Source organism: Lepidochelys olivacea (genome assembly GCF_965140295.1).
Source record: "Lepidochelys olivacea isolate rLepOli2 genome assembly, chromosome: 20".
NCBI lineage: Eukaryota > Metazoa > Chordata > Testudines > Cheloniidae > Lepidochelys > Lepidochelys olivacea.
In genome coordinates, this window is record NC_140430.1 from 3,712,296 (window position 1) to 3,773,243 (window position 60,948).

The 60,948-nt window shown below is 62.0% G+C and overlaps 4 protein-coding genes across 7 annotated transcripts in view; 2 read left to right on the top strand and 2 right to left on the bottom strand.

Moving 5' to 3' along the window:
• MARS1 (methionyl-tRNA synthetase 1) overlaps positions 1–11,162 on the top strand; it is a 13,877-nt gene extending 2,715 nt beyond the window's left edge. The window contains exons 3-22 of one of the 2 annotated variants that reach the window (XM_084610016.1): positions 871–949; positions 1,071–1,199; positions 1,647–1,722; positions 1,830–2,002; positions 2,508–2,620; positions 2,906–3,022; positions 3,514–3,717; positions 4,083–4,284; positions 4,532–4,606; positions 4,733–4,903; positions 6,721–6,816; positions 7,224–7,341; positions 7,556–7,769; positions 7,940–8,071; positions 8,683–8,787; positions 9,327–9,510; positions 9,620–9,691; positions 10,096–10,122; positions 10,420–10,536; positions 10,724–11,162. In XM_084610016.1, coding sequence (XP_084466142.1) covers positions 871–949; positions 1,071–1,199; positions 1,647–1,722; positions 1,830–2,002; positions 2,508–2,620; positions 2,906–3,022; positions 3,514–3,717; positions 4,083–4,284; positions 4,532–4,606; positions 4,733–4,903; positions 6,721–6,816; positions 7,224–7,341; positions 7,556–7,769; positions 7,940–8,071; positions 8,683–8,787; positions 9,327–9,510; positions 9,620–9,691; positions 10,096–10,122; positions 10,420–10,536; positions 10,724–10,876 — 2,557 coding nt within the window. In that variant the 3' untranslated portion in view covers positions 10,877–11,162. The remainder of the gene's footprint in view (positions 1–870; positions 950–1,070; positions 1,200–1,646; positions 1,723–1,829; positions 2,003–2,507; positions 2,621–2,905; positions 3,023–3,513; positions 3,718–4,082; positions 4,285–4,531; positions 4,607–4,732; positions 4,904–6,720; positions 6,817–7,223; positions 7,342–7,555; positions 7,770–7,939; positions 8,072–8,682; positions 8,788–9,326; positions 9,511–9,619; positions 9,692–10,095; positions 10,123–10,419; positions 10,537–10,723) is intronic. The other variant, XM_084610017.1, reaches the window with a different exon arrangement.
• On the bottom strand, positions 11,096–14,607 carry DDIT3 (DNA damage inducible transcript 3). 3 transcript variants are annotated; one of them, XM_084610067.1, is made up of 4 exons: positions 14,392–14,607; positions 12,695–12,742; positions 12,122–12,280; positions 11,096–12,035 (listed from the first exon to the last, which is right to left on the bottom strand). In XM_084610067.1, exons 3-4 carry the CDS (start codon positions 12,251–12,253, stop codon positions 11,592–11,594), a joined length of 576 nt encoding a protein of 191 aa, XP_084466193.1. In that variant the 5' UTR covers positions 12,254–12,280; positions 12,695–12,742; positions 14,392–14,607; the 3' UTR covers positions 11,096–11,591. The 3 variants fall into 3 exon arrangements, with proteins under 3 accessions (XP_084466193.1, XP_084466194.1, XP_084466192.1); XM_084610068.1 differs by lacking the exon at positions 14,392–14,607 and having other exon boundaries at positions 11,096–12,032; positions 12,695–13,639; XM_084610066.1 differs by lacking the exon at positions 14,392–14,607 and having other exon boundaries at positions 12,695–13,639.
• Positions 14,608–18,179: 3,572 nt separating this feature from the next.
• MBD6 (methyl-CpG binding domain protein 6) lies at positions 18,180–29,585 on the top strand. The gene is made up of 12 exons (XM_084610013.1): positions 18,180–18,326; positions 20,445–21,322; positions 21,418–21,520; positions 22,029–22,200; positions 22,650–24,023; positions 24,234–24,805; positions 25,082–25,280; positions 26,655–26,827; positions 27,077–27,649; positions 27,957–28,009; positions 28,106–28,181; positions 28,446–29,585. The coding sequence occupies exons 2-12, from the start codon at positions 21,216–21,218 to the stop codon at positions 28,518–28,520; spliced, it is 3,477 nt and encodes a 1,158-aa protein (XP_084466139.1). The 5' UTR covers positions 18,180–18,326; positions 20,445–21,215; the 3' UTR covers positions 28,521–29,585.
• An 82-nt stretch (positions 29,586–29,667) lies between these two features.
• DCTN2 (dynactin subunit 2) lies at positions 29,668–57,630 on the bottom strand. The gene is made up of 14 exons (XM_084610040.1): positions 57,517–57,630; positions 55,346–55,414; positions 36,457–36,553; positions 36,094–36,155; positions 34,686–34,784; positions 34,128–34,288; positions 33,173–33,326; positions 32,196–32,261; positions 32,026–32,064; positions 31,449–31,526; positions 30,877–30,948; positions 30,338–30,440; positions 30,135–30,226; positions 29,668–30,004 (listed from the first exon to the last, which is right to left on the bottom strand). The coding sequence occupies exons 1-14, from the start codon at positions 57,550–57,552 to the stop codon at positions 29,918–29,920; spliced, it is 1,215 nt and encodes a 404-aa protein (XP_084466166.1). The 5' UTR covers positions 57,553–57,630; the 3' UTR covers positions 29,668–29,917.
• Positions 57,631–60,948: the final 3,318 nt, after the last annotated feature.

A 60,948-nucleotide genomic window follows, 5' to 3' on the forward strand; every position in this document is an offset into this window, starting at 1 on the left:
TGGCCACCAGGGGCCATAACAGCCGGCGGGGGTGGGAGTGCAAAGTATCGGCCTCTTCCCTCCCTCCCTGTTGCTCCTGGATGCGCAGCCCTGCACTGGCTCTGGAGACAGGCGGGGCACAACATTGGAGGTGCAGGGCCTAGGAGCAAGGTTAGTTCTCGACCCGGTGAGGGGTCGGGGCTCAGGCTTCAGCCCTGGGGTGATTGGGCAGCAGTGGGACTTGGGGAGCCTGACCGTGGGCCTTTGGGTGCCGAACCCCAGCTTCGGGCTCTGGCTCCAGTACCGGGTGCTCGTCCCGGCTGCACAGCCGCGGGCTCCGACTCCCAGGGCGTGGACACCCGGCTCTGCCCATTGCCCTGGGCTTCTGCTGCCTCCCTTGGGCCCCCATGCTTCCCCCCATGGCCCCTGGTTCCCGCTGCCTCCCCCTCTCACACCCCCCACCCCCATCCAGGGTTTAATCTGTCCTGCGGCTTGCCGAGAACTGATATGAAACAGGCAAGCGTCACTTTGTCCGGCACACTTACTACATGAAGAAATGACAAGGATTTGGGTGCGTGTATGTGCACGTTTGTTTGTCCCTCTGAATGTTAATTAAGTGTTTTAGGAAAACATGTCAGTGCGGCCGCCAGCGAGAGTTGGTGGCTGCCCTCTGAGGCCACCGTACAACTTGAGTCCCCTGCCTGGTGGCTAGAGCAAAGGGGACATTGGGACTCCTGGGTCTGTTCCCAGCTGTGCCAGTGACCTGCTGTGTGAGCGTGGGGAAGTCAACACTCTGGGGACAGGCGCTGAGTGGAGTTACCTGGGCTGCACAATCCCCTGGGCTGGATCTGCTGTGTGCATTCAGTGCTCCCTTTCCTTCCTGTCCTGCAGGTACTTCTTCCTCTTAGCTGGAAAGGAGCCTGACGATCTCACCAATCAGTGGCTTGAATGGGAAGCAACGGAGCTGCAGGTGGGTCACCTGGAGAAGCCCAACTTGGCAGCAACACTCCAGGGCACGACGCTGATGGGGCAAAACGTGGGCTCCCTTCGACGCTGCTCCAGCCCAGCTAAACCTTTGTCTCTGTCCTTAGCCGGCCGTGTCCACAGCCCTGTATTGCCACCTGGTGCAAGGAAAAAAAGAAGTTCTAGGGGCCATCAGGAAACGGTTAACCTACATTGATCAAAGCTTGACCAGCAAGGCCACTCCTTACCTCGCCGGGGTGAGTAACGTACTCCCCAGGGTACGGACTGGGGAAACCGGGGCACACTGAGCTGAAGTGCCTTCTGTCTCCCACAGCAAGGGCATGGCTGGGTTGGGAATAGAACCCAGGAGCCCTGGCTTTTGGTCCCCTGATCTTTGGAATCGCTTAAATCGTTAGCACAGGGGAGCCCAGACTTCACCCCACAAAGGGCCACGCGGGCAGCTGGCCAGGTGCTCAAAGTCACGTGAAGGAAGCCGCGTGTAGCGTCTGTCTCTGATGTGGTGAGCTGTGCCCGCAGAGGACGAGTGCCAGCATGGAATGCTAGCATCTCGCTCGGGGCTGCAGGGATGTATTGCTCTCCTGCAATAAACATGGCTGCACAAAGACAGCCCTGGCTGCTGTGCAGAGACCCCTGGCATCCGGCTCCCCACTGCTCTCACCCTCACGCGCTCTGCTTTCCTCTAGGAGGCAGAATCAGTAGCCGACGTTGTCCTGTGGGCCACCCTGTACCCTGTGTTGCAGGATGAATTCGGCCTGCCAGGTAAGAGCTGGTGTCCCGAGGGTCTGCTCAGCACTGGGCTCCTGCGCCCGTGTGGGATGACGCTTTTCTTGGCCTCTTGGTGCTGACGCCCTTCTCCTCTTTCGAAGATGAACTGCCGGCTCTGAGGAGCTGGTTCCAGACCATGAACCTCTTGGAGCCCTGCAGAAGTGCCGCGGAGTCCGTGCTGACGCCCAAGGGAGCCCAGGAGTTCAAAGCCTATCTACAGAAACAGCCAGAGCCCAGCCTGCACTGGGAGACGCCAGCAACTAATGAGCCAGAGGTACTGTCCCCCACTTCGCTCTGGCACGGCGGCCCCCCTGTCCGGGGGCTGGCTGCGCTAGGTGGACCTGGGGACTGAGCCAGGCTGGGGATTCCCGCAATTCTTCAGGATGCGGAAGCTGTCTCAGGCCCCATCTGCTCAGCCATGGACCCATCCTGCTGCTGCTCTGGGGGGTACGGTGGGGGGTATCCTTGCTGGTCAGAGAAACCCACAGGCCTTTAAACAGCGGCTGTTCTGAGCTCTGGGCCCCAAACCCAAGTGTGTGTCATAAAACCAGCCGTCAGGGACAACTGAACTGAAACGTGCCTGGGAACAGCGAGGCTTACAGCGGGTGTGCAGGGCGCCTGTTTTGCGGGAGGAAAAGCTCAGAGCCCCCAGCCTGGAGCTCTTCAGCCCCATGTTGGAGCACGGGGCCCCAGCTGGCAGCTTTCTCTGTCGGTGGCGTTGCCTTGAGCCAAGGCCCTAGCGCTGCCCCGCCCTGCTCACCTGGCGTCCCTCCCGCTAGGAAGAGGAATTGGCCGAGCGCTCGTTGTCGGAGGAAGAAATCGCAGCTGCTGCGGAAGCCTGGCCCAGAGGCCTGGCAGCCCTGCCCGAACGCTGGCAGCCGCCGAGCCCTGTGTGAGTGCCACGGGGTGGGGAGAAGGGAGCTGAGCGGGGGGCGGGAGGCACCGCTGTGTAAGGGGCTGGCTCCGTCACCCGTGAAAGGCCCTTTGGCTGGCCCATGATCACTCGGGGAGCAATGGGAGGGGGTCCCTCGTCCTGTTCTCTCCCTGGGCAGCGCACCTGGTTTGGGGGGCCAGAGCCCAGCCATCTGCCCCCAGCCTGCAGGCCAGGATTCCCCCACCCCCTTTGTTCTGCAGCGTCCCGCTGTCCCTGGGTGGCTCATGGCCCTTTTCTCCCCAGGCTGCCGGTGGAGGGCAGAAGGAACGTCCTGATCACCAGCGCCTTGCCCTATGTCAACAACGTGCCCCACCTGGGGAACATCATTGGCTGCGTCCTCAGTGCTGACGTCTTCGCCAGGTACGGTGGCCCGGGGCAGGCCCCGGCGGTTTGGCAGCTTTGGCCAGGAGCCTCGGCCAGCCCCCAGCGCAGCCCTGCTGGGCTCCCAGAGGAAAGGGGAACGCAGGGTCTTCCCAGCTGGAGCAGCCGTGTCCCAGCCTGGAGGAGGGTGAGGGTTGGCTGGCAGAGAGGGCCAACTTCTCAGGCTGCAGCCTGGGGGCCCACGCTGCTGTGTGGCCATGAATGGCAGCTGTGGCCCTGGGTATCGCAGGCACTTGTGGTACCAGGGGCAGTTGGTCCATCTGTCCCATGGGGTCAGTAAGATAGAAGGGTGCCCAAGGACAGAGTTTAGAGGCCACTTCCCAGAGCCAGCCCCACAACTCCCCCCACCCACCCAAGGGGTCCAGCACAGAAGCTCTCAAACCCCAGGGGCCTCTGCAGCCTCCAAGGGCAGGGGGGCTCAAGCCACCTCCAGGGGATCCCGTCTCCTAAGGCTCTCCCCCTTCGGCCAGGTACTGCCGCCTACGGAACTGGAACACGCTGTATGTGTGTGGGACGGACGAGTACGGGACGGCCACGGAGACCAAGGCCCTGGAGGAGGGGCTGACGCCCCAGCAGATCTGCGACAAGTACAATGCCATCCACGCCCAGATCTACCGCTGGTTCGACATCTCCTTTGACTATTTTGGCCGGACCACCACACCCCACCAGACCACGTAGGTGTCGCGCCGGCATGGGGAGTCACTGGAGCGGGGCCCACGGGGCCGGACTGGGGAGGTCCAGGGAGGGAGGACGACCCAGAGCTGGGGAGTGTGGGACACTCCCCATGGGGCTACCATGGCTCCGTCAGGACACCGTAGTTGTCCCCTGGGCGTGGCACGTTGGGCATTGATGCCCCGAGCACTCAGCACTTAACTGAGCATGGACAGATGTTCCCCCTCCGGACCGAGGCACGACCTGCCCCTCGCGTTCCTTGAGCTGCTGCTGCAGTCTGGGGGCAATGGCTGGCAGGAGGCGGGGTCCCTAGTGTAGCCTTTGCTGGCGGGGGGCTGTTCTCCCATCATCCTCCGGCATGTCTCAGGATAGCCCAGGACATCTTCCAGCGCCTGCTGGAGCGCGACATGCTGCGGACAGACACCGTGGACCAGCTGCGGTGCGAGCGTTGTCAGCGCTTCCTGGCCGACCGCTTCGTGGAGGGCACCTGCCCCTTCTGCAACTACGAGGAGGCCCGAGGCGACCAGTGTGACAAGTGCGGGAAGCTCATCAACGCGGTGGAGCTCAAGGTACCGTGGTGGGCGGGAGGCAGACGCTGTCCCGGGGCCGGCATGCGGGGCACCAGGGGCATGGCAGGAGACGGGCAGTAAGCGCTTGGCCACTCTGTGCCCCCGGCGTGACACTCCCCAGGGAACCTGGGAAGGCGGCTCTTCACTCGTGCCCATCGGCAGAGTCCCTGCCCCATGCACTGTGGTCTCTGCATTCTTCCCCTCCCCCCTTGCCCCGCTTCACAGGCCGTGTGCTTCCTCCCCGCAGAAACCTCAGTGCAAAGTGTGCAAAGACTCCCCGGTGCTGAAGTCCTCGCAGCATCTCTTCCTGGACCTGCCCAAGGTAAGTGCAGCTGCCCGGGCTTGGGGGCAGTGGAGGAGAGGGGGCAGGAGTCTGGAAGGTGGGGTGGAGAAACCACTCCCCTCCCCATCCTGCGACAGCTCCGGCTCATCTCTTGTCCCCTGGCAGCTGGAGGGGCGCCTGGAGAAGTGGTTGGAGCAGTCGTGGGCCACGGGTGACTGGACGGCCAACTCCCGCTTCATCACCCGCTCCTGGATCCGTGACGGCCTCAAGCCCCGCTGCATCACCCGCGACCTGAAATGGGGGACTCCCGTCCCGTTGGACGGCTTCCGCGACAAGGTGAGCTGGGCCGCAGGTGGGCGGGGCCGGAGCCGCTCAGCCTGGGACCCCCCACTGCTCGCTCTGTCACCGGGAGCGTCCTCTGCCTTGGTGCTCCAGCAGGGCGTCTGCCTTGCAGCCGCGGGCCTGCTCTGGGGTGGGCTGTGTCCAAGGAACTGTCTGTCACGGAGTCCCCGGTCGATGCTCTGGGATGGCTCCCTACGAAGCCAGTCAGGACTCTGGGGAAGTCTCCTCTCTGGGAGCAGACTGTCCCCAGGGCAAGAAGCTCACACGGCTTCCACCTTCCTGGGTCTGACCTCAGAGCATTCAGCATCCTCCGCCCCTCCATGCGCTTCCCACAGCGAGTCCGCCCAGGCAGGGTCCTGGGGCAGCCAGAGGGTCCTGCCCCCCAACTCCGCAGTCAGACGGGACTCTCAGCCAGCCAATCAAACAGAAGGTTTATTAGATGACAGGAACATGGTCTAAAACAGAGCTTGTAGGTACAGAGAACAGGACCCCTCAGCCGGGCCCATTTTGGGGGGCAGTGAGCCAGACAAACCTGTCTGCACTTCACTTCTTGTCCCCAGCCAGCCCCAAACTGGCTCACCCTCCAGCCCCTGCTCCTCTGGGCTTTGTCCCTTTCCCAGGCCAGGAGGTCACCGGATTCCTTTGTTCTCCAACCCTTTAGCTAATTTATTTGAGCATAAGCTTTTGTGAGCTACAGCTCACGTCATCAGATGTATGCAGTGGAAAATACAGCCACCAGGTTAGCCGTGACATTATCGGGGATACTGTTCCTGACGGCTTGTAGTCCATCTTTGTGTGGAATGTTGGTGTAGAGGGCTTCTACATCCAAAGTGGCCGGGATGGTGTTTTCAGGAAGATCACCGATGGATTGTAGTTTCCTCAGGAAGTCAGTGGTGTCTCGAAGATAGCTGGGAGTGCTGGTTGCGTAGGGCCTGAGGAGGGAGTCTACATAGCCAGACTATCCTGCTGTCAGGGTGCCAATGCCTGAGATGATAGGGCGTCCAGGATTTCCAGGTTTATGGATCTTGGGTAGCAGATAGAATACCCCTGGTCGGGGTTCTACGGGTGTGTCTGTGCGGAGGTGCTGTTGTCATCATGACTAGGTCGGAATATGAACAAGAGGCTGCTAGGCAGCTCTCCAACACCACTTTCTACAAGCCATTATGCTCTGATCCCACTGAGGGTTACCAAAAGAAACTACACCATCTGCTCAGGAAACTCCCTGAAAAAGCACAAGGACAAATCCACACAGAACCCCGAGCAGGGGTATTCTATCTATCTGCTACCCAAGATGTAGCTCACGGAAGCTTATGCTCAAATAAAATTTAGTCTCTGAGGTGCCACAAGTCCTCCTTTTCTTTTTGCGGATACAGACTAACACGGCTGCTACTCTGAACCCTTTAGCTATCACCTTGCAGGGGGGAGCAGGGCCCAGGCCATCAGGAGACACAGTGTTGGCCATTTACGTACACTGGTCCTTTGCTCTGCAACAATTACACCCCCTGCCTTATTCCCACCACCTAGAGACTTAAGAAATGCATTGGGGAAACTGAGGCACGCCTACAGTATTTAGAGGAAACATTAAGAACAGTCCCACTTTGTCACACCGTCCTGCTACATCCCTGGGTGCCCCCTTGGCATGGGGGTGCTGTATATGTGGTCTGGGCTAGAGCAGCAGGCTCAGCCTCGGAGACTGACTTGGCCAAAGGCGAGCGAGTCCCTGGGCTGGAGCTGTGCTGAGCCCCTGCCTGCAGGAGGAAGCGACCGCAGCCTCACCACACAGCCGCCCATGTGCCGCTCCGTCCCCACAGGTGTTCTACGTCTGGTTCGATGCCCCGATCGGCTACCTGTCCATCACGGCCAACTACACCGACCAGTGGGAGAGGTGGTGGAAGAACCCGCAGCAGGTGAGGTGCCGTCGAACCCGGCCCCCCTCGGTGGGTTGGGATCTGGCCCCAGCTGGGAGGGGAGCTGGGGAGTTGGGACTTCTGGGTTCTGCTCCGGATCTGCAGCCTGTCCCCTCCCTGGCTTGTGGTGCCATGGCTGGGAAATGTTCTAGGAGGCAGCGTAGGAATCAGTGGTCCCCGGGGGGATGGGGGAGCCCAGCTGGGACTCATTAGGAGTCTGGAGTGGGCAGAACTTGCCAAGGAGACGAGAAGGAGCAAGGGACGGGGCAGCGCCCACGGTGCCACCCAGCTCCAGGGTGTGTGCGGGCCAGGCTGGCTCTGAGGGTGGGACTGACCCCTTCCCCCGAGCCGTGCCCCTGGGCTTGGCACCACTGGGACTGGACCCCTCTCCCTCCACCGCCTTCCAGGTCCAGCTCTACAACTTCATGGCCAAGGACAACGTCCCCTTCCACAGCGTTGTCTTCCCCTGCACGCTGCTCGGTGCTGAGGATAACTACACGCTGGTCAACCACCTCATTGCCACAGGTACCGCGGGGGGCAGTGTGGAGCAGGCCAGTGAAGCAGGGGACGGTGCAGGGGTGGGGGGCCGGGCAGTGCTGGGTGGTCCAGGGAGGGGCTGGGATGGGGGAGCCTGGGCAGGGCTGGTAGCTAGGGGGCAGTGCTGGGTGGGCCAGGGAGGGGATGGGGGATAGGCTCCAGGGGATGATGTGCAGACGCCAGTCTCTCGTGCCATCCCCAGAGTACCTCAACTACGAGGACGGGAAGTTCTCCAAGAGCCGCGGCGTGGGGGTGTTTGGGGACATGGCCCAGGACACGGGGATCCCTGCTGACATCTGGCGCTTCTACCTGCTCTTCCTGCGCCCCGAGGGGCAGGACAGCACCTTCTCCTGGACCGACCTCATGCTGAAGAACAACTCGGAGCTGCTCAACAACCTGGGCAACTTTGTCAACAGGTACCGGGGGGGCCCCGCGGGGGGCACCAGGTGCAGAGGGGTCTGTAGGGGTTGGGAGCTGGGGCAGGCTGTGGATGTGGGGGTCGCTGGTGAGAGATGGGCCAGGCTTGGCGTGTGGGGTGGTGAGGGAAAGTGGTGGGGATGTGGCTGACTCTCCCTCCTCCCCCCAGGGCTGGGATGTTCGTCTGTAAGTTCTTCGGTGGGCGCGTCCCCCACATGGAGCTGGGCACGGACGACAAGCGGCTGCTGGCTCACGTCACCCTGGAGCTGCGTCAGTACAACCAGCTGCTGGAGAAGGTCCGGTGCGTCCCAGGGGCTGAGGGGCACCGGTGGGATGGCGCTGGCCCGGCCCTGCCCGGGTGTGGTCAGTGTACGGTGCGGGGCACAGAGTGGCCAGCCCCCAGGAACCCCGCTGCCCTGTGTTGGCTTGTGCCAGGAGGGTGTGGCCTGCGGGGTACATGGGGGATAGCTAGCAGAAGAGGCCGTGTCCCATGCAGCCAGGGACAGCAAGCTGGAGAGATTCCTTCCCCGGGACAGCAAGCTGGAGAGATTCCTTCCCCAGCCCATCGTGGCGGGTGGCTGGCGGGTCTCGCCAGCGTGCTCAGGGTCCATCCGGTCGCCGTAAGTGGGGTCGGGCAGGAATTTCCCCCGGGTCAGATCGGCCGAGATTTTCACCTCCCTCTGCATCAAGGGACCTGGGCAGATCTGAACTCACGTCAATGGTGACTTCTCTGGAGCGTGGGCTCTGGAACCCAGGATTGGAGAAGGTCGGAGGCCAAATGCGAGGTGGGGTGGGGGGCAGGTTGTGGGGCCTGCGATGTGCAGGGCAGATTAGGTGATCACCCTGCTCCATGCTGGTGCAGAGTCTGAGTCCCTGTCTCTTCTCTTCCCCCCCGCATCCCCCCGCGTGCAGGATTCGGGATGCTCTGCGCTGTATCCTGAGCGTTTCTCGCTATGGCAACCAGTACATCCAAGTGAACGAGCCCTGGAAACGGATCAAGGGTCAGGACGCTGACAGGTAGGGGGCAGGGCCAGATCCACCCACCAGCTCACCCCTGGAGGGCAGAGGAACACCCCGGGGGGGAGGGAAATCAGGCCTGCCTGGCTCAGCAGGCAGGGGAGCTGTTCCAGGGGCTTAGTTAAGCCCTAGTGACCTGGTGAATGGGCCAAACTCATCTCCTGACACTTGATATGGGATCCCCTCCCTGCTACCCCGCTCTGCCCCTCACTCCTGACCCACAGCTCCCTGCTCTCCCGGCCCTGGGCTCCCCACACCACAGCTCTGCCCCTCAATCCTGACCTGCAGCCCCCTGCTAGCCCAGCTCAGCCCCTTCTACCCCAAACCTGGGCTCCCCCCACAGCTCTGCCCCACTCTGCTGGTGCCCCTCAATCCCAACCCGCAGCCCCCTGCTAACCCAGCCTCCCCATGGTGCTGATTTCGGCCGTTAGTTTTGCGGCTGGGAGCCAGGCTGATGCCCCCAAACACACTGAGATTGCTGGAGTCTGTGCCCTGCTCCGCACTCCCCCCAGCTCTGATGGGGGGGTCCCGTTTTCCAGGACTCGGGCGGGCACCGTGACAGGCGTGGCCGTCAATATCGCCTCCCTGATCTCAGTCATGCTGCAGCCATACATGCCCAGCATCAGCGCCACCATCCAGCACCAGCTCTCTGTGCCGAAGGCCTGCAATGTGCTGACTGACACCTTCCACTGCCTCCTACCCCCTGGGCACCAGATTGGCACGGTAGGCACGCAGCCGGGGGCTGGCAGAGTGGGGGGTGGCGGGAAGGCAGTGGGCAGGGCGGGCGGTGGCTCAGCTGGCTGGGGGTTAATGTCTCCCCCTCTCCTGCCAGGTGAGCCCCCTGTTCCAGAAGCTGGAGAGTGAGCAGATTGAAGCCCTGCGGAAGCGGTTTGGTGAAGGGCAGGTGAGGAAGGGGGAGCCCCAATCGTGACCCCTGCCCGTGGAATCCGTGGCGCTCTGGGGCCTGCTTGTACAGGGAGCCATTTCCTGGGGGCTAGAGCAGCCCCCCCAAAACCTCCTGTGTTGCATGACCTGCTGCTGGAAGCCCAGCCTCACCTGCTGTGCGGGTGGGGGCTCCCCCGGCTGACTGGAAGGAAGCACTTGCCCCCCAGGGGAGCAGGGGTGGTGCAGGGGCGCACAGAAGAGCCCCTGGTTCCTGACTGACATGAAGTTGGGAGGGGACCCCGGCCAGCAGGGAGTGAGTGAATCCCTCTGTGCCCAGGGAGAGCGGGAACCCCTTGCTTGCCTTGCCCAGCTGCATGCTTTGCTGTCTTGCTACCTGTCCTCATCTGCTCTCTCCTTTCCCAGCTGGAAGACTCCACCATGGAGCTAAAGGTAATGCTCGCCCTGCTCTGGGGCACGCTTGGGGGGGGCCCGGGTGGGGGCATGAGTGACAGCCCCTGTCCCTTCCTTTCCTCCCACCCCCCCCCAGTGCAAGGGCCAGATGCTGCGTGGCCCAGCCCTGCAGGAGTTAACCATGGGTGGTGCCCCCTCCAATGCTATGGGGACACTGCCCCTACATCCTGCCAGGCTCTCCCTCAACCCCCCCGGAGAGGGGGCTCCCCTAGGCCTGGCGAAGGCCAGGCCGAGCCTGCTGTGTTGGGACTCCCTGACTTCCCTTCCCCTCCACAGGCACATGCTGCCTACGTGGTCTCGGCTGACGTGACACCCCCTGGGCCTGAGGGAGGCGTGGTGCTGGCAGGGGACCCCCAGAAGGCCGAGGAGCTGGCCGAGGAGCTGGCCAAACAGGTGAGTGGCACCTCTCCTTGTGCTCAGGGCAGGCTGCATTCTTGGCAGGGCGAAGCCCCCCAGGGCCAGGTATCAGCTGTGGCCCTGCGGTTCAGACTCTCCCCCCACTGGGGCCAGAGCCTCTCCAGCTCTGCATGGGGCAGGAGGGAGCCGGAGCACTGAGCTAACAGCTGCCCTCTGTGCCCAGGCTGACCACGTGCGCCAGCTGAAGGCCAGCAAGGTGGAGAAGGGGCAGATCGATGCTGAGGTCGCCAAGCTGCTGGAGCTGAAGAAGCAGCTGGCACTGGCTGAGGGGAAGACCCCCGAGCTCCCGGCCCCCAAGGGGAAGAAGAGGAAATAGCTCCTGAGTGCCTCAGAACAGTAGCTCTGGCAGTGGTGGTTCTCCCCCTGCTGGGAGGATCTGCACCTGCCCCCTCCAGCCCCTGAAGAAATATCTGTGAGCAGCCCAAGCCCAGCCTCCCCTTTGGGCTCGTCCTGCAGCCGGGCCGCGGCGAGTGCAAGGAGCCCCCACCCGTCCTGCAGCCGGGCCGCGGCGAGTGCAAGGAGCCGGAGAGCCACGCAGGCGTATGGAGTGTAATGGGGGAAGTGCTGACCGCGCAGCAATGTACAATAAAGGGTTTGCTCGACATGCCGTGCTGCTCATTACAACAGCCCCTCCCGCTGCTCCAGGAGTCACCGGCCCTCGTTCAATAGCCGTCAGTCATGGGGGGGCTGTGCCAGCTGGCAGGGGAAAACATGGCCTGGGGCCTGCTAGCCCCAAGCACTGCACTGGCAACAACCAGGAGGGGGAGCTCCTGCCATCCAGGTCCTTTGCCAGCTCTCCCCATGCAGCACCAGCAGACGTAGGGCCCCCCGGGGCTGCTGTCTGTCATTCTGCCCAGGGCAGCCACTGGTCCGTTCACCCTCCGGTCCAGCCCCTGGCTCTGCACAGCTGCCTTGGGGCAAGGGGGCAACACCCCACCAGCAGGCCTCAGTTCAGTCAGCACCAGGGCCTAGCTGCCCCCCTGTGAGTCCACAGCCAGAGGACACTGCAGCCCCTTGGGCTCAGTTCAGCCCTACACCTTCTGCAGGTTCACCATGCGCTCGATCAACGCCGCCCTGGTGGCCTCCACCTCTGCGCTCAGTCGCTCGATCTCCTGCTTGAGCCGCTCGTTCTCGGCCATCAGCTCCGTCACCCTCCTCTCATTCTGCTCCTTCTCCCTGCTCCGCTTCTTGCCCTGCCCCTGGGGCTGGCTGCTTCTCTTCCTCTTCAGGCCACAGGCAGGGCCTGCCCCCTCCTCGTCCTCTGTGCACGTCTGAGCCGGGGAACTCTGGCTGGAGTCCGATTCAGGGAGCCCTGCCAGCTCCTCAGCCGTTCCGCTCAGCAGCTCCAGCAGCTCGGTCGTCAAGCTGGCATCCAGCTCGCAGCTCCCAGGGCCATCACCTGTCGGCTCCACCAAGGGGGCCGGGAAATCCAAGCCCCATAGCAGCGCCGTGGCATCAAGCGTGGCAAGGTCCTTCTGGAGAGAGAGAGAGTGTGTGTGTCAGTCAGTGCGGCCAAGGGGCAAGCTGGCCTAGTGGATCCCCCCGCCTGCCCCTCACTCACCTGTTCCACTCCCCCAGGGGGCAGGGATGTCCCCCCATTCTCATCTGAGGACAGCACCTCCTGCAGGTCCTCATACCAAGCCTCCAGCTCCCAGCTGGGCAGGGAGGCAGGTACCGGCTCGGCTGCCATCATCAGGTCTGGGCCAGATAGTCTCCCTGGCTAAAGAGGGAGAAAACAGTTAGCAGGGGGCACCGTCCAAAGCTCCCCTCAGCACCCCTCCAATAAGACAAACCAGCTGCTGCCGGAAGAGCTGAAAGGGGCCACGGGAGAGGCTCTGAAGGCCGACGCCACCTCCCTCAGTCATGCTAGGTAGGGCCATCGGCAGTCAGCCCAGAGGCCAGGCAAGGACATAAGGCCCTGGGGAGAGGGCAGCATGGCTCAGCTTGATGCCCTGGCAGGAGGAGCTGTGGGTAGGTGGAGGGCTGCCCTCCTGGGCATCTCCACAGCCTCAGAGTGGGGCAAGCTGGTTCCCCAGCCTTTGGCATCAGCGAGCAGGAAAGCTCCCTTTCATGGGTCCCACAGAACACCCATCTCAGCTGGGTCCTATCCTAACGCATAACGACCAGGCCTTACCTGCTCTCACGTGTGGTTATGTATGAAGATGCACTTTCTTCTAGAAGACTGGGGGGAAAAGCAAAGACAGAATCAGACAAGGCAGCCGTTTGGCAAATCCCCCCCATAGGCCCAGAACCAGGCAACACTAGCAGGGATGGAAAGGAAGGTGTGACACAAATCTACTAGGACCCGCTGCCTGCATTCACCTCCAGCGACCCCAGGCCTCCTCCCCGCTGGGAACCGCTGCCTGCTCCAGCCCGGCGTGACCCCAGGACTCCGCCCCGCTGGGAACTGCTGCCTGCTCCAGCCAGAGGCTATTTTTAGCCCATGACGTTGTGGGAAGTTTCAAGCAATGAGACAACCCTCCGGCCTGCCCCGCTGTGGCCCTCTCCCAGCCGGCTGCTTCCACCCCACTGCTGGGGGAAGAGCCAGGATCTTCTCCCAAGTGCTAGAAGTGCAGCCACCAGAGGCATTGCTGCTGAAAGCCACACTGAGCCGGGGCTTTGTGGCTGGGATCAAAGGCCAAGGGGAACTGGATTCTCTTGCTCAAAGAGCAAAGCTCGGCAGCCTCAGGCCAAGCTGGCCTGGGAGCCCGGGGAGAGGAGCTGCCTCATCTAACACTGCGCTCGCCCCTATGGTATCTCAGCGCCTTCCTCGTAGGGCAAGGTCCCCAGTCTCCTACTGCCCGCCCAGGGGCTCCTGGCCCTCCCAGGGGGGGTTCCCTGGCCAGTTAAGGCAGCATTTCAGAACAGTGCTTCCAAGGTAACCCCCAGAGAAACTCCAAGGGCTTTCGTCAGCCCTCCTGCGCGGCACTTCTGGAGCGACTGATGCAAGAAGGCGGCTGAGGTCGAGGCCCAGAACCACCTTGGGGCCTGGCTGCATAGAGCCGGCCCAGAGGAGTGGGAGCAGAGGCTGGGTGGCTCAAGCGTCTGTGCAGGGGAACCTAGTGTCTCAGTAGCACGGGGAAGGAAGTTGTGTTCTCCCCCCCCCCCCCCCCCAAAGCCTGCTACAGCTTTGCAGGGTAAGCAGCCAAGGAGCTCCTGGAGCAGAAGAACCTGGTCTCCCCAGCCCAGCACTTGAGCCATGGGCCCTGCTGCTCATCCCAGGCAAGTCTAATATGCCTCTCACTCTGGCCTAAGTGCCGGGGGGGGGGGGGGGGGAGAATTCACAGCAGGAGTCTGGAAGTTGTATCAGGGCCCTAGCTGCCAGCAGCTGCCCCTCCCTGCGTGGAGCAGGGGCCTTGGGCTTAGGGGCGCCCCCCACTACGGTAAGGACACTGACTGCAGGGGTCAGGAAGGGAAGGGCTGGTCATGCACAAGGTCAGAGCTAGGACTAGGACCCAGGAGTCCTGGCTCAGGCAGTTTCCTCCCTCCCCTCCCCTCCCCTCCCCGGGACAGAACCAGAGCAGCCCAGACGCTGAGTATCTCCCCGCACCCCACGACTCCTGGCACCATCCCTACCCAGAGATGGGACAGAACCCAAGAATCCGGGCTCCCTGCCCCACCCCCCTCCCCCCGCCATGGAACCCAGGAGTCCGAGCTCCCTGCCCCGCCCCCCCTCCCCCCGCCATGGAACCCAGGAGTCCGAGCTCCCTGCCCCGCCGCCCCTCCCCCCGCCATGGAACCCAGGAGTCCGGGCTGGCAGTTTAGCCCTGCCCACAGGGCGGCTGGCCAATGGGCTGGTGATAAGGCCCCGGGGGCTCGGCCCCCCCGCACCTTCCTGCGCGGCCCCTGCTCCCCCTGGCCCCGGCTCCCGCGCTGCCCCCGGCTCATCCTCGACCGCATCTTCTCCCTGCTGCTGCCGGTCCGGAACCGCCGCCTCGGCCGCCGCGCGCCCTTTAAGGAGCCCGCATGACGCAACCCTTGCACCAGCTCTGGCCAATCGGCGGCGCCGCCTTGGTAACGCGTCCCCCGCCGTCGGCCAATCGGCCTGGCGGGCCCCGCCCCCTGGCGGTGACACCGCGAGCGCCCGCCGCGTCGCACCCGGAAGTGGCTGCCGCTGGGTCACGAGTCTTAAAGGGTGAGTCACGCGGCGGGTGATGCAACGTCTGGCAACGGGGGCCCGGGCGCGCGGCGAGCTGCTCCGAGAGCCGGCGTGACGTCACGCCACACCCGCCAGCCACTTAAAGGGCCAGACCCAGGGGAGGCGGCGGGGGCCCGGCCCCGGGACCCCAGGACCAACCCCTCTCCCAAACAGCCCCTCCCATCCCAGGGACCCCCTAGGGTAACACCCCCCCAAACCCTCCCGTCCCAGGGACGCCCTAGGGTAACACCCAACTCCCAGGGCCAGCCCCCCAAGAGCCCCCCATCTCAGGGCCAGCCCCCCCCACGACCCTCCCGTCCCAGGGACGCCCTAGGGCAACACCCCCCCTCCCGGGGCCAGGCCCCCCCCAGGACCTCCCCATCCCAGGGACCCCCTAGGGCAACACCCCCCCTCCCGGGGCCAGGCCCCCCCCAAGAGCCCCCCATCTCAGGGCCAGCCCCCCCCACGACCCTCCCATTCCAGGGACCCGGCAACACCCCCCCTCCCGGGGCCAGGCCCCCCCCAGGACCTCCCCATCCCAGGGACCCCCTAGGGCAACACCCCCCCTCCCGGGGCCAGGCCCCCCCCAAGAGCCCCCCATCTCAGGGCCAGCCCCCCCCACGACCCTCCCATTCCAGGGACCCGGCAACACCCCCCCTCCCGGGGCCAGGCCCCCCCCAGGACCTCCCCATCCCAGGGACCCCCTAGGGCAACACCCCCCCTCCCGGGGCCAGGCCCCCCCCAAGAGCCCCCCATCTCAGGGCCAGCCCCCCCCACGACCCTCCCATTCCAGGGACCCGGCAACACCCCCCCTCCCGGGGCCAGGCCCCCCCCAGGACCTCCCCATCCCAGGGACCCCCTAGGGCAACACCCCCCCTCCCGGGGCCAGGCCCCCCCCAAGAGCCCCCCATCTCAGGGCCAGCCCCCCCCACGACCCTCCCATTCCAGGGACCCGGCAACACCCCCCCTCCCGGGGCCAGGCCCCCCCCAGGACCTCCCCATCCCAGGGACCCCCTAGGGCAACACCCCCCCTCCCGGGGCCAGGCCCCCCCCAAGAGCCCCCCATCTCAGGGCCAGCCCCCCCACGACCCTCCCATTCCAGGGACCCGGCAACACCCCCCCTCCCGGGGCCAGGCCCCCCCCAAGAACCCCCCATCTCAGGGCCAGCCCCCCCAGGACCTCCCCATCCCAGGGACCCCCTAGGGTAACACCCCCCCAAACCCTCCCATCCCAGGGACCCCCTAGGGTAATGCTCTCCTGGGCCAGCTCTCCTTGGGGCCAGCTTGCCCCCACCAGGGGCCAGCTCCTCCCCTAAAGAGCCGCCCATCCCAAGGACCTCCTAGGGTAATGCCCCCTCCTGGGTCCAGGCCCCCACTATCCCAGGGTCCCCCCTGGGGCAACACCACCTTCCTTGGCCAGCCCCCCCCCATTCCAGGGCCTACCCCAGAGCAGGGATCCCCCCGGGTACCTCCCCCCCAGACCAGAGAACCCCACTGAGGCTCCCCCCTGTCACAGGGTCCCCGGGCGATGCTCTGGGACAGCTCCCTACGAAGCCAGGCAGGACTCTGGGGGACCCTCCTCTCTGAGCAGCCTGTCCCCAGGGCAAGAAGCTCACACAGCTTCCACCTTCCTGGGTCTGACCCTGGAGCCTTCAGCATCCTCTGCCCCTCCCTGCGCTTCCCACAGCCAGTCCGCCCAAGCGGGGTCCTGGGGGGCCCAGAGGGTCCTGCCCCCCAACTCCGCAGTCAGACGGGACTCTCAGCCAGCCAGGAAAACAGAAGGTTTATTAGACGACAGGAACATGGTCTAAAACGGAGCTTGTAGGTACAAAGACCAGGACCCCTCAGTCAGGTCCATCTTGGGGGGCAGGGAGGCCAGAGCCCCATCTGGGCCTCCCCCCATTTCCCCAGCCAGCTCCAAACTGAAACTCTCCAGCCCCTTCTCCGGCCTTTGTCCCTTTCCCGGGCCAGGAGGCCACCTGATCTCTTTGTTCCCCAACCCCTTCAGTTGGCACCTTGCAGGGGAAGGGCCCAGGCCATCAGTCCCCAGGAGACAGGGTGTCAGCCATCCTCTGTGCAGACGCCATCACACTGGTCCCCTAGGGCGCCGCCACAATCACACCCCCTTAGCCCCCCACCTAGATACTTAAGAAATGCCTGGGGAAACTGAGGCACCCACACAGTGTTCAGAGAGAACATTAAGAACATTCCAACTTCGTCACACCACGCCAAAGATCCCCCAAGACAAGGGCCTGCAGCCCCTGGGGAGGGGCAGACAAGGATCCTCCAGGCCAGAGACCCCCCCAGGGCTAGGACCCCCAAACCCATAGGGCCTCAAGGGAGCCCTGGGGCAAGGGCTCCTGCAGGAACATTCCTGGCCTATGTCAGGGAGCCCCCCAGGGCTAAGGCCTCCCTGGGATCCCCCCATGCCAGAGGAGCCCCAGGGGGAGGTGCTGGGGACAGTCTGAGCACATCCCAGTAGAGCTCAGAGGGCTGAGCCCCCAAACCCCTCTAGGAAGGAGAGGTTCCACATGAACCCCAAGGGCGTGAGGGAGGCAGCCTGGGCATGGGGTCACATGCCCTGTCTCTGGAGTCTCTAGTGGCCACCTATGGGCAGGGCCTTGGCTTCCCCTTTCACTCCCATGACCGTGGGGCTCAGCTCCCTCCGAGAGGAGCACCCCACTCTGCCCCAGCACCCCTCTCCACACGCCAGGGTCCCCCGGCCTGTACCCCAGCACTGAGGGCAGGAGGTTGGTGGGATGGCGTCAGACCTTGAACAGTTGGATACCAGGGTGGTGGGGCTGCTGGGCTCCCATGTCCCCTCAGCCAGCCCCCCAGACGTGGGGGGTGGGGGGCAGCACTGGGACAGCTCCCCAGTCACCCGCCCCAGTGCTTGGCTCAGCCGCCTCCCCAGGCAGGTGGCCCTGGCCCACCTGTTACACCGATGGCCGCACCAGGGCCCAACCTGCCGCCCCAGGAACTGCCCACAGAGGAAGTTCCCCCGAACCCCCGTGAGTTAGAGCTGGGAGGGTTCGTCCCCCCGAGAAACCCAACCCCAGTGTGCCAGCCCCCCCCAGGCCACAGCTGAGGAGCCAGGGCCCTACCCCAGGCGCCACAGATTGCAGAACCCCATTGGTGCCCCTGCCATCTGGGGGGGGCTGCCCCAGCGGTGCCCCCCCAGGCTCCCACCCCAGGATCTGGGGGTGCCCCAGCGGTGTCCCCCCACCCCAGTGTCTGGGGGGCTGCCCCAGCAGTGTCCCCCAGTATGTGGGGGGTGCCCCAGCAGTGCCCCCCCAGGCTTCCCACCCCAGTGTCTGGGGGGTGCCCCAGCGAAGTCCCCCCCGCCCGGGGCCTTGGAACAGCCGGCGGGGGGGGGTGGGGACCCGGCCCGAGGAGCCCAGCCCGGGTTTTCCCCGGAGCCCGGTGCATGCTGGGATAGCAACCCCTCCGCCCTGGGGCGCGGGGCACGCTGGGAACGGAATCCCCAGGGCTGCCCCTGGCCCCCACTGCGCATGCCCGGGAGGAAGCTCCCTGCTCTGCCCCCTCCTCTTCCTGGCACTGGCTCCGCTCCGGAGGGGGGAGGGCGCGAGGGGCCGCCGCGAGACCCCCCCGCCCCGCCATGAGCCGAGGTAGGGCCCGGGGCCGCCCCCCCCCGCCGCTGGGGCCGGCCGCTCCCCCCCGGGGGGCCGCCCCCCTGCACGGGGCGGGGCGGGGGGAGCCCGGGGCCGCCCCCCTGCAGGGCCCCGAGCCGGGGGGGGGCCCCGGGCCGGGGGGGGCAGGGGGCAGCGGGCCGGGCCGGGCCCGCTCGGGGGGGGCCCGCTCGGGGGGGGCGGCCGGGCCCGGGCTGGCCCCTCGGTGCCCGGCGCTGCAGGGACACGGGGCGGGACCAGCCCGGCCCCCCCCGCCACGCCCCTGTGTGCCCCGGAGCTGGGGGGCCGCGGCTCCCCGGGGGCGGGGCGGGGCGGGGGGCCGGGCTGGCGCGGGACGGTCGCGGCCCGGGGGGCGGGGTTCGAGGAGGGTCCCGGGTTCGAGGCAGGCTGCCGGGAAGCGAGACCCCTGGCGCGGGCTGGGTCCCGGCTTGCGCCCGTCCGCCTGTGGCATGGGCAGAGGGCCCCGCCGCCAGGGGCACAGCAGCCCCACGGAGGAATGGGGACGGGGTCTCCTCTGCGCGCGTACAGCGCCTGGCGCGGGCGATCGAGCTCCCCCCGGGGCTGGGGGCCTGGGGCATCGGTCCGGCTGGGCGGGCGACTCTCTCCAGAGCTCCGGGCCTAGGCGCAGCTGCCAGCACCCTCTGCTGCCCCCACCCACCCCCACGCCCCTGGTCTGAGCTGGGGTCCTGCCCCTGGAGCTAACGGCTGCTGGGCTGGGACCCCGGTGCTCCTGGCCTGCGGGAGGCGCGACCCGCAGTTGGTTCAGGGAGCAGCTTGAGCCCCGTTTTCTCCCACGCCCGGGTACAGAGGCGCTGTTCATGTGTAGTGCCCTTCCCTGGGCCTTGTTGGGCGCTAATCGACGCTGTCCCTGCAGGACTCCTGGGACCCCCGCAGCCAGCTGTTTCCCTGAGCCCTTCTCCCCAGCTGTCCCAGATAGGAGTCCCTGGGCCTGACACCGAAATGCAGCCACCTCTGGGGTGGGATGTGGCAGCTGTTTTAACACTCCCCAATAACCCCGGGGGGCATGGGGCCAGAAATACTGTTTATTGAGTCTCCCTGTGTTTTTATCCTGTGGATCAGCATCAGAAATCTGGGCTTCCAGGGCCCAGATCCTGGCAGCATCCCTCAGCGTGGGGGGCATCATCTCTGGGGCATTGTCCGGTTGGGCACATGCCATGTCTGTCAGGCCGTGCTGAATCCCAAAGGCGGAACCGTCCTCCCATCCCAGGCCCCTCGCCTCGGCATTTGGGCAGGGAGTGCCGCAGGCCGCATGCGTGTCCTGGCTTCCCACCTCTGAGCTCGCTGTCTCCCAGCCTCTCGGTTCTCATTTTAAGCCCCAGAGCTAGCGAGAGAATCCGGCCCCATCACAGCCCTGGGAACCTGGGGTAAACCCTGCCTCTCCTGCTGCTGCCCGGCCTCTGGCAGCTCGGATGGACCTGACCAGCTCGCGGTGGGAGCTGGGTTTGGTGGCTTCTGGTGCATTTCCCAGCAGAAACCCTGCTGAGCTCTAGCCCCTGGGAGGCAGGTGCTGGGCTTGCCGGGGAGCCCCAGTCTTCGCGCGCTGGGGGTGCCGCGGCTCATGCTTGGATCCTGCAGCACCAGGGTGGCTCCCTGAGGCCACTCAAGTGACGCCTTCCCATTGCGGGAGGAGACATGGCCCCTGCGTTGACCTGGACGCCTCTTTAGCTCACACTGGGGTTGTCAGGCTGGAGGAGAGGGACTGGAGCCAGGATCCTGGGTCTAGCCCTAGCTCCGGGATTGGGGGTCTAGTGGTTAGAGCAGGGGGCTGGAGCCAGGACTTCTGGGTTCTCTCCGCAGCTCTGACTCACTGTGTGCCTTCCAACTAACCCCTTCTCCCTTCTGTGTCCCCATCTATAGCTCGGGAGTAGCAGTGAGGGTCCCTGCACCCGGGGCTCAGCGCTGCCCTGTGCCCAGGAGCCGAGCCTGCCGGGCACGGGCACGGGCCTGAGCTCAGAGCCCAGCAGAGAGGAGCCAGGTCTCTGTGCCGGGCGCCCTAGGCCCTGCCCAGTGGGCCATGGGGGCTGTTCACCCCGCTGAGGCCGGCACTGAGGTGGGACCCTCCTTCCTCTCTTCCAGGCGTGGGCTAGCATCGGCTGCGGCGAGCTCGCAGCTGTGGCGGACGGAGTCGCCGGCGCTTCCCGGGTGAGGGTGCCCGGCCATGAGTGCAGGAGGGCAGCGTGTGCGCACTTAACGCCAGCATGTTCGCAGCCATGAGCAGGTAGGAGCCGGGCTCGGCCCCCATGCCAGGGCCCGGCAGGGATTAAGGGACCCGGCAGCTGTTTGCCTTCTCACCGCAGGGCCCCGGCAGCGGTTAGTAGGTCAGGCGCGGCCGGGGATTAACGGGGGGAGGATTACAGGATGCCAGGGTCTGGGGCAGCGTGGGGCTGAGAACATGCAGGCTTCTGACGCCCCTCACTCCCAACCCGCAGCCCCTGCTAGTTCAGCCCTGGGCTCCCCTCAGCTCTGCCGGTGCCCCTCACTCCTGATTCCCAGCCCTGGGCTCCCCCCAGTTCTGCCGGTGCCCCTCGCTCCCAACCCGCAGCCCCCTAGGCGTCCCTGGGAGCAACTCCCTGGCTGTTCCCTGAGGGGAGCTGGGCGGCCCCTTTGCTTGCTCAGACTGTCTGGTTCCTGCTCCCAGGAGTCTTTGGGCAGCTGGATCCAGCCCTGCCCCACACCATAACTCCTCCTACTTAGCCCCTCCCACTGGACCCCATAACTCCTCCCACCCTAGACCCCCACTCCATCCCATGACACCCATCCCCTTGCTGCTTGGCGGGTGCTGTCTGTCTCTGTCTGTCCCCCGCTAACCCAGCGCCTCAGTAGGTATCCGAGCGAGGCCGGGGCACAATGAATGGTGGTGATGAGCCCGCTGGTGGAGATCCAGGTGGGTGCCCGGTGGCTGTGCCCGTGGGATGGCAGCGGAAGGTGGAGGAGGGCACCGTGCAGTATATCAGGTAGGGCTTCCCCCTCAGTGTTGGCCCCCCAGCCTCCCCCCCCCCGGGCGGGGCTCCCCAGCCGGCCCTGACCCCCTCCCCCCGTCCTCTCTCAGTCCTAGTGGCACGAACCTCACCTCGCTGGAGCAGACCCGCGCCTACCTCCTGACAGACGGCACCTGCAAGTGTGGCCTGGAGTGTCCGCTCAACGTGCACAAGGTACCGGGGAGGCCAGGGGCTGGGCAGGCTGGGGGCAAGGATGGTGGGGGCCCATATGGGTTGGGGTCGGGACCAGGGTGGGCTGGAGACAAGGGGGCTGGAAGCCCGGGCAGGGGGGCCTGGGGCTCAGGCGGCCTGGGGATATGATGCCCCTTGGGGTCTCACCCTCCTGCTTCCCAGTGGCTGGGGGCTGCAGCCTGGAGGGACCCGACTCCAGTCGTGGGGGATTCGCCCCATGCGAAGGAGTCTGGGGGGGCACTGCCAGGACACACTGCCCTGGGCTCAGATTCCTTGTCCACCTTGACAGCTGCTGTGGGTCAGGAGTGAGGGTCAGAATAGGCAGGGGCTGCGGAAGCGCCCCCCGCCCCCCCAGCTCTGCCGGTGCCCCTCACTCCCGACCCGCAGCCCCCTACTAGCCCGGCCCGGGGCTCCCCCTCCCCCCCAGCTCAGCCGGTGCCCCTCAGTCCCCAGGATGCGACTGTGACGTCCTTTTTTCCCCCCCCGTCAGGTTTTCAACTTCAACCCGGGGGCTGTGGTGGTGCCGCGGGGGGGGGCCGGGGCCCAGGGCGACCAGGACATGACCAAGCTGTGCAACCATCGCCGGAAAACCGTCGCCATGGCCACCCTGTACCGCAGCATGGAGAGCACCGCGCCCCTGGGCCTGCCGCGCCTGGGCCCAGGTAACAGGCGGCCCCCGGGGCCCATCCTCCCCCCCCCCTCGTGGCCCGTCCTTCCCTCCAGCTCTCCCAGGGCCCATCTGGGCTCCCCCAGGCCCCCACCCAGCACATCCTCCCCCTGCCCCTCATGGCTCCACCCCTGCCAGTCCCACCCTCCCCCGGGACTTGATCTGCCTCCCCGATCCAACACCTGCCCCTGCCCTGGATCCTGCCAGTAGAACCTGTTCCGGCCCCTCCCAGAACCTGAGCCCCACGCTCCCCACCCCCAAATCCTGCAGAGCCCGCCCCCACCCTGCGCTGGCTCTCGTCATCCTGGCTGAGGGGAGGGAGGACCTGGGGCGGCCCCAGCCTCAGTCCTGTCCCGCGAGCACCCTGGGCAGCTGTGGGGTGAGGGGTGGGTGGGCCCAGCCTGGCCTGCCCGGGCGCTGAGCCCCCACTGCGGTTTGTTGCAGGGGTCGGGCAGAGCCAGACGTACCACTCAAGCATTGCCAGCTGCCATCCGCCAGCGCCCTTCGGCAGAGTGCCCGGCCCGGAGGGCAAGGGTCCCGGCAAGCCCCAGCCCATGGAGAAGGCCCCAGAGGCGCGAACGGAGCCCTGCCTGGCCTGCCCTGGAGACCGGCCCACCAGCACCCGGCCCAGCCAGGCCTCGTCCTTCCCACGTCACCACAGCGCCCTCTTCGGGGACGTCTTCCCGGGCAGGACGCCCTGCGTCAGCTCCATCAACGGCGCTTACCCGGCGCGCCCGGCCTTCCCCCTGCAGAGCTTTGGCCTGGAGCCCCTGGACGCGGTCCCCCGGCCCTTCCCCCTGGGTTCCCCCGCCGGCCTCCCCTTCCCCCCACCAGACGAGATGATGCCACCTGCTGCCCCCAGCCCCCTGGGGAAGCCTCCGCTCCCCGCCACGCCGCCCCCCGAGGGGGCCCCCACCTGGAGCAGCCGCGCTTGCCCCATGCCAGCAGGGGCCTCCCTCGGCAGGCTGGCTGCCTCCACTGCGCTCTCCTCCGTCTCGTCGCCAGGGGGCAGCGCCGAGCTGTCCCCGCAGTGCTCCCGCCCCTCCTCCGCCTCCTCGGAGCCCGGGGGGCCCCCGCTGGGCCCCAGGCCCCCTGCAGGGGCCCCCCAGCCCTGCAAGGACGAGGCGCCCCCCAGCAATGCCTTAGCCAACCAAAGCAGCAATAACCTGCCAGTGCCCTTAGGCGCCGTGCCCGAGGGCAAGGGGCCGCCTGGCTTCCTGGGCCTGCCCCTGAGCCAGCTGCTTCAGCAGCCGGGTGCCCCCTCCTTCCCCGCCAGCAGCCTGCTGAGCGCGGCCGCCAAGGCCCAGCTGGCCAGCCAGCGGCACGCCGACGAGCCCCCCTCTAGCACTTTACCCGGGCACCTGCTGGGCTCCAACGTGCTGCTCTCCGTGGTGGGCGGGCGGGCGCTGCCCAAGCCCCGGCACCAGCGCCGTGCGCCCACCGTGCTGCGGCTGCTGAAGGACTCCCAGCAGGGCCCAGCCGGGCCGGAGGAGGCCCCCCCACACCGGGCCCGGCCCAGAGAGCAGCCCCCCCGGCCGCCCCCGGGGGCTGCCCCACCGCCCGGGGAGGCCAAGGGCAGCCCCCTGGCCCCCCTCGCCCCCAGCCAGCCGCTGTCATCCCTGCTGAGCCTGCTGGGCACCCAGCCCCCTGGCCTGCCCCCGCTGCCCCTGGGCGACAGCCCCCCCGGCCTCCTGCCCTCCTTCCAGGACTTCAACAGTCAACTCCTCAGCCTCCTCAGCCAGCTGGCCTCCACCTCCTCCGACCTGGCCTCAGGGAGCGCCCCCCAGCCGAAAGCGCCCGCCCCCAGCACCGCCACAGGTAGGGACCAACGGGGGGGACGGGGCCCTGGCTGCTAGCCAGGGTGGGGGGGTGGTGAGAGCCGGGCAAGAGGTGGGGCTGGCTCGTGGGGACCCAGGCAGGGCTTTGGCTGAAGATGCCAGAGCCTCGCGGGGGGGGCAGGAGAGCTACAGCACGTGCTGGGGGGCAGCACCCACCAGTCCCCTCTGACCGAGCCCTTCTCCCTTGCAGGTGCCACCGTCTCGCCAGCCGCCACCAAAGCAGCCTCGGGCTGCGGCCCTAGCAGCGGTGCCGGGGAGGGCAACCTGGGGGTCCCGCGGGTCCCGCTGCCCACAGGCCCCGAGCCCTTCCCCTTCCTGGGCCAGGAGCAGGTGCTGCCCTTCGGAGGCTCCCTGCCCCCTGGCCTCCTCCAGGGCGGCTTCCTCGGCTCCTTGCCCTTCTCCCTGGCCCTGAGCCAGCCGCAGCTGCTGGGCTGCCCGGGGCAGGGGGAGGCGCCACTGCCCGCCCTGGGCCTGCCGGGCGAGCCGGAGGGGCAGGGACTGCAGACCCTGCTCATGGCCTCGCTGCTGCAGAGCCAGCCTCAGTCACCCCTGCTGGGCCTCGGCCTGCCCGGCCTGGACCTGCTCCAGCAGCCTGGCGGCCTCCTCCCGGCCCTGCTGCCCCTGCCCGACCCGCCCTGCCAGGGGGACCTCCCGGATGGGCCCCTGCAGCCCCTGCTCTTCCCGGCGCTGCCCACCTCGCCCGCCGTCCTCGCTTTAAACTCGGCTCTGCTGGCAGCCGGCCTGGCAGCCCCCGACGCCCAGGTAAGGCCGGGCCCCAGGGGTGGGTGGGCACCCGGCTCTCCTCACAACTGGGTGGGTGGCATGTCTCAGTGCCGGGGGGGCTCTCTGGGCATGCCCCAAGCAAAGCACTCAGCTCCTCTGTGGCCATCCAGCAGGGGGCACTTCTTGGGGGTGGGGATGAGCGGGGGGATTAGGGCATCACCTCAGCCCTGCTCTGTCTTTGGGGCTGGGGCGGGGAGGGCGGGCATCTCCCCAGCCCTGCTATCTCCGACCTGATGCTACGTTCTGCGCCCCCAGCCTGGTGTCGCTGGCTCGCCCATGGCACCTACCTCGACCGGCACGATGCCCACGACTACTGAGGCTCCCGGCGCCGAGGGCAGGGCCCCTGAGCCCCCTGGCGCCTTCGGCAGCGCCCCGGTGCCCCCCAGCTCCTCCGGGAGGCTCCACCCACTGCTGCCCCCACTGGTCTGCCCGCTGCTGAGTGCTGCGCTGCTGGGTGAGTGGTGCCCCGTTTGCTGGGGGGCGGGGGTAACTGGGCGGTCCCTGAGGTGCAGCAGGCCGAGCCATGGGAGCAGGGCCCAACCTGTGGTAATAAAGTGTGCGGATGACACGAAGCTGGGAGGCATTGCCAATTCAGAGCAGGACTGGGAGATCCTACAGGAGGATCTGGATGACCTTGTAAACTGAAGTAATAGTAATAGGATGAAATTTAATAGTGAGAAGTGCAAGGTCAGGCATTTAGGGATTAATAACAAGAATTTTAGTCATAAGCTGGGGAGGCATCAATTAGAAGTAACGGAGGAGGAGAAGGACCTCGGAGTATTGGTTGATCACAGGATGACTACGAGCCGCCAATGTGACATGGCCATGAAAGACGCGAATGCAGCCTTGGGATGCATCAGGCGAGGTATTTCCAGTCGAGATCAGGTTTTAGCACCGTTATACAAGGCACTGGTGAGACCTCACCTGGAATATTGTGAGCAGTTCTGGTCTCCCACGTTTAAGAAGGATGAATTCAAACTGGAACAGGTACAGAGAAGGGCTCCTAGGATGATCCGAGGAATGGAAAACCTGCCTTATGAAAGGAGACTCGGGGAGCTTGGCTTGTTCAGCCTAACCAAAAGAAGGTTGAGGGGAGATACGATTGCTCTCTATAAATCTATCAGAGGGCTAAATACCGGGGAGGGAGAGGAATTATTTAAGCTCAGTACCAATGTGGACACAAGAACAAATGGATATAAACTGGCCATTGGGAAGTTTAGACTTGAAATTAGATGAAGGTTTCTAACCATCAGAGGAGTGAAGTTCTGGAACAGCCTTCCAAGGGGAGGCAAAAGACCTATCTGGCTTTAAGATTAAGCTCGGGAAGTTTATGGAGGAGATGATATGATGGGATGTGATTTTGGCAATTAATTGATCTTTAACTATTCATGGTAAATAGGCCCAATGGCCATGATGGGATGTTAGAGGGGGTGGGATGTGAGTTACTACAGAGAATTCTTTCCTGGGTATCCGGCTGGTGAATCTTGCCCCTATGCTCAGGGTTCAGCTGATCGCCATATTTGGGGTCGGGAAGGAATTTTCCTCCCGGGCAGATTGGAAGAGGCCCTGGGGGTTTTCGCCTTCCTCTGCAGCATGGGGCACGGGTCACTTGCTGGAGGATTCTCTGCACCCTGACGTCTTTAAACCACAATTTGAGGACTGCAGTAGCTCAGACAGAGGTGAGAGGTTTATCGCAGGAGTGGATGGGTGAGATTTCATGGCCTGCCTTGTGCAGGTCAGACTAGATGATCGTAATGGTCCCTTCTGACCTTGGTATCTATGACTCCGCCCCCCACTGACTCTCTCTCTCTCCCCCGCCCCCCCCCAGGTGACCTGTCGGTGCTGAGCCCCCTGGGGGCCGCCGGGAGCCCCCTGCTCCAGAGCCAGCCACAGCTGCTCTCTCCTTCCCTGCCACCGCCCCTGGGCTTCCAGCTCTTCCAGGGCCAGCCCCCCGTCGTTGGCCAGCTGGGCAGCTCTAGTCCCCTGGCCTGCCTCCTGCAGGTGAGTGTTGGGGCTGCAGCTTGGGGAAGGCTGGGGGGACTGTGCGGGGGGGTTAGACAGCTCCATGTGGGACATTTGATTCAAATAATTTAATATCTAATTTGCATATGCAGCTAGCCAGATCGGTAGCTGAAGCCCTGCACAGCAGTGGGGGGTTCAGGGGGAGGCGGAGGGGCAGGGTCCCCATCACGCCCGCCAGCTGCCCCTTCCCTGCCCCCCTCACGGCTCTTCCCTCTCCTCCCCTGGCAGCTCAGCCCCGGGTTTGGCGCCCCCGAGAAGCCAGTGACGGCACTGAGCGAAGGCCCCTCTCCGAACCCGCCCAGCGTCCCAGAGCCCGAGCCGCCGGCCCCCTTTGCCCCCTTCTGCACGGACGCTGCACCCGCTGCCCTGCCAAGTGCCTTAGACTCCCCGTCAGTGCCCAGGGCCATGGACTGCCCGGCCACAAGCACCCTGGAGCCGGCCGGGCCAGGCCAGCAGGGAGCACTAGGCTTTGCCACCCCTATGGGCCAGCTGGACACAGGCGCTGCAGGACCCCCCTGCTCCAGGACCCCCCTGAAACGGGCCCGGCGCAGCGCAGAGGAGCTGAACGGCAACATCCCCCCCCGTGCGGCCCCCCGCAGAACCAAGAGCGCCCGCCGTGGGGCCGGGCGGGGCCGCGGGGCCTGGGGCCGCGGGCGGCACTTCAATGGGCAGGCGGGTGAGCTGGGCGAGAAGGCAGCACCCTCGGGGCACCCACCCCACCCGGCCTGGAGGTGCAATGGTGAGATCCCGGTGCCGGGCACGGCCAGCCCACTGGCCCTCAACAAAGCAGAGGAGATAAAGGTACGGAACGGGGGGCCCCTCTGGGCAGGGCAGGGGCCCGAGCCCTGGCCCAGGGGCCCCGGAAGGGGGTGCTGCAAAGCGAGTCACCAGGGTCAGGGTGAGGGCCTAGAGGCCTTGACGCTCAGGCAGGGACTGGAGCCAGATCTCGCCCCTCCTCATGCCTGCAGGGGCCGGGGCAGTCGCCCTGTGGGAGACCCAAGCCCTGGGCACAGGCTCCAGAGAGGTGGGAGGTGCCAGCCAGACTCACTGGGGGGAGGTCGGGGAGCCAGCATGGTGCCTGGCCCAGCCATGTCCTTTGTCTTTGCAGGGGAACCCCGGGAGACTGCGCCCATCCCGCCGGGGCCGGAGAAGGAAGGTCAGGTGAGTGGGGGTGTGACTAGGGATTCCTGTGCCCCCGCCCCCGGGCAGGTACCATCTGCCCCATTCCCTCCCCCATGACGTGCTCTCTTTTTGCAGCGCCCCCCGGCCTAGCACCCGCCTGGAGATGCCACGAGCAAGGGGCCCTACCACCGAGCCAGGCTCCGTCCCCACCGTAAGTGCCACCCGCGGGGTGAGGGTAGGTTGTTGGCAGCAATTGGTTTTCAGCCCAGTTCCTAGTGCCCCCCAGCTGGCAGGGACTGAGCCTCCCCATCTCTCTCCTGTTCCCCACAGGGGTGTCTGGGCCCTTCCATCAGTCTCATTCCATAGCTGCTGGCGAGAGGTCGAGCCCAGAGCAGGCCCCAGGGTCCTGACTCCTCTCCCCAGTGCCCTGGCACCATTCCTTGCCCAGCAGCACCCTCCCTTCTCACCCCCGCAGGAGGACGGCACCCCCGGGCGGCGCCCCCGGCCTGGCCGCCCCGCCAAGAACCGCCGCCGGAAGCTGGTGACGTAGTGTTGGCCCAGAGGTACCCAGGGGAGGCGAAGTTGAGCGTGCCCCAGCGAACTGAGCAGGGGGGCGCAGCTGAGGCCCGGCCAGCCACAGCCAGGAACGAGCCCCCGCCGGGGGCCTGGCTGGAGGTGCCGTTGCTGGCAATGGGCACTTACAGCATGTTTCCTAGCACGGGCTCCTCCCAGCTGGGACTGCGGCCCCGGGGCAGCGCCAGGGGCCCGCTCCAAGCACAAGCCGTGTCTCCTGCGTGCTGCCCAGCAGGAGGCGGTGCCGGGCCGAGGCCTGCCAAAGCACTTCTGAAGCCATTCTGCAATGCAGTGAAATCCCAGGGAGCCGGGGCTGTGCTGACTCTAGGGTGTCAAGGGGGGGCACTAGCCTGTGCTGCCCCCAGCCGCTGCCGTTCTGCCCCCCCCTCGGTATCTAGGCTGGGGGGGAGGGCTCCTCCCCTACCTCAGCCCTGTGGGTGTCTCAGCAGGGCAAGGAACGCCTCAGGGGTTAGCTTAACGCACCCGCTCACCAAAAACCTCCCTGTGCCCCTCGCTGGGGGGCAGCCCCCCGGGGCAATGGTACAAAGCAATAAGCGCGGCCAGCTGGCTGCAGTGAGCCCCCGGGCCTGGGCAGAGCCTGCGGGGGCACCTGGCCCCGCCCAGTGAAGCCGGCTCAGCCATGGGGCACCGGGGGGCCAGGCCCTGGCCCTGGCCTTGTTTTATTTTCTTGTTTTTAACTCCTCCGAGAACACTCAGGTCCGGCGGCTGGCGGGGCCCAGCCGCGCCGCCAGCCCCACCCCCCCACACTACGCGCTCGCGCTCCCAGGCTGCTGGTGGGAATTATGCAAAGCGGGGGCAGGGCCCGGCGGGGTGGGGGCCAGGCCCCGCCCCCCCTCACCGACAGGGGCCTTGCTTTTGTAGACGCTCCCTTCAGGGGTCGTGTAAAAATCTGGAGCCTTCCCCTGGGGATTTGTAGCTTTTCTATGAGAGCCACTTAATTTAACAGCTGGGGGCCGAGGGCCGCTGGCTCTTCCGCGGGGATTTTGGGGTGTTTTGTATCAATTATTAAAATGTGTATTTAAAAGCCTGCTGTGTGTGGCGAGTGCCGTGAGCTCCCCCCTTGGCGCGGCCCCCCCAAGAAGCAGCAGGGCACCGTGCCAGGCTTGCGAGCAGACAGTGTTTAATAGTAAATAATTTTACAGGTTGATGAGCGCGAGCCCCACCCCCTGGGGAGCCGAGGGGGGTGTTCCTTCCTCCCCTAGCCAGCACCCAGGCCCTGGGCTCTGTCCCCACCCTGGGTCATTAGGGCAGGGGCCAGGAGACACGCTACAAGTAATGCGGAGGGTCTGGTGAGCTCTTCCCACCCCCCGCAGCAGCTGGGTGGGTGGCACCGCAGGGAGGGGGCTGCAGGGCTCACTGGGAGAGCTGCTTCACCCGTGCATCCATGCTGGCGAAGTTCTCCTCCACGGCCACCAGGTTCTCCTTCATGGTCTGCTGGACCTGCGGGACAGAGAGCGGATAGCTGGGGTGGGGGGCGTTGGGACCCGGTCCGTGGGAGGGAGCCGCTGGGGTTCACTCGCTCCCAGGACAGGGGGAAGGGGGAGTTGCCAGGATCCCCACCCGGGCCCACCTGGGTCAGCAACGTGGCATTGTCCTTCAGGGAGTGGACGATCAGCTGCTGGGTGGTGTCCAGGTGCGTCAGGAGCTGCCCAAACTGCATGGCTGGAAGGGACAAGAGCGAATACCCAGCAGCTCAGAGCCCACCTGGGGCAGACAGGCCCCTAGGCACCCATCAAGCTGGGCACAGAGCCTGTACCCGCCCCTGCCCCTCACCTTGCTCGTGCAGCTGCTTGACGGTGGCCAGTCTCTGCACCAGTGCAGGCAGGGTGGTGGCCATGGGGCTCCAGCGCTGCACAACCTCATAGAGCTGATGCACCTGGTGGCACCCGAGGGGAGAGGGGGGTTAGTGCCAGGCAGAGGAGGGGGCGGCTCCGAGGCCTGCCCTGCCAAGCTCACGGGCAGCCCAACGTACCAGGCATCGCCAGAGCCTGGGGCACCCTTGTCCCACTCTGCTGGTGCTGCTGCTCAAGGCGTATCCAATCGAGGGGCCGGTCTGCTGGAAAGCAGGGCGGCTCGAGATGCCAGGGGGCACTCTGCCATAGATGGGTTCAGGGGCAGCGGGAGATGCCAGCCGGCACTCTGCTGTAGATGGGTTCAGGGGTGGCTCGAGATGCCAGCCGGCACTCTGCTGTAGATGGGTTCAGGGGCAGCTCGAGATGCCAGGGGGCACTCTGCCGTAGATGGGTTCAGGGGCTCGGGCCGGGGGGCCCTAGGAGGGGTGTGGGTGCAGCGTGGGGCAGCTGGGACCTGACCTTGCTCTGGGTGTCTGCATCCTCCACGGCCACCTTGTGCTTGGCAATTTCATTCACCTTCCCCAGGACGCTCTGGGGGCGGAAAGGAGACGTGAGATCCTAGAGCTGTGGGTGTCCCCTGCCCGCCCACTAGCTGGCAACGCAGCCCTGCCCATGTCTGGGCCAGAAGCCAGGATGGTACCAATTCACCAGGGGCCAGGTGGGTCCCTCGGCCCCTCTGTGCCATTTCCACGCCATGCACCGCCTCCTGCTGGGGCCAGGCTCAGGCAACCCTGGGGCAAGGGGCTGCCCTGGACCCCCGGAACCGGGGTGGGGGAACATCTGCCAGGTGCACCCTCTGCGGACACCCAGCACATCTGGCCCCACGAGACAGCTGGGTCCTTCCCAGCCCCAGGGTGCAGGATTCTACCAGCAGGGCAGATCCCACCGGGCTCGTTCCGGTTTCAGTGCACCCCAGCTGGGAGGGGGGCTCAGCACGCAGGGCGCCCATGGGAGCCCAGGGAGCCAGAGCCACCCAGGTGGGGCCTGCAGTGGGGGGGATTTCAGCTTGTCCTCCCCCCTCAGCTGCTCACCTGCAGCCTCGCCTCCACCTGGTCCAGAACAGCAATGTCCAAGGTGCTGACTTTGGCCTGCAGGATCTCCACAGTGTCCTGCGGGAGGGAGGAACGGGGTGAAAGAAGCAAATGCCGACCCCGGGCAGCGGCCAGCCGAGATCTCTCCAGAGCTTCACCGCGCGCCTGGGCCCCGTGAGGGCTCTGGCCGGCAGAGCCTTCCTGCGGCAGACCCTGCCGTCAACAGGAGGGGACGCCGCCGTGCCCAGCAGAACCCCACCCAGCCTCGGCCAGGGCTGCACTGAGCAGCCCCAGGGACCCAGCCCGAGAACAGCCAGCGTCAGCTCGCTGGGGCCGCACGGCTGGACACCAGTGTCCTCGTGGGGCTGGGCTCGGGCCCAGCTGTCCCACTGCAGCTGAGCCCCACTTGAGAACAGGGGAAGCCAGATGTCACCCTGGCAGGCTGCATCATCACACACCCCAGACCAATCCCGGAAACGCTGCCTCCAGCCCAGGAAGGGACCTCAGCTCGCACAGGCCCCCAGCTAGGCCGTTACAAATCCCCTTCCCCATGGCGCGCCCCAGCACTCAGGCTTACCATAAGGCTGGCTCCTTGCAGCCCAACCGCCAGGGGATTCTAGGGAGAAAGAAAGAACGCAAGCGTGTGGATCCGGGATTTCAGAGCAGCCCGGGCTGGGCGTGTGGGTGGGGAGAGAAAGCCAGCTAGGTCCATCCGCCCCAGCCTGATCCCCCTGCAGGGGCGCTCACCTGGCTGTCCTGCTCGCAACACACCGTGGCTTCCAGCTCGCTCAGCCGCTTCTCCAGCTCCGCTATCTAGATCAACGGGAGAGGTCAGCGATCCCCCCAGCAGGCCCTGCTTCTCCAACCCACAAGGCTGGCACCATGGGCTCTGCAGGTGCCCAGCTCCTAGCCAGGGCACATGGTGCTGGAACAGCGCCTCACTGCAGGGCTCCGTCGCTGCCCAGAAAGCCCGGGCAGGCAGCCACTCAGAGCTCCACGCCAGCCGGCCGAGCAGCGAGAGGTGCCAGCTGCTCGTGCCCAGCACCTGCCTGGGTTTACATGAGGGCCCCAGGCTCCGCCGGGGGGTGCGATCCAGCTGCCAGCACAGTTCAGCAGAGTCGCTGGGTGCCGCTCGCTCCTGGGCTAGGCTGCGGCGCCCCAGAGCAAGAAGCCCGTCCCTCGGTTGGGAGCCCGTTGCCGTCTCCCCAGCCGTCACCTCCGAGCTGCCCCCAGACCCTTAGTCACAGATTCTGAATCTCCTGGCCTGCCGAAGCCCCCCCAGTGCAGGGGGATGGCAGAGTGACCCAGCAGGCCCCCACGGGAAGCCGGGCAAGGGAGCCAGCTGGTTTCCAGCCCCAAAGACCAGGCAAGAAATAATGCACCATCTGCGCATGGCCCCCGCTCTGCCCTGACACAGAACAGAGGGGCCCTATCCACAGATCTTCCAGGTGATGTTACTATGGGCCCAGGAACAGATTTTCAAATGAAAACTTGGCTGGTATTTTCAAATACTAACACCCCCCTCCCCCAGGGGGCAGGTAAAGAAGCATTAGATGGGGAAACTGAGGCACACCAGCTAAGTGATGCAAGAGCTAAAGCATCCAGGCCAGAGCCAAGGGTAGATCCCAGGAGTTCCTGGTGCCCAGCCCTGCCCGCAGTTCTGCCATCACATGGTCACTGCTTCCTGGCAGACAGCTCCAAACCCTGACCTGCCCCAGACTCACCTTTGCAGCCTGAGAGAATTTGTCTTGTTCGGGTCTTGAGTGCAGCTCGTAGGTCACCATATTCCCCGCGGGCGCAGGGGCCTTCGACGGGCTCCTCCCTGCCCCGGGGGTGCCCCTGGCACTCTTCACTGCTTCCAGCTGAACGAGCAGGCGCCTGGTAAAGAGAAGAGACCCGGCTGGTTTCCAGGGAGTGCGAGTGGCGGTCGCCAGCTGGGAGGTAACGGCCCTGCTGGTCCCTGGAGGGCTTAATGGGGAATGTGGCTCTGGGAACCGGGAGATGCCAGCCTCGTGGCCACAGCAACAAATGGGCCAGGCTGCAGTGATGCCCGCAACCACCCCTGGGGCTCTCCGAGGCAGCTACAGGCGGGACAGCCCAGTGGGTTCAATACCTCATCCATCGGCCTCGGTTTTATTCCTTCCCCGTCCCCACCACGGCGAACAGCCAAGACGCCAGAACCTCCACCGGGTAAGAGAGAGGGCAAAGGCGGGCCTGCAGCTGAGCCAGAGCTGCCATGTCCGTTCAGGGATCTGCCAGCGTCAGCGACCGGACGTGGGCAGGGTCTGCCCAGGAATAAACGCACCACAGCCCCGTGAGACTGCAGCACTGCGGGGCTAGGGGCAATTCCGATCGGCGTCACCGAGGTCGGGAGAGGATGCTCCCTCTCAGCCCCAGCCCCGCACGCCTGCCCAGGGGTCAGCAGGTCTCGCTGGGCCCTTTCCAGCAGGAGGTGCTGGGGCTGAAGTCTCCCACCCGCCACCCCCACGTTGCAGGCACAATACGGCCTTGGGCACTCGCCAGAGCGGGGCAGAGCAGGGATTTGGGCCCGGTTTATGGTGAGAAGCCGCCACAAGGGGGGGTCGAGCCCCGGGGTGGGGACGTCCAAGCTCCAATCGCTCCCTCGCTGGGGCACTGAGGGACACTTGGGTCGGGGAAGCAGCAGACCCCGGAGCTCACTTGGCGAGGGCTCCGTCGGGGTCAGTCAGGTTGATGGCTGCGTCCGGCCCCAAGAGCTTCTCCAGGTGCGTGGAGACAAGCTGCTGCTTCAGGGCCACGACCTGCTTGGCGAGCACCACGGGGCTCAGCTTCTCCTCTGCCGCCGACTCCTTCGCGGAGCTCTGCAGAGGGAGACACTGCCATGTTACAGCCGGGGCGCGGGGCTCTGCGGTCACGGGGACCCGCCGCCTCCCAGCTAAAGCTTCCCACAATCCAGCCCCCGACGAGTCTGCTCCCAGCCAGCGGCACGGGAGGGGAGCAATCGTATCTAGCTGTAGATCTCAAAGGGCTCCCTGTTTGACATGGGGAAACTGAGGCACGGGGGTGCGGTGACTAGGCCAAGGTCAGGGGCAGAGCTGGGCACAGAAACCAGGTTTTCTGAGTCCCAGTCCAGTGCTCTGCCCACTAGACCCCACTGCCTCCCACCAGACCGGAGGGCGACGGTGCACGAGAGGGAAAGCCGACAGCCCGGACGTCTCACCCGACAGGGCGATGCACACCACCCAAGGTGGCTCCTACCTGTATCTTCTCCACCTCTGTGCTCAGCTCGTGAACCTCATGGAGCAGCCGCTGGTACTTCTGCCGGGGCGTCTCTTTCACACCAGTGCCGTCCCCTAGCTAATGACACAGAGAGGTTTAGGTTGCACGGCCCCGCCGCTCGGGGCTCTGCTTCAACGAATTCTAACCCTGCAACTCAGCTTCTGCACTGGGCTCCCTCTGTATCTCTCTGGGGGCCTGGGCATAGCGGGCTGGGTTTTGGGTGCCTCTCTTCCGGAAGCTGATGGGAAACCCAGCCTCAGAGCCGAGGAGGACCTGAAATGGCCCAGCCGAAGCTGAGTGAGCCTGGCAAAGCCATGAGGCTGGCATGCTCGGCATTCCTCGGGGGGCTGCCGCCCGTCAGCATGTGGCTGGCGGGGCTGCCGGCTCTGTGGAAATTGCTTTGTTTCTAGTCTGGAATCCAGCTGGCGTCACTGGGGCTTTGTCCCTTCCCCTTCTTGCCCTCGGGGGAGGCCAGCCGATCTCCGGCCAGTGCTTTGGTTTTACTCTGTTAGCAGGGACCTTTCCACCTTGCCTCTCCCTACCCAGTTCCGGGATGGGTAGCGTTCGACACAGGGAGGTGCAGGGGAACCCACCGCAGCCTAGTCCTCACGGGCCGGCTGTCCAGATCAAAGCACCGCAGTCTGCCCTTCCTGTCGGGTCTGCTTCTCGTGCCAGGGGATGCGGCAGTCCCCAGGCCTGCGATGCCCTGGCAGAGCACAAGGCCTGCGTGGCCCTGGCCTGCCCTAGTGGGCACCATCTCTTGCAGAAACGCCAAATTCACACGAAGGCTCCTCCTGGGGGCGACACGCTATCCACCAGCAGCCCCTCTAATGCCGCGAGGGGCCCTGACACGCTGCCCAGCACCGGAGAGTCTTCGCCCAGGGTGGCCATGCCACCGCCTCCTCGGGCTCCCGGGAGGGACTGTGACTAGCAGCCCCTCTCCGAGCGTGCTCCCCAGTGGGCGACACTTGCTCAGGCAGAGGGAGGGGAGCCAGAGGGTTCACTACAGCTGGGTTTTATTCCAAGGGAGGGGCATTTCCTTCCACCCTAGGCCAACGACAAAGCACCGGCAAAGCCTTCGAGAAACCAGCTACACGTGGGCAGGTTCATTAGCCCGTCACATTTGCTTTGGGCCCCGAAGGTCCTGGATTCTGGTCCCTGCCCAGGCCGCCAGGAAGGGGAGGGAGTGGCGAGACCCCTCTCTTGGGGGGTGATGGAGCCCAGCTTGGCCTCCAGGACCCTTGGGCTCAAGGGATGGTTTAACTGCCCTTTGAGGGAGGCATGGGAGGAGGAACGTGCCCGATTTCAGCTCTTATCTCTACTGAGCGTGCCCAGTGCCCTCCTCCCCTCAAGGCCGTACGGCAACAGAACCAGACCGGTTACTTACAATCTCAAACTCCCCCGACTCGTAGCCAGTCCGCTTGGCTTTGCTGATCCGGTCAGAGAAGTCTGCACAGCAACAGGAGAGAGGAGTTTGCTCTGGGGGCTTTAAACCGACCCACGCTGGCACGCGCCCCACTGCGAGGCTCCCCCATTGTGCATGCTCAGTGCTCCCTGGCTCTCCGCGGGGACCAGGACAGGTGCCCCCCCAATAAACCAATCAAAGGACTCAACAGGGACGTCCCTGGTTCATTTCTGCTGCCGGACAGTCGCTCTGGCTGCTGCCTCTCCCCACCCCCCCCCACATTCCCAAGCGATGTAGGATACGGGCCAAGCCCCGGATTGCGTTTCCCCCACATGCCAGCCTTACCGAGCCCTTTGGTGCCCACTTGCTTGTCCTTAAACTTGTCGTAGGCCGCATTGGGATTGACGATGATGTGCTCCACGCTGGTGCTCGTCAGCTCCTCCTGCACAGACAGGCCAGCGTTAGAAACCCCAGGGGTCACCCAGCCCCGCCCCAACACCCCCCCTCAAACAGCTGAGAGCACTTCCCTAAGGACCCCCCCTCCCTCCCCCCCATCCTCTGACGGTCCCTTAGCACTGCAGGAGGTGCACGGTTGCCCTGACCTCACCACGGGGGAAGTTGCCGAGTAGCAGAGTCCACCAGATGTTAATAACTTGGCCGGGTCGCCGGAGCCGGATGCCCTGCTGGGCTCCCTTTAAATAGCCCCTGGTGACAGGAATGCAAACCAGCCAGGTCTGCTCAATGCCCACAGCTTCAAAGCCTTTAGCTCAGGCCCTGCCTCTGGCCCAAGCTTCCGGGGGCTATCCCAATGTCCCTGCAGATAAAGGGGTGCTCTGATATCCCTGCTGGGGGGGATAGCTACAGTATAATATTAACACACGCCTTGGGTCTCGTTAGCACCAGCCAGTCCTGTGGAGCCTCGCCAGGAGCCCTGGGCCGCGAGAGGACCGCAGGGGGCGGCCCCACGGGGCGTGGGCTTGCAGGGCCAGTTCTTTTGTAAATGCTGACGTGGAAATCAATATCGGTTTCTGCAGATTGGCCGTTCTGAGCGACAGGAGACTCAGGGCGGGTTTTATCTGCAAAGACGCTGTGCTGGGACCCAGGGGCTCCCAACAAACCGCATCTTCTCCCAGCAGAGAGGGAGCAGAGCGGCCAGGCCGCAAACACTCACTCAACCCCCCACCCACCAGCAAACCGTGGTGCAATGAAGAGGAGATGCAGACGGTCAAGGCAGCAGCAGACGCCCCGCTGGATTTCCGAGCAGCGGGACGTGGCCATGGATTAACAGGCCACCCTGGGGTGGCGTGACTGGCTCTCGGTATCAAAGACCTGCAGAGCGGTTCCTTACGAGACGTGCCCCCCCTGAGGGCTAGAGGAGCCTCTTGGGCTGCAGCCCCTGTGCGACCTGGCAACACCTCTGCCAGCAGGGGTCACTCACCCCAGCCCATCTTGCCCTCTCTCTCGCTAGGGGTCCTTGCACAATTCTCCCAGGCTGGTACTTCTCAGAGCTCACTGGAGAGAGTAATCGGAGCCACTTCACATCGCTGCCCCCAGCGCTGGGGGGCTGCAGCACCCAGCCACCGGTACCAGGCCCTGCGTGGAGACCTGTGGCCGCAGGGGGAGCGGACCCAGTTGCAAGGAATTTTCGGGTGGGATCCTCCTCTCCATGCCCAGCTGCCGACCCTGGGCCTGTACAGGCAACAGGAGGTCGGCTCAGTTTGAACAGGTGGCTAGATCGCCCTGAAGCCGTGAAAACAAGGGAGAAGAGCCGGGGCTCCGTCCCCAGAGGGCTCGACCCCGAGCAGCCCCGGTCTGGAGACTCCCAGGCCAAGCTGAGCTGGGCAGGGCGAAGGAAACAGCCTGGGGCACGCCGAGCTGCACAGAGAGGGCTGCCCCCGCGGCCCATCGGGAGGGAATCCCCAGCAAACTCTCAGGCTGGCAACGCCCCACCAGCAGGACTCGATCTCGGCGCACGGAGCCCAGCCCTCGGCTCGCACCTAATGGCCCGTGGGGGGACGGCCCTGGGATGATGAGAGTCTGACTTCCGCACTGGGAACGAGCCCCTCTCTGGCAATCGGCCTGCCTCACCTGGCTAGTGGAAAGGGGCAGCCCCGGAGCCTGGAGCTCTCCAGGGGTTGGGAGACGGAGCAGCTCAGCTTCAACCCAGAGGGGCAGGCCCCAGGGAGGGGAGACCAGATTCAGGCACAGGAACCTACCCCTCCGGTGCTGGCCTGGGCTCTGACGCAGGCCTCCTGCGTGTTGGTGGAGGGATTGGGCGGAGGCTGGGGGCTGCTGAACTGGGTTTGCTCAGCGCTCAGAGGGCAAGTTAGTCAGCAGGCTGCTTCAGAGGATCGGGCCCAGAGTGGAGCCTCTCCCGTGCAGAGGGGGTTAGTGCTTGGAGAACACCAAAGGCAGGTTAGCCACAGTTAAAGAGAAACCTTTTGTCTTTATCTCTCGCCTGGGGCTGCCTGGTCAGGGGCCTGCGTCCTGGGACCCTGCCCATCCTGTCCTGCTCTGCACTCCACAGTAACGAACCAGCTTTTCAAAAACCCCTGACATTTAAACAAAGGGTCTAACGAGGCAGCCGGGACCACCGAAGTAGGTCAAAAACCCAAACCGGCCCCGCCGGGGAACTGTCCCTCCACGCTTGCCCGCTGACGGTCAGAATCTGCCAGGGCGCCGACTGGTTTTAGGGCATTTCTAGCTCAGCCATGGCAAATCTCGCCGGGCTGAATCTCGCCATTCAAGGGCAACACCGGGTGGTTTTCACGTGAGGCGGGAGCTTTCCAGTTTGAGGCGTTCGCTTACGTCCTGCGGGCTGAAGGCTTTAAAACTGACACCTTTTTAACCAGCCACGTTACTAATATTGGAAAAGTCTGCTACTGAGCATCATGAGGCTCTCTGGGGCAGGGGCCACCCCTCTGTCCTAGCCCAAAGGGGGCTCAGGCCATGCTGGGGAGTCAAGGGGCTACTCTAATGCTCAGTCCCTCAAGATGGATTCACCCACTGGACCCGACTTGCAGCCATTAAAATGAAAGGGACGCTCCTCACAGCTCCACCAGCCCCTGTCCTGGAACGCGGGATGTAGAATCCGGGTTTGCTCTATTTTAAAGGCCGTTACAAAATGCAGCCACCGGATCAGCTCTGCCCCCAGCACGCCAGGCCGTGACGAACGTCTGGGGCGCGTCTGGAATTTCGGGGAAAGGAGGCCTTGCGCTTACTGCTCGGGCAGGTGCCAGTAACAACTTTACTGACCCGAGGCCTAACGCAGGAGGTGGCCGGGGTCACTTTGCTCCTGCCGGTGCAACAGCCCCAGGATTCAGCCCTTTGATATTATTAACGGCGACTCGGAGCTTTGGTGCCGCCCAGGACAGGGGCTCCCAAACGGCAGGCCGCACGGGAGCTTGACGGGCCATCGATTTACTCCAGAGCAATTTCTGAAGGTAGAGCATGAACTGTGAGTGTCTGGGAGCCGCTGGTCTAGGGCTGGGGAATAATCGTGCCCAGTGGTCAGAAGTGATCAGAACAGACTGGCTACGGGACACCCTTTCAGCAAGCAGGGGGTGTGGGGGGGGGCAGAATCTAGTTTTACTCTGGTGCCCGAGGGAAGCCTCTTTCAAGGGCCGGTAAAGACAAAAGGTTAGAGCAGCTGCTAGCTCAGCAGAACATTCAAGCAGACGAGAGGGCAAGCTCCTTACCAGCTCCTTGCGTTTTCCCAGAGGTGAGAAAGTCAAAGAAAAGTTAGGAGGGCGGGGGGGGGGGGGAGGAGAGAAAAAGACAAAAATCGTATTAGAAGGTTGTCACATGCACTACACAACAGTTTACACAGTCACCCCACGCGGAACCCCCCCATCTCGCCAAGCTAGCAGCCGTCCTAGGGCAGGGGGCTACCCTGCTACCACCCCTTGCCCTTTCCGAGGAGATACAGGGTTATGCGGAGCTTCGGCGAGGACGAACGTGGAGCAGCAGGATTCAGCCAGCGGCACCCGTGTGTTAGTCACTCCAGCTAGACCCGTTGGGCAGAGCTAACCCGAGCGCGCCCAGGGGCTCCATCGTCTCCCGCTGTGGCCCCCCCCCGTGAACTTAGCTGCTCTTTAGGCTTCTGAACTGCTGGCCGTTCCCGGGCTGGCGTGTGCACAGCCCGGGGGCTTAGATCACTGAGCTGCAATGGCAGCAGCGGGAGGGGAAGGAGCGTTTTAAAGGGGGAGCTGTGGAAAGGTCGCACAGAAACAGCTCTCTCCCCTCCCAGCTCAGGGAATAACAGACAAATACCCACTTTAGCTGAATGGATCGCGGTGGAGGGGACGCCATCGAAGGCAGACGCCCGGGTGCAAGAACATGGCAGAGAGGTGCTTTCCGCAGCAGCCCCTCTGCCTAGGTGGGCAGCTAGGCTGAAATTTTCAAAGCCATTAATAGCAAAGGGAATTGGGCAACAAGGAAATTCTCCGCCTCGCCACCCGCCATCATCTCTAGGAGACCGTTTCTGAAGCTGCGGCCTGGAGAACACTCTCCCGCCAGCCCCAAGAAAGCCAGGCAGGAAGCTGCTGGGTGTTGGTGCCCAGGGCCCAGCATCTCTGCACCCTCACACCACAGCCGGCGGCCAGGTTCAGCCTCTGCTTTCAGCCGTTTCTGCTGCTCTCCAGGTGGCTGTTCACCCAGGGCAGCAGGAGGCTGGGTGTGGTCTGGAAGTCACAACAGACCCGGGTTCGAGCCCTGCCTAATCCTCCACCGAGTGACTGTAAGCCAAACCGCTGGCCTCCTTCCACCTCAGCCAACCAGCCGGGCCGCTGGGTGAAAACCAAGATGGGGCCTCGGTGAACGCCAAGCGTTGCACCTGAATCAAGCCCGCCTGGGGGGAGAGCAAAAGGGGGGTGCATTCGCCTGGCCCCTAAAGAGGTGGCTTCTTCTGGCTGCTAGTTCCGCCAGCCGGCTTGCCTGCGGATGGTCGAGGGGGCTAGGCATTAGCTGTGCTACAAGCCACTGGGACTGGAGCACAGCACGAGACAGGACCCAGAATCGCCTAGCCCCTGGACTGCCAAGAGTCACTGCTTCACCCTGGGGAGGGGTTTCACGCCAGGGTTCTCTTTCCAGCACCCTCACCACCTGCCTTCCCCAGGGGGTGGGCAACTCTGTCATCCCCCAGCCCGGCACCCTTCACGCATATCCAGTGCCCGCTGACTAGGTAAGAGCAGGTCTACGGAAAAGATGAAGAGGACACCCGGGGGGTTTGGACCTGCAGAGGCTTCCAACCCCCCAGAAGAGTCCCCAGCTCGTGAGAACATCCTGGAAACACGACATCAGAGAACGGGAGAGAGCCAAAGCCTGGAGTGGAGCCAGCGGCCGTCTGCGGAAGATGAAAGCCCCGCGGCGTGGGGCCAGATGTCCCCTAGCACTCAGCTAAGAGCCTCCAACGGTTCGGGCTTAAAGGCTCCTCCTTTGGACTTTGAGCCAGATGCTAAAGAAACGTCCCCACGGCCCACAGCAGATGTGCCAGCCTCAGGAGCCGCTTCAGGCCCCAAGCCCAGGGGCCAGGGGAGCTGGATTGTCGGAGCCCCGGCCCAGCCGGTTACTGCTGGGTGCACAGCGATGCTGCACGCTCAGAGGTCTCCCCATGTACAGGTGGACGACTGCATCCACAAGAGAGGAGGGGAAAGGGCTCAGACTAGCCAGTATCCCAAGGCCTCCTCAGGGGAGCAGGAAAGCACCCCACCTGCAATCGGATTGGGGAGCGGAAGCTGGGGCCCCATCCTGAAACACTGGGGTGTGGGGCAGAGAGGGAAACATCTGAACTGACACCTGCCTGCCTTGGCCACCTGGAAGGACAAAGCGACATTGCTGGTCCACACACTGCAGGCAGCCATGCGACGGGAGCTTCGGTTCGCTTAGCTGCACTCACAGCTGGGGTTGCTTCTTCACACAGACAAGGGAGTCGAGCGAGGAGCCCGAGGCCACCCTGGATCCGAGCCCTGAGCGCCCAGGAGGGCAGCGGCTGCTCGCCCAAACCAAAGCGAGGGGGAAGTCAGAGGGCCCATTTGATGCCCTCAGAGATCATCAGCACTCAGCCATGGCTTAAAATAGGGTCATTCCGCCTGGCATCTGGGGCCCTTTGCAGGGTGGGGACCACGCTGAGACCCCGTCCACTGAGGAACCGGGAACAAAGGCTCCAGCTTCCAGCAAGCTAATCAGAGGTGCCCCCGAGGCACCTTTTGCAGGGTGTTTTGGCCCACCCCCGACCTGTGCACCTTCCCCTCAGGCCGTCGCCCCCAAGCCCTCCCCAGAGGTAACACGCCAGCAACTGCCGAGCTCAGGTGTAATGGACACAAGACCCGACCCCCCCGAGACTTGCCAGCGGAGGCTCTCGGGCCGTGTTATGGCAGAGGACTGTCCCGTGGGGATAATGGAGGGAGGTGGGAAGAGGGGCGCCGAGTTGCCTACAATCACACAGTCTGAGAGCTGTGAACAGAACCCAGCACCCGGGCCCAGCTGTTCTAACCAGCAGACCAGACTGCCTCCCAGAATCAGTGGCTACCGTCTGGACGGGGTTTGGGGGTGGGACCGAGGGGTTTTAGTTGTAAAGATCCACTGGAACAACAAAATCCGTGCAGACTCCTCAGGAGAGGAGACACCCTGCCGGTGCGTGTGTGGGGCTGTGCACACGGATACTTGGGGAGTAAGAGTAGCCTGTCAATTCCAGGGACCGCCCGGCTCTGCGGCACCTACAGCCAAACGCTGGTGCGCTTTGTGCCTGTCGCCTGCCTAACGCTTCAGCACCTTCTTCCTGAGGCCAGAGCAACACAGGCTCACGGGATCGTGGAGATGACATGGAGAAACACCAGCCACTTCTAGACAAAGGCTGGGAGCCACCCCAGTGGCGGTGCGGGAAAGGCCGCAGGGAGCGAAGGACCGCGAGCCATTTCTCGGGGGAGGAAGGGATTAAGAGCTCCATTTCTCCTCCTCGGGACGAGATTGCTCCTGGGTGAAAATGAAAGCAAAAGCTAGTCCAAAAGGATGCGTTTGCTTTTTACCTCCAGAGCGTCCCTCCAGCACCGGCCACCCAGCCTGCAGCTGGGCTGGAACTTACTCACCAGGAAAGACAATCGCCATTAAAACAGAGCAATCAACGGATTGGAAAGCGCTACCCATGAAAGCAGGCCCCATACCGCACCTCAATCATTCAGATGATTCCCCATAGATTGGGGCGTCCAGACAGGGCGTGTGGAGATACACAGGGTCTAGCACTGCTCATTTCACAGGCTAGAAGTTACACTAATCCCTTCGCTGGATGTCATTAAACCGCCGGATTGACGGTTCATTCTGATCGTAACGCAGGCCCCTCAGAAAGAAACACAGGGTGGTCCTTTTCGCTCAGCAAGAACCACCCCCAAGATGGGGCTGTCACAGACCCCAGCGGGCCACTTTCAAGGATTACAAATTGAGGACAGACCCTGTGTCCTGCCCCAGCTGTCACCCTGGGCTCCCCACAGCAGTGCCCGGAGAGCAGAAGAATTGTTAAGTAGGCCTCAGTCTGATTTGTTTCACCAGAAGATGGGATTTCTAGGGGTTTTTTTGTTCTCTATCACCGTGTTGCCAGACAACAGCCTTCGCCTTGAACAGTGAAGCAGGCTCCAGGTCCCAGCACGCCACGTTACAGCTTGACCCAAGCAGCCTGGTTGTGTCGTCATAACAATGCCCGGCTGCCTCCCGACACAGACAGCTGTGAGCCAAGCCCCAAGCATCTTACCAACCGAGGGGGTAGGATGAGGAAAGCCATGAACAGCAGCCATAGGCTGACCCAGCGCGGGCTAGCGGCTGGCCGGGGACAGCAGCCGTCGGCTGTTGGGATCATGTGGAGAGGGCTAGCACACAGCCATCGGGGCTACGGGGTGAAGGCTAGCGCCCGGCCAGCGTGCGTTCAGGGACGCAGTATGGCAGCAGAGGGGTTTAAACGAGGAGAGGGCACTTTGGCAGGGTAGCCAGGAGGGAAGCAGGAGGAGACCAGATAAGTGAGGGCGGGGAGACAATCCAGGGCGTTTAGTGCTGAGAAGCTTGAACTCGCTGAATTGAAGGGTGGGCCAGTGGGAAATCTCGGGGGAGGGGGGCACATGGCCCGATCCCCAGGCAAGGAAGATGGATAGTTTGCATGGTCAGTGTGACGAAGTGGGACTGTTCTTAATGGTTCCTCTGAATAGTGTGGGGGTGCCTCAGTTTCCCCTATGCAGTTCTTAAGTCTCTAGGTGGTAGGATAAAGGTGTATGATCATTGCAGAGCCCTAGAGGGCAGGTGTGTGCAGGGGTCTGGACACAGAGAATGGCCAACACCCTGTTTCCTGGCAACTGATGGCCTGGGCCCTTCCCCCCCTGCAAGGTGAGAGCTAAAGGGTTGGAGAACAAAGGAATCAGGTGCCCTCCTGGCCCGGGAAAGGGACAAAGCCCAGAGGAGGGGGGGCTGGAGGGAGTTTCAGTTTGGGGCTGGCTGGGACATGGAGTGAAGGGCAGACGGGGTTGTCTGGCTCACTGCCCCCCAAAATGGACCCAGCTGAGGGGTCCCGTTCTCTGCGCCTACAAATTCTGTTTTAGACCATGTTCCTGTTGTTTAATAAACCTCTGTTTTACTGGCTGGCTGAGAGTCACATCTGACTGCGAAGTTGTGGGGCAGGACCCTCAGGAGCCCCACCTGAGCAGACTCGCTGGGGGAAGCGCACGGAGGGGCAGAGGATGCTGAATGCTCTAAGGTCAGACCCAGGAAGGTGGAGCCGGGTGAGCTGTGTGTCCTGCAGACAGGCTGCTCACAGAAAGGTGATTGCCCCAGAGTCCTGACTGGCTTCATGGGGAGCAGTTCCAGAGCATTGCCCAGGGACTCTGTGACAACTGGTGGCAGAGGTGGGATGTACTGCACCCCGTGGATGGCACTTCCTGCAGTAAGTGACCAGGGATCAGTAAAACGAAGGGGGATTGACGGGGACCAGGCGTGCTGCTGAAGATTCAGAGAGAGACGGTTTCACGGGGCGGTTAACCCCTGGGAGTGTGTGACCAGAGAGAAGGACTTTTGCAGTAACAGGGTCCCCCGGGGGATTGCAGCGAGCGGTCCCAGGGGCGGAGGAGTCTGCCGCTCGACCCTGGCAAAGAGGTGGTGACCTTGAGAAGGGCTGGCACACGAGGGGTTCTCCCTGGAAACCGTGGGGAGCTGAGAGCACACAGGCCTGTGAGTCCACAACAACTTGGGAGGAGCGGAGTGATGGCCTGTCACCGTCTCCTTAAGGACATTGTAATTCTATGCAGAAAGAGAGGGTTGAGCATTGGAAAGTTCACCAAAGCACAGTTAATCATGCAGCTGGAGGAGGATGACCGCCCTAAGGAGCAGATTCCTGACCCCAAATGGGGCTAGAGCAGGATCAGGGAGCAGCTGGAGTGGGAGCCAGGCATCCCCAAGACTCCTGTCCCCGACCAGACGAGGGTCTTCACGATCGGGTTCCCCATCAGGGGATCCGAGACGGACGGGATTGGAGCTGAGTCCGAGAGAGCGAGAGGACCGTGGGAGACAGCGAGAGCCCGAGAAAGAGCTGCAGAAGCAGCAGCAGCATGAACTGGCGGTGGGGGAGCGGAGAGGCCTAGGGGACCCCTCAGGGGTGAGTGGGGATAGACCCCGGGGGGCCAGTTCCGCAGGGAACCTCGAGACTAAATTGCTGCCCTTGGTTAAGGAGGGGGGATGTGGATGCCACCTCACTGCCTTTGAGCAGGCTGGCGATTTGAACCAGGGGGACCCTGCGGAAAAGCCCCGGTGTCTAGCGCCCTTGCTGGGTCCCAAGGCCACAGACTCCGTCAGCCCGATGGGTGGGGAGGTGGACAGGCTCCCACTCCTGACCCCAACCTATATGTCTGTGTGGAGTTCCCTGGGGTCGGGCCCCTCGGACCCCCAGTGGGAAAAGAAGGTGTTGGTCAATGGGGAGACATTCCTGGGGTGGCGAGATCCTAGGACAGAGAGAACTGTTGTCAGGCCCTGGGTGGTGCAGCCTCAGATGCTGAGGGGCTGGGTGAGGGTCCCAGGGACGACGCCCCTCACCCTACCTATGGCCCAGATCCCTGTGCAGACCCAGGAGGGGTGGGGCTGGCTGGTCATTGGGGTTCTTCAGGACACCAGCTGCGAGACCCTGTTGTGGGGTGACTGTGTCTCTTTGGGACAGGATCCAGGCCTTGCTCCTGTAACGGCTGAGAGTTTGAATTTGAATCCAGAGAACCAATCGGTGGAGAGGGAAATGGTCAGTGAAAATGCAGATGACCTGGCTGGCGGGGGAGGGGGGGGGAGAAGAAGGGAGGAGCGGCTAGGCTCAGGCTACCTGCCTGCCTGTAAGCAGATCCCTGGGGCTGGGTGGGTCAGAGAGATGCTCCCCGCACAGGGGGCTCAGGCTGGCTCTGTTGCAGTGAGGAAAGCAGCGAGCTCGCTGCCTACCCCCTCTGGGACAGCAAGGGCAGTGCTGAGCATAGTGGGAGCTGAGACCCCAGCTGAGTGGGGGGAGACACAGGCAGGGCAGGGGATCTGTGGGGAGTGGCAAGGTGCTTGGTAAGGAAAGTTTGGATGAGCCTAGGCAGCCTTGTGAGCTGATGGCTGTGTCTAGTCAGCAGGGTGGGAAGGCGAGGAGGGTGGAAGATGAGTGTCCCTGGACCTTACTTGTTAAGCTGGGTGGAGAAGTGTGACAGGGAAGGAAACGTGCCTGTGTCTGTCAGGGGTATTGACTTGCCTGTGGAGGGAGCTACCCTGGTCTCCAAGCAGTTGTCTGTGACCAGCCTTGTGTGCTGGGACAAGGGGAATGAGATCCCAAGCTGTGGGTCTGGGAAAGGAGAAAGTGTGTCCGGCTCTTCTTGGTCTGGGGAGCAGACAGAAGGGGCCTTTTAGACTCTGATGCTTGAGAACAGTGCAGTTGTCTCAGAGTTTGTTCTGGATTCAGCTGAAGCCCAGGAAGGGAAGGGTCCTAAGTTTGTGTCTGCTCGGGAGAATGGCCCTGTAACTAGGTCGCATCCAGTTAGTGTCTATGTAAAATCCCAGAGACCAGACAATTCTGGTGCTTGTATTTTGCCTGTTGCTATTGTGTGGTTGGGAAAGGGTGTCGCAACTCTGTCCAATCAGGGTGAAATCCTAGCCAGGGCACAAGGAGAGCATGAAGGTTATGTGATTGTGTTACCTACTGAGGGTGTGGAAACCTGTAGCAAGAAGGAAAAGATTCCTGAACTTGTGTGTGGCAAAGGGAAGGAGAAGGCTTCTGACCTTTTATCTAGGAAGTCTGTAAGTTTGCCTGAAAGGGGATTGTGTAGGAATCCGCTGGATGGGCCAGAGGTAATTCTGGATGTAAGGGAGACCCAGAAAGAGTCTGTTGTTGCTCAGGAAAGTGTTCCTCTAGAGCAAGTTCTAGGTAAAGAGGGTAAGGGCAGAATTTCAGTGAGGGGTGAATTGTTGCATAGAAAAGCCCTAGGGAAAGGAATCCTCATGGAGTCTTTGCAAGCAGTTTACTGCAACTGAAGGGTGTGAAAGTGATTTAATCAAAAAAGTTTCAGGTCCTAACAGCCAGAAATTTTCTGTTCTGAATGGATTTACTGACTTTCCTGTTGAAAGATCCAGTGTGGATAGCTTTGAGAAGGTCTCAGATGAAGTGAAAGCTGTTAAGAAAGTTAAACAGTCCAAGTGGCTGTGTTTGGCCAGCTTGTTGAGGAGAATACCCGATCCCAGTTTGACCCCCTGGGGTTTTGGGGGTGGCCAAAGGGCACGGGCCGCATAAACCTTCCCACATGCGGCCTGCGAGTGCTATTGACCACCCCCGACCTAAGGGAGGGCGTGACACTGGAAGGGCCTGGTGTAAGTCCTACCAAGGAATGGGAGAGATGCTAAGGCATCCATAGGAACGTTGGTGGCTTTGAACTTCCCCAGGTCACTGGCTAAAGTGACCCCACTCAGTTCGATCTCGAAGGGGGGAGAGATGTGACGAAGTGGGACTGTTCTTAATGGTTCCTCTGAATAGTGTGGGGGTGCCTCAGTTTCCCCTATGCAGTTCTTAAGTATCTAGGTGGTGGGGTAAGGGTGTATGATCATTGCAGCGCCCTAGAGGGCAGGTGTGTGCAGTGGTCTGGACACAGAGAATGGCCGACAACATGTTTCCTGGCAACTGATGGCCTGGGCCCTTCCCCCCTGCAAGGTGAGAGCTAAAGGGTTGGAGAACAAAGGAATCAGGTGCCCTCCTGGCCTGGGAAAGGGACAAAGCCCAGAGGAGGAGGGGCTGGAGGGAGTTTCAGTTTGGGGCTGGCTGGGACATGGAGTGAAGGGCAGACGGGGTTGTCTGGCTCACTGCCCCCCAAAATGGACCCAGCTGAGGGGTCCCGTTCTCTGCACCGACAAGCTCTGTTTTAGACCATGTTTCTGTTGTTTAATAAACCTCTGTTTTACTGGCTGGCTGAGAGTCATGTCTGACTGCGAAGTTGGGGGACAGGACCCTCTGGCTTCCCCAGGAGCCCCGCCTGGGCGGACTCGCTGTGGGAAGCGCACGGAGGGGCAGAGGATGCCGAATGCTCCGAGATCAGACCCAGGAAGATGGAAGCTGTGTGAGCTGTGTGTCCTGAAGACAGGCTGCTCACAGAAAGGAGACTTCCCCAGAGTCCTGACTGGCTTCATGGGGAGCAGTTCCAGAGCATCCCCCAGGGACTCTGTGACAGTCGGGAGGAGAAGCGTTCTGGGAGGGTGCAGGTGTCCGAGAAGAGGAGGCTGCAGTATCCATGGCAGGAGATGGAGGGGGACCTGGGCTAGAGTTTTGGCTGGGTGCCATCTTTGAAAGGCTGCATTGCATTCTGGGACCTGCACACCCCTTTGTATTAATTAGAGCAGGACAGTGAGTCTGCTCCATTTCATGCCAGTTACCCTGGGGCACCTGCCAAGCAGACAGCAGAGCCCTCAGCAGTGCACCGTTTGGACGCATTAGCCTGGATTTAGGCACCTCTTTTGTTCTTCCCACTCCCAGCGACGAATCCCTGCTAACCAAACCTTCCTCCTACTAAAACCAACGTCCAATCCCTTGTTTTCCTCTGCTCTGGCTACATGCCTTAGTGCGGGGAGAGAGAACACTGCCCTGGGCCACACACCAATTTCAAACCCATACCTTGATTCAGCCAACAATCATCTTGAAATCAGGCCCCCCATGAGTTCAACAAGTTGCAGGGCGGGGGGAGGCTAATTACTGGGATTTAAAACTCTTCGCTACATTCACAACAAAGCATGGTGCAGATTTATCGGCATGCAAAATCAAATTCCAAAGCATGCAAAAGAGAAGCGTTGTAATAGTCTTACTTGTGCAAACTAGAATCCAGGCAAGGTAGTGAAAAGGCAGGGGGGGAAGAGCATTAGGAAAACTCAGGTAAGTTCAACTGCGCAACAGTAAATCAACACAATAAAGCAGTATTAGCTGGTACCCCAAAACGGGAGGGGTTGTCTGAGGAGCTGCAGGGAGAGCGCAGGCGTGGCAGCCCCACCCTATGGTCTGCGCTCGAAGAGCACTCACTGCAATACCCGAAGTGCACTAGCTAGGGAGACAACTGGAAATTCTTCAGCATAATTAATTCATGTTGCCATTAGAAGACGCCAGTCGCAGAAGCCCCGCACACGCCCAGAGAAGCAAGGCTGCGGCTGGTTTCTCTGAAGCAGGCAGGCCAGGGTGCCATTCCGGGCACACAGAGCTCACAGCAGCTGCTACCAATTAGCTTGGGCAGAGGCTGCTGTTTGCATTCATTGTTGCTGGCACGGGAGGAAAAAAACCTAAGCTAGCCGAAAGTCCCCAATTCAGACACTGTCTGTGGCAATTCAACCTGGGGCAATTCATTTTAAATTGAGTTAAACACGGATTGTTGTTTTTAAATCTAGTCTCTCTTTTAAGGCCTTTGAGCAGAGAATAATAATAAAAACACCGTAGAGCATGCCAGCATGTGTTGCTGCATTAGATACTGCAAAGTTAATCCTGTCGATGGCCCTGGATTCATAGGGAGAAAGAGGTGTCTCATGTCCGCACATGCTGCTCAGGCTCCCAGGTTTGGAATATCATTTAGAACATGGGGCTGAAATTGGTTTCAAGGGCTGGCAGAAATACAATTCCACCGACCCAAGATCTAGATCTTGCTCTTCTCAGCAATATCGTTGCAGCTTTCAGGTCCAGAGGTAGCTAGAACCATCCTGGGAAGATCTATTTACCAAGAGACCAGCTCTGCAGCACTCTGGGTAACATGCATGCGGGGCTCAAAATGGGTAAGGTGAGACAGAAGAACGTGAACAAGGTATCAGTGCTCTAAAACCTCTGGGCTGTAACCGCAAGTCTGGAGCTCAGAAGAACATGCACCTGCTCCTAAGGATAAAAGCAGCCCAAACGCTTCAGAGTCAAGCATGTCTTGCCTGTGGTGGCTGGGGACTTAACTCCTGCAGCCAGGAAGAGCCTGGAGCACAGAGCACCAGTGCAAGGAAGCCCCACGCTTCAGGCAGTCTCTCGGCACACGGGCAAGAGCAGCATTTGGTTCCAATTCTGCCCCCAGTTACATCCGCGCAACCCCACTGGCGTCAATGAGACTGAACACGGGGCTTTAACCCAGGGCAGAATTTGCTCCTCTGGTCAGTGGAGCTAGTTTTGTTTTAGGTTCTGTGTTTAGGTTTGTTCAGGATGGATGAGTTGTTCATGGGGATCCTTATTGCCCGCTGTATAACTGGAGAGATCTGTGAGTGGTAGCACTTCACAGTCTGCACTAGAGAGATGTAAAATGACGAGCCAGCACCACGGCCAAGCTTCACAAGATTGTTCCGGTCCCACGGCAAACCACCAAACCTTGCCAGCGGCGAAGCCAGCAAAAGGCCCGTAGCTTGTTCTGGGAAGGATCATCTTGGAGAAAAGTACATTAGGGTTAGCAATTAAAAACCGAACTATCCCCGCTGCAGCAGGTGTAATACATGGAGGCTGGATCAGATTATGCTGCCAGGAAAATGAATTTCATAAGCCAATTAAAAGCTACATAGAAACGAATATAAAAACGGTCCTCTTCAGGGTAAAAACAAGCCACTAGCCCTGGGTTTGGGCAGAAACATCTGAGCTTGTGTTGTTTTAATAACAGTGTGTAATTTACAAGTCAGGTCTCTATTCTACAGTGCAAGGGTTGGGTCCAGAGTCAGATTATTCCTATGTTATTGGCACAACCAGTCCCTGTGCGTAGCTGCCTCTAGGCCAGTGAGGCTCAGCGTGACAATGACCCAGTTCTCAGGGCAGACTAGCATCTCCCACGGCTTACCTGGAACGGGACGTGGGGCTGGGCACAGGCTCAGCTTTAGCCCCCATAGGGCAGGCTACGGGAGACCTCGTTAGTATGCAGGCAAATTGGCTATAGGCAGGAGGCCATTAAAGAGAGGTGGGGACACCCAATGGGGCGTGGTCTCAGTCCCAGCTTCTGAAGGCCTCGACAGCAAGGCAGTGACCCAGGCGGGGCGAGAGAAGGCACAAAACCACTGTGCTTTTATGTGGAAGTTTCCAATTCAGAGAAAACAGCAGAGCTCTGTGGAGTGCTTTACAACGGGGATGTGCCCGGGTGCGAAGCAGCAGGCCTGGGAAAACAGCCATCACACATGGGCCAGCATCTGAACCGTGCCCTTCTGCTCCAGCTTGGCACACAGCACGGCAGAGGGAACCTGGGAGAAGCGGGCCGTTTCTTTTGGTGAAATCCTGCTCTCTAGTAGGATCGTGTGACAGGTCCGGGGCAGCTGGACAGTCATGGATTGCCAAGGAATTGCCTGCCCCGCACATCGGGTACAGAGCAGTGTCGGGGCCTGCTCGGTATTTCACTCGCCTGGTTTCTGACCAGCCTCCAGTACCGTGGTGAGTTTACACCATCATTGACCCTGGCCTCCTGAATGCGCCAACTCAAACAGCTAACATGCTAGCAGCAATCCAGAGCTCCACACACAAACACAGACCCTGGTACCACACCGCTGGACACCGCACCACGCAGGTAGGCTAACGATAACTGAGTGTGCCAAGCCAAGCCAGCTCCCAGCCACCCTGCAATGGCATTGCCATCTGGAGCCTCACTGCAGAACACGCTGACCAGAGAAAGCCCAAGTGACTCAAACGCTCTCACCAAAGGCAAGCAACAAAATCAACGAGGGGACACCTTTCTGGGCACCCACAGCTCCCATTCACCTGACTGCCATGTAACCTGGCACACACACAGACAGGGCTTCTTCAGCGCTGCCCCCGAAAGCCACACGGACCCCAGGGCTCAAGGAAATCCCAGCACAACAGAGTAGCAAACAGTCGGGCTAAGCAAGAGGGGCATCTGACTGAGAGTCTAAAGGCTTTGCTGTGGGGTCCAACAGCACCTGCGTTCAGTGTACGTGATCGAAGGGGAATGAGTCGCAGCCCGAGAAGATGGTAGGACAGCCCTGAACCGAAGGAAGGGGGAAGCCTTTGTGCTATGTCAGAGCAAAGAGGCAATCGACTCCTAAGCGGGATCACTTCATTGCAGAGATCCAAGAACGAGCTGGAGGAAGTGGGAAGGGCACCGTGGGGAACACGATGAACTGCGAAAGCTACAGCTCTGACTGGATGAGGGAAGCGGTTCGTTACGCAGGAGGCTGATGGAGGGTGTGCGTGCACACACGTGCTAAGATGCGCACACTCTTTCGTTTCCCACCGGTACCACGTATCTGAAAGCCAGCCTTGTCCTCGCGGCTCCACTTTCCCGCTTACGTTAGACCCTCAGGTAGGCCACAAGAGCTCAGAGAAGGGAACCCGCTAGCTTCCTTGTGGGTGCTACCGAACGCGGCCGCCCAGTTCCCACTCCCACTTCGGAGGACATTCTTTTAACGCCCCTTCTGCCTGCTCCTGTGAATCAGCCAAACCCTTGACGCTGATTCAAGCGGAAAGACCCACGTCTCCCGCAAGTCCTGACCTACTTTCCAGATTTGTTGCAGAAGTGACTCCAACTTGGGTTGCTGCTTTTCAACTCATTTTCAATCAAAGGCAGGCGATGTTCTCCCAGTTCCTGGTCTAGTCATTTGCACCGGAAACGCCAGCAAGATTCCAAATGCTAGAGACCGTAATCCTTCTCACGCTTGTTCGTGCGCCAGACCCGACATGTGACAGCTCCGGGCCACAACAAGATGCCACAACCCTTAGGCCATGCCATGGCGGCTACTCCTTGACTAAACCATGCCCTGCTAAAGGCTTCTGACCCAGAGGCCTGAGACTTGGGAGGAAAAGGACTTTGAAAGCAGGGCAAAGCACTAAAAAGAACATTGAACTCCCAGCTGGCGATATGTCACGATAAATTACCCACATGATATTAGTCCTTGCTCAGCCAGGGAAATTCACCCATTCTCTCTCCAGCTAGCAAGTGCGCTTTGGAAGGCGCCTATCTCCAGAGGATTGCAAAGCATTTTGTAAACATTACCCTGGGCGGTGGGAAAGGATCATTTCCATTTTACAGCTGGGAAAACTGAGGCCCAGAGACCTGCCCCCACATCCCAGCCTGCCCCCAGCCTCTCATTTCCAACAGGGTGGATCTGCCCCACCCCACTGTACCTGAGCGTTGATCTGAGCACTTGTCACCGCAGCAGGGATGACAAAGGCAAAGCCACCACTCAGCCCTGGCTTTCACTGCTCCTTTCCTCACCTTCAGCACACAGCTGGGGCAAGGGAAGCTGTTCCTGGCAAGCAGCCAGCATGATGGGAGTAGAATTTCAAAGTGGTGCACAGAAGCTCAGCCTGCAACCCCAGCACCAACCATGTCCAGTTAATGAGACTGTCTCCAGGGCACTCCCATTCCTGCTGCTATTTTGAGATGCTTTACATCCTGCAGGACAAAACCCTGAGGGTTTTATTGTTCCCTCAGTGCCTGCAGCCTGCACTTTCTGAGCGTTTTATTCCACAAATCCCCACCCCCGAAAACGCACCATGAGGCTCTGCAATTCCCCTGCTGAGCACGGCTCCCGCAGAAGGATAAACAGACCCTGCGCTCCCCGTTTGCTTTTACAATTTGCTCTGGCCAAACTAGGTGCAAGACACAAACACTGAGAGTTTAATGGACACTTTCAGTCGGCGTCGGCCTTTTCCCCTGGGTAGCCTCATGCAGGCTACAAATCCAAGGTGTGGATTTCCTTGGGCCCAGGAGAGGGGGCCACAGCTGCATGAGGCATCACTGAAAAACAGGTTGGCCGTGTCAGAGCTGCTCTCCTAGCAGAAAGAGGACTCATTCTAATCTGGACAGGGTTTGGCCAGCTGCCATTTCTCATCCTCAAAGCCGCATCTACACCAGGGCTTTTGGGAAACATTTTCCATTCGAGGAAGCAACGCCAGGAGCCTGCCTCCCCATTTAATACCATGTTGCTTAGCCCTGGCGCTGGGCAGTTAGACAAGAAGGTGTTTAAAGTGTCAGCAGTCACAGAAGCCTGGCCTACACTGAGACTTCCCCAGTGTTAGCAACAGTGGGGTTTTGGTTTGATTTTTTGCCCAACCCCCTAGGGCATAGAGCCAGAGCCAGACTGCTGAAATGTACAGGAACCGAATTTGCTTCAATAGCTACAAGAAAAGCCATATGTCTTCGGTGTTGTGCCTGGCAAGGAATGCCCAATGGCATATTTAATAGAACAGAGTTCCAGGATGCCCCAAATATATATTTGTAGTTTGAAAATAAAATGCCAAGAGGTCATCTGATTTTAAACCACTCCTACCCCACTATCTTGCATTTAAGCAAACAAACGTGGTGAGCACCTCACACCAAAGGGAGAACAGTCCCTTTCTGACTACCAAGCTCAACTGTATTTAAAGCAGATAATCTCTCCAGTTGCCACTAGACCCAATTTCAGTTCAGAAGAAAGTGATGAAAAAAAGCAAAGGGCCTCTTCAGAGATTTCCTTCCCCAAAGCCTTACACAACTTCTCCTTTGGGATGATGAAAAGGCCAGGAATAGAATTTGACAGATGTTTATGGGGGCAGCATTTCTAGAAGAGGGCTGTCGCACCTTCCTTGCTAGGAACTATTCTGAAAACAGTACCATTTTATGAAGCTTTCTGCTACCCAGATCTGCTGGAGTTTACGCCCAATACGGTACAGTTATGCAAGTCATTTGGGCAAAAGCAGCTTTGGAAATGATTTGGGATTGGCACACCCACTTATCACTGTCCTCTAACCACAACGCTAGTCAGAAAGCTGTTGCATTCCACACAACCTTACCGCATCAAACTCCGCCTGGTCGTCTTCTGGGAGATCGCTAGTCTCGTAAACATCTGGCTCGTTCCTGGCCTAGAAGCACAAATGCGTTATAGTGAGGACAGCTGGCAGTTCTGGGCAGACGCATCTCTTATTGCGAAGAATAGCATCCAAAGTGAGTGCCCGCCTCCCACTGCCAGGTGCACAGAGAACACGTCTGCTTCCAGGAAGTATATTAGAGAGACAAGGCGGGTGAGGTAATCTCTTGTATTGGACCAACATCTGTTGGTGAGAGAGAGAAGCTTCTGAGCTTACACAGAGCTCTTCTTCAGGTCTGGGAAACGTTGTGAGAGTCACAGCTAAATACAAGGTGGAACAGCTTGTTTAGCACAAGCTGTTAACACATATTTCAAGGGACCATTCAAGGTGAAGTGGCCAGTTAAGACCGCATAGAAATAGAAAAATCCGGGGGGGAGGGGGGGAGGCTAGTGGGTTATAGACTGTTGTAATAAGCCATAGATCCAGTGTCTCTATTAAGTTCATGATTTTTAGTGTCTAGCAAAGTTATGAATTTGAGCTCCAAGCTCTTCATTTGCAGATGCTGTGCAAGTTTCCTTCAAGGACGAGGCCTGAGAGGTCAGATATGGAGTGATCGCTTTGGGGAAAAGTGTTCACCCACGGGTGAGTCTTTCATCATTTTTCTGGGCGAGTTCATTCGAGAGCATAGTGATTGTGTCGTTTCACCCACAGAGGGGCATTTAGTGCACTGGGCAAGGAACAGCACACGTTGTGATGGGCACGTGTAGGACCCATGGATCTTAAAAGGTGGGTTGTGGCGGTATTGAACATCCAGGAAGTACGTTGCTTCCTTCACAAAGGGAAACAGTTCCTAACATTTTGGGGAAAGACCTCAACTGTGCCAGCTGGTGCCTGGCACAGCCAATCATTAATCTGTGCACGTTCTGAAGTTTGGGCTAACCCAAATGACAGACACATCCCCATCAGGCCTTAGTTAGAGGGCACGTAACCCTATAACAAGGACATGCAGATTTGCATGACAAACATCTTAGAAACAGATTCCTATTTTCCACACCACATGACAACATCACCCCAGAGCTAGACTAAGCAACGCCAGCAGTTCTGTACGTGTCTCTGCAGACAGCAGTCCCTAGCGGTCATCCAGTGCTTTTCATCCAGAAACCTCAAAGCACTTTGCAAAGGAGGGCCAGGTCGCTGTCCCCATTGTACAGATGGGGAAACTAAGGCACAGAGGGGAAAGCGATTTGCCCAAGGGACACTCAGCAGGCCAGGGGCAGAGCCAGGAACAGAGCCCAAGTCTCCTGGGTCCTAGTCCAGTGTTCTAGCCGTGTGTCCACCCCGCCTCCCTGACGAGAGGTGGAACCCGCTGCAGCTGCTCAGGGTCCATTTACCTCGTACAAAGGACTCGCCGAAACGCCAGAGCAGGAACCGCGAGCGCCGGCATTTCGGGGGGGTGGGAAGGGAAACCCAGGAAACCAGCTCCCAGGAGAACGGTGGGAAGCCCCAGAGCCTGGCGCGGGGGGGCTGGGAAATCAGGTGCCAGGAGAAGTGCTGGGCCCCGTGAGAATGAGACAGAGCAGCGCCCAGGCCAGCAGCGCCCTGGGGGGAGCTGGGCTGGGACTTCACCCCCTCACTTGCATCAAACCGCAACGCCCCATTCGGGAATCCCGCCCCGAGCCCGGGGGGGGGGGCGGCGAGGAGAACCCAACAACACAGGGGGCTCCAGGGACAGAAGTGACCCCTCCCCCCATAGCCCCCCCAACCTCCCCTTCCCCCCAGTTACCCCCCCAGCCCCCAATCATCCCCCTCACCCACCCCTCCAGTTACCCCACCCTAACCTCCCCAGCCCCCACCCCCCCAGTTACCCCCACAGCCCCCCCATCCCCCATTTACCCCACCCTCACTTCCCCAACCACCCCACCCCCCCAGTTACCCCCTTGCCCCCCCAGCCCCCAATCACCCCCCTCACCCACCCCTCCAGTTACCCCACCCTAACCTCCCCAGCCCCCACCCCCCCAGTTACCCCCTTGCCCCCCCAGCCCCCTATCACCCCCCTCACCCCCAGTTACCCCACCCTCACCTCCCCAGCCCCCCCAATCACCCCCACCCCCCAGTTACCCCCGCAGCCCCCCTGAGTGACCCCCCCCCGCACTCACGATGCCGGGCAGCTCCGCGTACTTGGGCTCGGCCATGGCGGCGGGGCCGGGTCGGGGCCTGAACGGGAGTCGCCGGGGCCAGAACTCAGGGAGGAGCCGCCAATCTCGCGAGAGCGTCAGGGGAGGGCGGGGGCCGACGAGATCCTGGCCGCGCGGGGCAGCCTGGGAGTTGTAGTCTGGGGGCGGATGTGGGGCTGGAGGAGGGAGATGTGGGGCTGGGGCTGTGAGGCTGTAGATGGGGAGATGTGGGGCTAGGGTGTAGGGTGGGGAGGGGGAGATGTGGGGCTGGGGTGTGAGGCTGGAGATAGGGAGAAGTGGGGCTGGGGTGTGGGGCTGTAGGGGGTATGTGGGGCTGGGGTGTGAGGCTAGAGAGGGGGAGATGTGGGGCTGGGGTGTGGGGCTGTAGGGGGGTATGTGGGGCTGGGGTGTGAGGCTGGAGAGGGGGATATGTGGGGCTGGGGTGTGGCGCTGGAGGGGGAGATGCTGGGGCTGTGAGGCTGGAGATAGGGAGATGTGGGGCTAGGGTGTAGGGTGGGGAGGGGGAGATGTGGGGCTGGGGTGTAGGGTGGGGAGGGGGAGATGTGGGGCTGAATGGGGTATGTGGGGCTGGAGGAGGGTCCATGGGGCTGGTGTAGGGCTGGAGAGGGGGGTGTGGGCCATGTGGGTTGGGGATACAGGTATGTTTGGGTGGGGAGGGGTGGGGGTATATAGTGTAGGGAGGATTTGGGGAGGGGGTCTGTAACAGGTGCAGTATTTGGAAGCGGGGTGTTGGGGTGGGGAGAAGGTTTAGGGGCATTAGGTGGGGCTAGGAAAGAAAGTTTGACTGTGTGGGGAGGGTGGCCATGAGGCGCAGAGGAAACGAAGTTGGTGTGGGGCTGGGGAGTGTAGAGTGGGGGGTTGGGAAAGGATTGTGGGCTGGGATATATGTGGGGTCTGCGATTGGCATGGGCCGGGGTTGGGCCGGGCTGGCTGGAGAAGGGCCATGAGGTGGATCTGAGGAGGGGGCGGCAGTGCGGGGGTGGAGATTGGGACTGGGGAGGCTGTCAGGGCCTGGGGGAAATGCGGCTGCATTCACACCCTGAGAACCACCGTGTAAGTGGGGCTCAGTACCACCCACACTGAAGCTTTATTGGGATGCCCCCCCGGGCAATAGCAGCCGTGGCACTGGGGCGCCTGCAAAGGCCCCGTTCTCTCCTTCCTCCCCCCAGAAAAACACCCCAAACCCTGTTACACCAAACTGACTCTGGAGCCAGTGGCATCATCTCCCAGCCTGGCCCCTACAGAGACAGTCATTGTGCCAGGCTGCCAGCTGCTGCCGTGCTGGGCCTGGGTGGAGGAGAGGGGGCTGAGCCTGCCTTCGAACCGGGGCCTTCAGAGAGGCCTGCCTGGGCCGGGTATTGTACCCGCCGTGGGTCTCAGCACCCCATTCTCAGCTGTACTCTGCATCTGCGGCTCCCACGGATTGCAACTGGGGTTCTCAGGGCTCTGCTTCTTTGGACATCAAGCTCTTGCTGCCAGTCCCGGGGCAAAATCTATCTCATCTCTCCACCCCAAATCTGTCTATCCCATACCTCCCCCATCTCATCTATCTATCTATCCACATCTAATCATTGTGGTATCTGCGCTCCCATTTGCCCGGTACCCTTCCCTCTGCCACAAGGCGGGTGGGGGTTACTTCATTGCTTGCTTTTGTAGCCGAAGGGAAGACTTTTCCAGCTGGTTCCTTTTGATCCCAAATCTAATCTCCCTGACCTCTTTCACTCCAGGTTTTTTTGCACTGTACCCCCTGCCCCCCACCCCCTGCAGTGGTGCTGGAGTGCCTTGCAATATTAGAAAGCAAACAAAGAACAATCTGGTCCCCTCTCTCTCCACCAGGCAGCGGGGCCTGGGATGGGGGCAGAGGGAGCTGGACTGTACCAAGCCAAAGCAGTGAGGTGAAGTGCAGAAGCTGCTAGAAGTGGGAGTTCAGACCACCAGCTCCCTACACATTCCTCCCACAGCTGCGTAGAGGTTGCAATGCAGAGCCCCGCTTTCCTGCCTTTTTGCAGACTGATTCCCATCCGCACCTCTGACTTCCTCCGGGCCCCCATGTTGCCCCAGCATAAAACTGACAAAGAGAGCCATGAAAGTGACTCAGCATCTTCACGCCTCCCGCATGTCACAGCCCTTGAGACTCAAACCCAGACCCCCATGGGGCCTGTAAGTGGCAGATCCACTGGGTGACCCCCAAGCCAAGCCTCTACCCACATGCAGCATCCAGCTCAGCTCCCCTGGGAGCTCCACTTCCTTGCAGGTTTTGCAGCTCTGACTCAGGGCCTGCCCCGTAATCTAGCTGCTGCTTCCTCAGGTTTCAGCGTGACTCGGATTCCTGCAGCTTCCCCACCCGGCTTCCAGTAAGAGGATACAGCGGGGATGCCAGGGTGCAGTGTAGCTTGCTGGGTCCCCATATCCTGCAGGCCGGCGACACCCTTTACTGACGGGCTCAGAGGGGTTTCATTTCAGAGTAAAAGACCTATGAGCTAATGGAAGGCATTAGCATTCTCCCAAGGAGAACGCTAAATGGGAGGCAGCATGTTCTAGTGGATAGAGCACTGGACTGGGGCTCAGGACACCTGGATTCAATTCCCTGCTTCATCACAGACACCCTGTGCAAGTCATTTCCCCGCTCTGTGCCTCAGTTTCCCCTCCCCCCCGCCCTAGTTAGATTATACACTTGGCAAGGCAGGGACTGTGTCTGTCCAGGACTGTGTTCTACTTGGGGCCCTTTAAGTCTTATTGCAATTATAAATAAATAAATGGTCTAAGCTAACGATGGGGCTTCCACCTGCCCCCCACTCTTGTGGGACTGTTCTGATATGTCTGGTAGGGGGCAAAGGTTCCCTGTCTTAATTCCGCCCCTTTATTCTTAATGATAATCTCTTGGCCCCCCTTAGCGGATTGTCCTGTGCCTTGTATAGGGAAGGTACATTGACCCTCTTCCCACGGTATCTGAAGCTCAATCCACATGCCCCTGAGAGGCAGGGCAGGACTCTTATCCTCATTGTACAGATGGGGAAACTGAGGCATGGAACGGCTACATGACTTGTACGTGATGAAGCAGGGAACTGAATCCAGGTCTCCTGACCCACTGGACCATCCCTCCTCCCTAATGTGCCCCTTTAGCTGTCACGTGGCCAAGTTACACGCATTCCTCTCCTCTAACCCCTGCCCGTAAAGGAATCCCTCTGGCCCCCGGTCATCCTTATTGCTCCTCTTTGAACTCCCCCGAAGAACTGTACCTCATCTGAGCCTACACATGAGACACACAAGCCGACACAGACATGTGAATGCACACACTGCATGCACACGCAAGTTCACATGTGCAGACACACGCATGCCCACACGCATGCCCACACACACGCGTACATGAGGCCCCACGTTTTTCCAAGGCCC

Coding starts and splice junctions, on each gene's coding strand:
- DCTN2 (XM_084610040.1), bottom strand. CDS start 57,552: ATGGCCGAGCCCAAGTACGCGGAGCTGCCCGGCATC. Junction 36,554..55,345: donor ACCAGGCGGAGTTTGATGCG/GTAAGGTTGTGT, acceptor CTGTCTGTGCAG/GAGGAGCTGACGAGCACCAG. Junction 30,005..30,134: donor ATGCCACGTTGCTGACCCAG/GTGGGCCCGGGT, acceptor TCTGTCCCGCAG/GTCCAGCAGACCATGAAGGA.
- DDIT3 (XM_084610067.1), bottom strand. CDS start 12,253: ATGATGGCAGCCGAGCCGGTACCTGCCTCCCTGCCCAGCTGGGAGCTG. Junction 12,036..12,121: donor CCCCTGGGGGAGTGGAACAG/GTGAGTGAGGGG, acceptor CTCTCTCTCCAG/AAGGACCTTGCCACGCTTGA.
- MBD6 (XM_084610013.1), top strand. CDS start 21,216: ATGAATGGTGGTGATGAGCCCGCTGGTGGAGATCCAGGTGGGTGCCCG. Junction 21,521..22,028: donor GTCCGCTCAACGTGCACAAG/GTACCGGGGAGG, acceptor CCCCCCCGTCAG/GTTTTCAACTTCAACCCGGG. Junction 27,650..27,956: donor ACAAAGCAGAGGAGATAAAG/GTACGGAACGGG, acceptor TTGTCTTTGCAG/GGGAACCCCGGGAGACTGCG.